Source organism: Anastrepha ludens, chromosome 5, assembly GCF_028408465.1.
Source record: "Anastrepha ludens isolate Willacy chromosome 5, idAnaLude1.1, whole genome shotgun sequence".
In the NCBI taxonomy this organism is placed as follows: Eukaryota; Metazoa; Arthropoda; class Insecta; order Diptera; family Tephritidae; genus Anastrepha; species Anastrepha ludens.
This window is the reverse complement of record NC_071501.1, coordinates 60,269,693-60,341,781: the sequence shown is the minus strand read 5'-3', so window position 1 is coordinate 60,341,781 and position 72,089 is coordinate 60,269,693. Positions and strand designations below refer to the sequence as shown.

The following is a 72,089-nucleotide window of genomic DNA, read 5'->3' as shown; positions in this document are numbered from 1 at the left end:
TACACCGTATGGCCATGTGGCCGTATTCACATCAACGGAAACAACACTTTGGCGGCGAGATTGCGCGCAGGCGACATGATACCCAACCTATTTTGATCCTCTGCACTTCGAGTACCTTTTTGGCATCCCCGGCTGGAAAGCTAATGAAGGCTGTTTGTGTAGCATTGTAGGCCGATTTCCTGTTATGATTCGCTATTTTGTTCGGCTGATTCCGGCTCTCAGCTACGATAAATCGTAGACTGGAAACCCGTCCTTTCTGGCTCCCACCATTCATTCACTTCCATCACATTCACATCCGAATCATATATGTATGTATACAGTGAAGAGTTACCATATGCGTTTTTGCTACTACAGTTGCCGTTTCTTTCAGCACTTCTGCCACTGCTGCCTAGGATTCACTAGAGCTGTTATTTGCTTCTTAAGCTCGTGCCCGTTCCTCGGATCTTTTTTTAACGGCTTCCCCTAAAGCCTTCAACGCGTCGCTAGACATAACGGTACGTAGGACTGCATAGGACTGCATACAATTTGCCCTTCTTTGTTGCGGTAATGACAATCGCATCTGACTTAGGACTAATGGTCGTCTTTCGCTTGTTTTGGTTGGTTCTTGTTTTCCTGGGGTTTGTGTCTTTTTTGCTGGTGTATGTCACATGTTTTTCGCCTGGTGGTGCACTAAGGGCTGCGAAATGCCTCCCCTTGTCAGCACTCGCCCTTGGTCTTTCCGCCGATTGAGGTGCATTGCTTTTTTGCCGCTAGCCGCGGTACTGACCTATCTTGTTTGGGGTGATGTGCCTTTGTCGACTCCGTATCCGTGCTGCTGATGGTCTGCGTAGCTTGTGTTCGCACTTACGCTTTTCGCTGCTCTTTTGCTCAAGCAGAATCTTCGCCTTCGTATGTATGTATGTGCTTCATGTTCGAGGCCAAATTTTTGGTGGCGTGGAGCACGTTCAGCTTATCCTTTCAAAACTCTAACATCGCTTTAATATTACCCCTCTTTCCTTTTTTCTTGCAGCGTCGGCTTGCATAGTTGGTACGTCGGAGTTTTGTCAATAATGGTCAAGGAGTTGGGCTGCTACTTTATTCACTCGGTGCTGAGATATTGCACTACTGGTGGCGTCAATAGCCCTTGGTATATTTTCGGATCATCGGGAAAGCGTGTTCCCTGCGAGTGGGCTGCTGATCACCCTCTCCGCTCCAGCTACTGTTGTTGCTGCTATTGGTGCTGATGTGGGGCTGGAGCCAGATATTTCGTGGGGAGTGGGAGTAGGAGGGCTTTAAGAGTCTTCACTACTGGAGAAAGGAGAGTTATCGACCGATAATATCCCCCTTTGTTGGCGGGTTTCCCAGGTTTCAGTAGTTGGAGCACTCTCTCTGATTTCCACTTGTCAGGAATGATGAGAGTGGCCATAGATGGTTGACCACCCTTGTGTGATACCCGACTCCTAATGGACCCAGGGTTTTCAGCATCAGCGTGTTAAGTTCGTCAGGGTCAATAGTTTTTGATGCTTTAGTTTTGTTGATGGCCCGCTGAACATCATCACAGGAAAAAGCAAATGGCGCTCTGTTATTCGGTAGTTTGTGCAACCGTCTGGTAGCACGATGGATCTGATAAGTATCTTATAAGTATTTCTCTTCTATGTTCTGTGTCATAATTTATTGCCCTTTGCCTTCAAAATTCACATTTGTACATACTATATACACTTTATATCCTATTACATACACCAATATCATACATATACCTAGATAAGTAGTACAATGTAAAGCCGAAGGCCACAGTTGCCATTGCTTTAGCTATAAAGTACAGGGTGCGCCATCTTTTATGTCGGATTCAAGATTCAACGGCTTTGTTGGTGGGGTCATATTGTCCGAATGGATATAAATGCCCCAACTCTGAAAGTATTCGATGCAGTACCACTAGGTTACGGTGGCCGCCTTGTAAACTTATATATAAGTATGCATGTATGTACGTGCATGTCCATACATACATACATATGTATATCGTTCCGTATTTTGGGAACTTTCTCAGGTTATAGGTTTTACAAACTGTTTTATATAGTTACGTACACATACATACGTGTACATATGTATGTATATGTACAATGTAAATACGCGTACCCCATTTTTTCACCACGAATCTGTGAGTACACACAGATGTGTGCATGTATTGTTGTGTACAGAACAGGTAAAAGCTGTTGAATTCTGAACTATGTGGGTCATTGCTTTTGTAAAATTTAATGCTAATGTTAGAAAAATTAAAATAATACAGTTAATAAATAAGGTTCATTATGCCCCTTTATTTACTCGTCAGAAAAGGATTATTTTCACAACAAAAGGTATCTTTACATAGGTCGTGCACTAACGTGAGTATGTGTGTTTTAAAATTGTAAATGCTAAATATTTGTTAAAGGAAAAGCTATTTGTTTAGAGCTGAAGTCCTGTACAAATAGAAAATGTACATATATTGCAGAAAAGCAAATATTGGACGCAATGCACAAATGTGCATATGTACGTATGTCAGTTGCACCTTAGAAAAAAGGAATGTGAATGGAAACGGTCTACACATACATATGTATATGCATATATAAATGTAGGAAACAAACATATCGTATTGTCTATAATAACATACTTGCACATAAATATATACTCGTACACGTGCAATAATCATATATATGTATGTACATATGTATATAAACGTTTGTAAATGTATCAGGAGGATATATAAACGCAAAATTCGCAAATTCAGTTTGGCATGTTTACTTTTCTATAATATATACACACATATGTAAGTACAAAGGTGAGGACATAGGTGAGGCAATTAAGCAAATAGAACATTTGCCATGTCCTTGTACACGTGGGCATACATACATATGTATGTATGTAGATATGTATTTCAGGACGTAAGCTAATTATAACATCTTACTGTCGTTTTCAGCATTCAATACTTTTATTATCTATTGATCGAATTCCACTAAAAACTCTAGTTGAGTCAGTAGTCAGTCAGCGTAAGGCGATGGTTCGTCATCAAAAAATACGTTGGCGCGTAACCCACTCCCCGTCACTAATTTTTTAGCTTGTTTTCATGCATTGAAACTACTACTACACACAATTGTTTGTAAAGTGGTCCAAAAACATGCAACATATCACAACAATCGGTTGAAACTCATTTGACCACACACGTGAATGTACTTATTATAGAGATGTCTCAATGACAGGAACGCATGGTATTTTGAGGGGCACTCCACACCACAGACATAATTTTTCATTAAATGTTAACAGCAATATACTCAACTGGTCGAATTAAACAGCAGTTTCGGAAAATTCGCTTGTAATCAGGCAAGCTAAAGATATTTTTTAATATGACCATAATATTATATTTGAATCTTTCTTTTTAAATTATTTCACACTTCGTTATTTATTCAATAAAATATAAAAATACCATTAAAAAACAATTATGCTAAATTCAATAGTGGCTTAGAAAGAGCAAATCATTCAAAATTATATAGACATACATACATGTATGTTGTTGCATTTAGAATACATATTTACATACATACATATATTGGTTCAGACATATACATATGTATACGGAGCCGCGGCCATTCGACAAAACCAAAATTCACTGTTGCGGAGACCCGCTTATTTAATTACGCAGTCTACTTATTTAAGTTATTTGTCGTTATGTTTTGCTCTTGTAAATTTGCTGGTTCTTATTTCTCCAGTTTATGCATAAAACTACCGTTTTGTAACCCGTGTGGAGTTGCCTGATCTCCCATCGGGCGCGTCCCAGGTGGTGGATAGGGAAGCCCTGGCATCACAAGAGTGGCCTTCCCTGATGGGGTGGGTTCAACACTCGTGTGATGACTCAAAGTTGGCATAGAATCAGGGTGCCATCCGCGAACCAAACTGGCTAGGGAGGAGTCCCGAAAAAAACTAAAAAGGTAATGGAAAACAATGGATCTATTACTCCAGGTGGAATCCACACAAGTGGCAATCCACCCGCTTCGGCGGTAGGGGCATGGATTCTGGAGGCCCCAACCATTACCCAAGTCTCTCAGCTCTACGAGCGAGAGCGCATCCTGGAGGAGACGGGGGTTGCTATCGCAATCTCCTCTCCTTCAGAGTCCGAGAAACGTTTCCCTGCTTCGAAGGGCCTGAGTTGTGAAGTCTCTTCGATGGCTGCATGACCTCCCAAAGAAGCCGGGAAATCGAAGAGCGTGGCAAGGAGGAAGAGAAGAAAGCGGCGGGCAATGCTCATGCGGGAGAAATCCTCATGTCGCTCTGCCGGTCCTTCTGCATCTGTTTCTTCCAAAAGACCTCGGTCAGCGGAAGTGACACCAACGGAAGCTACCGAATCCTCGGTGGGCACGGCCACTCCCAAGTTGTCTCGCTCTCGAGGTAAGCGAAGAAAGACGGTGACTGAAAGCAACACACCTCCCTGCCCTACGGTTGCCGCCAATGGCCGAGCCACGACCCCCCAAGGCGGTCCTGAAGCCAACGCGAAGGGCTATGAGAAGGACGGCACCATAAAGGTGACGTGCGCGTCTCTGGCCAACTTCGAGTGGATCAGGATCGTGGTCAATAACGTGCCCCCCATGGGGACCACTCGCTTCGCAGTCTACAGCGAGGGGAGTGTACCCCTCAGGAAGGCCATCTGCTGGATTCCGGATCCAGACCTGTCTACGGCGGACGTCGTATCCTGTCTACGTGCCCATCCGGGCATCAATACGAGGCTTTGGCGAGTCCTCTCGCACGCAATAACCGGGAAGGAAAGGAAGGGGCTGCTCTTGTGGTGCGAGTGGACGAGGCCAGTGTTGATGTCATGGGCTCACGGCACGGGAACCGTCTGAGTCTCTTCTTTGGGACGGTCAGCTTTCATGTCTTTCACAAATGATTGGCTCGGACGGTTCCTGTAGCTACCGTCGCTTGACGGTGACGCAAATTAACTTGCAGCATTCCAAAGCCGCTACTGCACTACTAAGTAGAAGGCTTACCCAGCTGCACACATTACCCCACATAATAGCAGTGCAAGAGCCCTGGGTCTTTAGGGGTCGTCTCTGTGGCTTAAGCGCGCTGAAAGGGGCCACGTTATTATATGACAGGAGCTCTAGTAGATCTAGGACCGGTTTTATAGTATCATCCCATCTCACTGTGACAGGTCTTGAGCAATTCTGTTGCCAAGACCTGGTAGCGGCTGAGGTGTGTTACAGAGGTAGACGCGGATGGTCGAAGTTTGGGATTGCATCTGCTTATTTTTCTTACGATGCTTTGGAAGGGCCACCACCCAGGAGGGCCACTAGTCTCGTGAGGTTCTGTGAGCGGCGCAGTCTGGGCCTCATCCTATGTTGCGATGCTAATGCCCAGCATACAATCTGGGGCAGCAGCAATTACAATGGACGGGGCTCTCGACTATTCGAATTTATCGCGTCCTCCTGCCTAGACATACATAACAAGGGCTCAAAGCCAACGTTTGTAACAGCTAGAAGGCAGGAGGTGATTGATCTAACCCTATCAAACTCAAAACTTGGGTGGTCAATCAAGAACTGGAGAGTCCTTGCCGAAGAGTCGTGCTCGGACCACAGGTACATTGAGTTTCAGTGTGGCGAGGAGGCACAAATGCCATTGCCCTCTAGAAACCCACGAAAAACAGACTGGCAGAAGTTTAGGGAGGCGTTGCGGGACCTTGACGTTACGCCACCAATACTTCGAAAAGAACAGGCCATTGAGGCTTCTGTTGAGAAACTCAACGCTGCCCTAACCGAATGTTTTGAGTCAGCCTGCCCAATTCGACCTCTCCCTAGCCGGACTCCCGTTACTTGGTGGAACCGAGAGCTCCAGATGTTGAGGCGTGAGTCGAGAAAACTTCTAAACCGGGCCCTCAAGACTAACCTTGCAGAGGACTGGGAGTGATACCGTGATGTTCAGAAGAACTACAAAAGGCTTATTCGGGAATCGAAAAGAGCCTCATTTAGGGAATTCTGCAGCGGTATTGAATCTCTGAGTGACACGGCGAAATTGGTTAGGATCCTGAAAAGGGACCCAACTGCAAAGCTGGGGTCAGTTAAGAAATTTGATGGCTCCTTCACGGAGCGGAAAAGTGAGACACTCAGCTGCTGATAGAATCTCACTTTCCTGGTAATCAGATAAGCATCAGCCGGCAACAGCCCTTATTGATAGAGGCAGTTGTCAGAGCTGTTACACCTTCTCTGCATTACTGGTTCCTTGCCAGATCTGTGGTGAATGAGGCCGCCATTCGATTTGCCATCAAATCTTTAGGCGGCTACAAGTCGCCCAAAACGGATGGCATATATCCTGCCATGCTGAAGGAGGGTGCAGAGTTCTTCACAGCAGCCCTGAAGAAAATCTTCTCGATATTCCTGGCACTGGCCTACATACCTCTTGGAGGATGGTGAGGGTCGCTTTCATCCCAAAGGTTGGAAGAGACGACTACACCAGCCCCAAAAGCTTTAGACCCATCAGCATGAACTCTTTCATGCTGAAAAGTCTCGAACGACTGGTGGAACTGCGCTTACGACACGACAGAAGTCGCTGAAGGCTCACCCTCTGTCTCTATTTCAGCATGCCTATCAGAGTGGAAAATCCTGCAAGTCGGCATTGCAAAACCATGTTGCTAGGGTAGAGCTGGCCATCGACTGGAGGGACTACGCTATGGGCATGTGTTTAGACATAGAGGAGGCGTTTGATAATGCCACTTTTGACAGCATGTGTAACTCTGCTAGTAGGCACGGCGTGGACCGGATGCTAGTAAATTGGATTCGTTCGATGCTGGGCTAAAGAATCGTTTCGGTGCGAGCAGAGGAGGATCTGCTGGTGTCATCTGGGGTTAATAGAGGCTGCCCCCAAGGCGGTGTGCTGTCTCCATTGCTCTGGTGCATTGTGATCCTCCACTCACCACCTTAAACGATTCGGGAGTCTACGCACAAGCATATGCGGACGATGTTGCTTGTTTGGTAACAGGCCCTTCGCTTATGAACATCTGCAGGAAAGTGCAGAAAACTCTTAATCGGATTGACACTTGGTGCTGTGCGAATGGGCTATCGGCAAATCCCGCCAATACTGGTATTGTCCTCTTTACCAGAAGGAGGAAGCTTGATGGACTCGTTCTGCCTAAGCTAAATGGAGTCACAATCCAGCTATCCAAGGAAATTAAATATCTAGGAGTAGTCCTCGATAGTAAGCTCCTATGGAAATCACACCTTTAAACAAAGGCATCCAAAGCACTGACAGCTTTCTGGCAGTGCGAAGGTGGCTTTGGGAAAACGTGGGGTCTCTCTCCTAGCAAGGTCCTATGGATCTACGCGGCTATGATAAGACCCATTATCACCTATGCATCAGTGGTCTGGATGAGTTGACTCTCTCTAGTGGGAGTCAGGAGGACCTTATCGAGATTACAACGCACTGTGGCCATCTGTTGCACCGCAGCTTTTCCGACTACTTCTGGCCTGGCACTAGATCCTCTGATTGGTTTACCACCACTCATTAATTCAAGGAGAGGCCTTGAAGGCCATCTGCAGACTGAAACACAGTGGGAACTGGTACGGCCCTTGTCCGGCATTGGAACACAGAGAAGGCATGGACATCGATCCAAAGATTCTCTCCATGCCCCTTGACCCCATGCCATCAAGAGTCGTACTTGAAAAGAGATACAGTGTAGTGCTACCAAAGGTTCAGTTGTGGGAAGACTCAGAAAATGAGCCCGGCAAACACTGTTTTCGCATTTTTACGGATGGCTCCAGGACCGAGCATGGCTCCGGCTCTGGTGTGTACGTGGAATCCAGCAGGACAAAACTGCACTTTGCTCTTGGAATGCATGCATCTGTGTTTCAAGCGGAGGTGTATGCAGTTCAAGAAGCGATGAGCTTAGTTGTGGAAAAGCGATGGAGAGGCAGATCTATATGTGTCTGTAGCGACAGCCATGCTGCTGCGCTCATGGCCTTAGACAGCCCCCAACTACATCAGGGGTAGTCGAGTCCTGTAAATTTAGGCTGCACTATGTCGGTAGACATATTAGCCTGATGCTAACATGGGTCCCGGGACACATGGGTATCGCGGGTAACGAGACCTCTGACTCCTTAGCTAAGATGGGCTCTGAGGCCAACTTCTTTGGCCCAGAGCCCGTTTTGCCACTCCTTTCTGCGGCCATCACAGCCACGGTTAGCAAATGGGTAACTACCACCCACAAGCGAGCTTGGCAGGCTGAGAGAGGCTGCAGATGGACAAAACTGATGTTACCTTTCATGTCCGATCGACTGTCGCAAACCCTTCTGACATTACGCACAGACCGCCCCCAGTGTCGCCGGAGCCACCACTAGAGCAACAGCAGCTGCCGTTTCACTCCAAGACAATACGGTTATGGCTCTACAGAAGAGCATAGCCATGCTGGAGAGCAGCACATGTAGTAATAAGGGAGCATAAATTGCGTAAATAGTCAGCGTGGGTGCGCCAAACAAGGCAAGTGCACCGAAAAATAATATCGCCGCCGGGACTTCAGTCTCACATGTAGGAAGACCAACAACTACACAGCTTGGAACTGTACAACTGTCAGAGTACCAGTCGTCATCGTTAACTAACTGCACAGTGCCGCTGCAGCAGATTACCGACACCCGTTATTCGCCGACGTTATTTGTAACAAGTACGTGCGTTGTCAATATGCTTGCCGGTGCTTGTACGAGAAATGTTGTTTCGATGGCAAGCAGCATGTACGGCGCGACCATACCAGCAAGCAATGCTGCTTCAGTCAGCTCAGCCCCAATGCTTGCGCTATGCTTCTCCAGCACAGATTCTGCAACCACATGCCAGTCGAGCTTGCCCAGGAAGATGCAAAATTTGCCGGATTTCTGTGGAAAGCCGGAAGATTGGCCAATATTTTATACGGCTTTCACAGAATCCATGGTAATGTATGGGTACACCAATTTCGAAAATAACCAACGGCTACAGAAGTGCTGGAAAAGAGATGCGCGTGAAGCAGTTAAGTCACTACTCATCCACCGTAACAACGTCGGTAATATCATCGAACAATTAAAATTTAGATTTGGTCGTGCTGAACAATTGATTCGTAGCCAGCTGTCGCTGGTGACGGAAATTGCACCCATTTCCGAAAATTCAATAGTGAATAAAGGTTATTAATATTTACGTGTTTTTGCAAACTGCCGATGGTGGTGAATTACACAGGCCAACTTATGGCATCAATGCACGTTCCCTGCACTGGCTTACAACAACGCAGCATTCACCTCATAAACAGCAGCCGTCAAAAGATTCGGAACCAGCAGTTCTAAGTTGCAATTCCGTCAACAGCAAGCTTCTCTTCCGTATCCTGCCAGTTACGCTATATGGGAGCCAAAGGCGCGTCTAAAATAAGGATCTATAACAATGGTTGACAACGCTTCGAAATTGAGAGTTTTGGGGTGAGAGCTGCACGCCCCATAGAGAGAAGGGAATGGAATTGCTCGTAAAAGCACGCTGATACAACTTTCGCCGTACGTGATCGAGGAGGCCATTCTCCGTGTGAAGGGACGCATCGACGCTGCCAGCTGGCTTCTAATTACCACGCGACGCCCCATTATTTTGCCGCCTAGACATGCCTTTACAAAACTCCTGGTACTGCACTATCATACCATGATTTGCCACCAGAACCTGGAAGCAACGATTTGTAGCATTCGCCGCGGTTTTTGGGTGCCTGTTGTGCAGCGTAATCGCCAGTGCCGAGTGAACAAGGCAATACCAGTAGCTCCATCAATTGGTCCGCTTCCTATGGATATGCTCACACTATACGTGCCGCCGTTTAGCTAACTTTAGGGACTCGATTATTTCGGCCCAGTAACCGTGATTGTCCGGCGCAGCACTGAGAAGAGATGGGTAATGAAAATCCGCGAAGACCTAATGATTTCCTAATGGGGCAACAAATCCTGCACAGACTTCTATTATAGACAACGACCAAGAGAAACCTTCTGTTCTGCGACAGCAGCGCCTGTCAATTGACAGGCCATTTCTGGAGAAGGTTAAGGGATTCGCTGTGTGAAGTGGTGCCAAGGAACGAAGTCGTTGCAAGAAAGGGACCTAGTATTGATATGTGAACGTCGAGCGAGTGTACCCTGGGGATGATGGTGAAGTGCGGCGTGTAAATATATCAGGTGGTGTGAAACGACGTGCGGTTTCAAAGCTAGCCGTGTTAGACGTTGATAGTGGTAGTGATAGACGCTGATTCCCGCTTATTCAGTTACGCAGTCTACTTATGTACATATTCAAATTATTCGTCGTTATGTTTTGTACTTGTAAATTTGCTGTTTCTTATTTCTCCAGTTTATGTATATAACCACCGTTTTTGTAAACCGGGATACGTTTGTCCGCTTTTCTAGCTGTTTATATTAATGTACGATAAATGTAATTTGTGAAACCTGCCACTAGAAATTGTATATAAACAGGACGAGAAAATATTTGAAGCAGTCGCCGATCACCCAGTAGGTTAGGTTAGGTTTAGCAGCCGCATCGCACATAGAGACAACGATGCCACTTAGACCACGAAATGGGTCCGTTGGGAGCCGCGGGGGCTGGGCTACATTTCCCTTTCCATATTTACCCATCCTGAGCTTTTAACAAAGAGTAAAAGGTTGTTGATACCTAAAGTGTATAGATTATCTATATTCGTTAGGAAGTAGGATCTTAAATATCGGTTCCTGCTTCTGGCTGGAGTTGGGTGTGTGAAAAACGGGGGTTGAATTGTTTCCAACTCCTCCTCATATCTGCAGCTACGACAGAAATCTAATCTCCTTGCATGATTTCCTATGAGACAGTGTTCTATGAGGGCCCCTACTGAGATCCTAATTTGAAGTTTACTCAATTTTATAATACTCTTGGACAGACGTAGATTTGCCATTACCGCTAATCCATCTTTGATTTGCAGAAGTGATTAGTGCGTCTTTAATAAGAAGCTCACAAGTTGCGAGAGGTACCTCCATAAAAGTTACAGTTCCTTGGTATATCTCTGTGGCCTGGAACCCAGCATAAGATTATACGATATTGCTTGGCCATCTTATTAAGAGATTGGCGACAACGTAAGACACTCCTTGATGTTCTGTTTATTTCTAACTATTTTAAGGCTTCATGAATATCGTTTATTTCCACAGTGAGCCGGTAGTTTATAGGGTTCACTGATAGAAAGCTCTTCGCCATATAACCCTGACCCTACACCGGTGTCCATTTTAGATCCGTCCGTGTAAATCTTGACGTGTGTGTTGGCTAATGGATCTTCTTCAAGCTATTCCATTCTAGAAGGGATTTTCATTAAGAAATTCCTTTCGAGGCAGAGAACGGGGGGTGATAATCACACTCGCTGGGTATATCCTGGGTATATTTCCATTGTGACCGTCTTCCATTGTGCGCTCGCTCTGAGTCTTAAAGCGGGACAGGCCGCTGAGTATTTGCAGAAGAGATCTAGGGGTGGCAAATGTAATGTAATATCCAAAGCCATGGATGGCGTGGTTTTCATGACGCCACATATTTCTAATTCCGCTGATCTCTGCACCTTATTCAACAAATTATAATAGGTTTTTTGTAAGACAAGACAAAGCTGCCAGACAACATTTCCATATATTTGAATGGGTTTGGCGACAGCAGTATAAAGCCAATGAGCAACCTCAGGTTTATTTCCCCAGGTCTTACCTAAAGCTCTCTTACAGGCATAAAAAGCTAGGTTCGCTTTCCTAACTCTTTCTAAGATGTTTGGCTTCCAAGTTAATTTCCTATCTATGTTTAGTCCCAAGTACATGGTTTCTTCCGAAAGCACAAGAGCTTCCTCTTGGAGCATAATTGGACTTAGCTGAGGGATTCTGTGTTTCCTAATGAACAATATGAATTGTGCCTGGGTTACCTGGGTTAACTCCTAGACCACACTTTTCTGCCCACCTAGAAAGTATATCTAAAGCATGTATTAGATCTCTTAATGTAGATACAAATTTAGCAGAGACAGCTATAACAACATCATCGGCGTACTGCGTTCCATAAAAACGGTTAGAGGAATCCACCTTGCGGTGTACTTCTACGCACCAATCTCCTGAGCACCGATTCTTCTAGATCCGCTTCAATGATTCTGCTATTTAGTATATTGACAATGAAGACTACCAAGCCCGGTTCTACCCTAAGATCAGTGAGTGCTGCAGTGATTGCCTCCCCTTTAACATTGTTAAAGGCTCCTTCAATATCAAGGAAAGCGGCTAAAGTAAATTCCAGTTTGTGCAGTCAACCAGTGTAAATAAGGTTATGTAGAGCTGTCTCTACCGATTTCCCTTTCGTGTAGGCATGTTATGACGTAGAGATAAGATTTCTATCTATAGTTAGGCTTAAGTGAAATTCTATCAACCTCTCCAAAGTTTTCAATAGGAAGGAGGAAAGAGATATCGCTCTTAAGTCTTTTGGGTGGGTATGTGAGTTTATACCAGCTTTTGGAATGAATACTAGTTTGACTTGTGTGTATGACCGTAAAGAAAGCAACCTCTGAAGATTGTTAGTAGCCAGTGTGTTCGATATCCAGCGACTTTCTGCAGTTCCACTGGATAAATACCATCTGGACCCGGTGATTTAAAGGGGTTGAAACTTTCAATTGCCCGTAAGAGTCGATCCTCAGATATAAGCGTCTATTCTGATTTCACGACAGTGTACTTTATCTTCCATGTCATGCCCAATAAGTGGTTGTACTGAATGTACCATCACTTTTCAATATCAGTTCTCAATTTTGAGGACTTCTCATATTTGTTATAGTCATTTTCCTCCTAGTCATCACTAAAACTTTAGGTGTACAACACCTGTATAAGCCATTGCCGAAGAAGCCAAAACTCAAGAGATCGCCCCCAAATCGCCACATCGGATGCAGGAAATCCCTCTGTATTTCAGGCGATGGCCCTCTAGCGTTTAAAGGAAAAGAGTTAACGCGCGTTTAAAAGGAGAAGAGTTAACGCTGCTAAGGTTAACACTGCCTAAATCCAAAGTTCCCACAATATCCAAGTCAACAGCCCACATAACACCAAGAAACCCAAAACCCTACCTGCCGGGGGAACACGCCCAAGCTAAACTAAGCTAACAGCGCACCTACACTTCCCGTGGTAACGCCTTCGGACGCATTCACAGCAGTTACAACGTGACAGAGGCCGCCGTGTAGATTACTTTTAAATTTATCAAATATTTGTAAGTTAGTTACTTTTTAGTCAATAAAGTGAACATTGTGTTCGTTAACACCAATTCTTTGTAAAGTACATTTCAATCTTAGTGAGTATAGGAGAAATATTTTCTTTTCATCTCCGTGGCCTCGAATCAAGTCCCAAGCTATCTCCGAGGTAGATAAAAAAAACAACGTTCAAAAGGAAATTTATTTCTTTATAAGTAAATATACAAATCTTGGATCATCTTTTGAAAGGAGAAAAATCCTGGAAAAAGCCTTAAATTGAATGAAGCAACAGTACGGACTATGAAGAAAAATGAAAAGGAAATGAAAAGTGCAGCTGCTGCAGGATCATTGGCATCCGCAAAACGTGCAGCTCGCACCTGGGCGTCAATAATTGAGAAAATAGAAAAGGCACTCACAATTTGCATTTTACATTGATGATTGCTGTCAAAATAAATTCCATTAGATGACAATATCATCAAACCAAAAGTAAACTAAAAATTTAGTTTAGTTAAGTTTAAAGAACAGGAAGAATCCTCTGTCAACCCAAGTAAAACCAACCTTTTGTTCCAAAAGTTAAAAAATCATATCATAAGAATCGAAGGAGAATATGCTTCGGCTGATCATGAAGCCACTAGGATGTACCCAGAAAAATTAAAAATATTATAGGAGAGCAAGGATCAACTCTTTAATGCCAACGAAGAATGACCAGTAGAACGTTTACATTGAAAAAAGAAACAACAGCAACCGGATTTAAGATATCTAAAGATCGTCTAACGCTCCTTTTCTACAGTAATACCGCGGGGGACAAAACCCTTACTAGTTCATAGATCTTAAAATCCTCGTGCACTTAAAGGCGTGAATAAAAACATCTTACCAGGATATTGGGAAGCAAATCCAAGAGTTTGAGTAACTGAAAATTTATTTAAAGTTTGGTTTTTAAATTATTTTGTGCCAGACGTTGAATGTTATTTTGTTCCTACCACCTAACACTCCTTCGTTGCTCCAACCATTGGATCGAGGTATTATTTATACCTTTAAAACGTATTACATAAGAATAGCTTTACAGAGGATTTTATACATAAATAATATTGTTAAATAAATTAATTGTAAAATATTTCTTTTGTAAATAAAAATTGTAGATTTTAACCGGCATAAGCGTAAAATATTGCAAAAAATCGCAGCAGCCGACGTTTCAACAGCGAAGAAAATAGTTTGTGGTTATTTTAGAAATGTATCAGTTTGGAAATATTCTATTATAATTAATTGCGACAATATCTTCGGAAATGTGCACAAAACGGCGATATCCTCACCGGAAATGGATATTAGGACAGATGACAGGCTGATGGCAAATGTTTTTACATCACCGGCGGCGGACACGAGTGTGCAGCTCACGACTAATTCGAGGTTAGAGACGATATCACCGGTTCTCCAACCAACCAATCCAACGGCGCATCGGGTACAAGCTGCTGAACATATTACGTCTGCTGAAGGGTACGCACAACTAGGGGTATGCATGAGGCATTATGTTGATGGCGTGGCGCATCAAGGCACGTGTCACGCATTATGTGCTACATCAGAGGCCGGGTACGCACTGCCGAGTATAAATTTGGGCGGCATAATCTCAACTTGGTTGTTTTCCTCGTGCTAGCGGAAATCATGGGCGATCGCAGTCTAATTTGACTTCTGTTTACGGAATGGAGGCACCATTTCGTAATAGTGTTGTATCGTTTTACCCTCCAGCACCATTTAGTGGCAACACACATTTTACACCAGGGCGTAACAATCTTACATCTACAGTACTTGGTCGGTTAGAAGCAGAACAATCCCAGCGGGCCCAGCTGCACTCAACCTCTTGGCAGCATACTCAGTACTCTCATAGAAATATGCATACAGCTTATGGTGAGGCTGCGCCGGGTACGGGTAGCACTCCACCAGTCAATTCCGTATTCCGAGAATCTTATTCGGCAACAGCAATGTCTGAAGGGTGTGGCACTAGAGGCAGACAGGAGTAAATTAAGGGCGCCCTCAACCGTATAGCAGACAATTGAAACTTTACGGATGCTACATGGGCGTTCAGACGTCATGTGTCACTCACTGCAACGCAAGCAATTGCGTCAGGAGTCAGGAGCCATTGGTAAGGTATGACAAGCTGGTAACCTTAATTCAGTTTGCACTTGCGGTACAAAATTACTGTGGTACTCTGAAAGCCATTGCCCCCTCTTCTTATTTGAATGATCCGATGCTACTTTCTGAGCTACTTTGCAAATTACCAAGTGATTTGAAATTAGAGTGGGGCAGATATAGGATTTCACTGCTCCATGCTGACATTAACGAGTTCGACTTTTGGCTTTTCAAATTGGCGACGTTCGCTAGCCAAGTCGTCTCCGTAAATAGTCCCGGCGATGACGTTAAAGTTAATAATAATCAATTTAAGGAAAGGGTGCTCGTGCACGGCGTACTTCACACCAACAGCACCACAAGCTCTCAACCTTATTGTGTTCAATGCAGTGGTGATCATCGACACGGGAAATGCAAACAGTTTTGCGATTTGCCTACCAACTACAGGTGGTGCTTTATTCGCGACAATAAACTATGCATCAGATGCTTCCGGAAACATTTCCTGAAGAACTGCCTATTGCATATCCGTTGTGGTATTGATGGTTGCACAAAGCCTTACCATGTTCTGCTCCATGCAAATTATTCGGCCACTCCAAACCATAAAGCAGCTGTGATGTTACATAAGGAAGGGCACGCGACGAAGACGTTGTTGCGTTACGTTCCAGCAATACTCTATGGAAAATCCAAGTGCATAAAAACGTATGCGGTAATAGACAAGGAGTCCACATGTACACTCTTTGAGAAACACATTGCTGAAGAGCTTGGTTTGGATGGTCCATCAGATGAGCTGTGTCTCAGGTGGACGGGTGATATAACACAGGTAGAGTCTAAATCAAAAAATGTTACCATCGGGCTCTCTTCTACACATGAAACGTCGCCTCGGTTTAATCTTCGGAACATACGCATAGTAGCAAATCTTGATCTTCCAAAGCGTCGCATCGTCATTTGCACAATTTGCCTATCAAACGATGCGCTGGGGTGCGCGCTACACTGCTTCTTGGCATCGACAATGCAAAGCTCGGTGTTCCCCTTAAAGTGATGGAAGTAGAAGGACATCAGCTCAACGCAACTAACCAACTGGTTGGTCAGTATATGGCCCCGGTGAGGAAGCGAATGCCCTTTCGAGTAGAATAATGCACATCTGCTCCTGTGTGTCAACTGAACGTATGGATGAAATGTTAAAGGCTAATTACGCGATGTAGGCAGTTAGTATTCCAAAGTAGATGAACGGGCTCTCGACATTATGCAATCGACTACAAAGTTCCTGGAAAATGAAAAGCGGGTTTATTGTGGATATTCGATCAAATCGATTAACCAAATTCGTATTCCATGGCGTTGTGACGCCTCAGTTGTTTGGAAAAACGCATAACACTGGACCCACTCTTACGGAATTTTCTCAACAAATAAATTCGTGAGTATGAAGATAAAGGATATATTCGGAATTTAACAAAAGATGAGATATCTCACGGAAAAAGGTCATGGTTCATTCCAATTTTTACCGTAACGAATAAAAATAAAAACAAGACCAGGCTGGTTTGGGATGCCGCTCCCACCGTCGACGGTGTCGCTCTCAACCCCTGTTTGATGAAAGAGCCTGAACTTCTGGCGTCTCTGGTTGGAATATTTACACGATTTCGCGACCGACCTTATGCCATCAAATTCGAGTGCGCAGAGAAGACCAAACCGCACAACAGTTTTTGTGGCAACATGGGAATCGCTCTAGAGATCCTGATACTTACGTCATGACGGTGATGATCTTTGGTGTTGCTTGTTGTCCATCATTGACAAATTTCATTAAAAACAAAAATGCCTCGCATTTCGTCAACGAAAACCCAAGTGCGGTTGGGCTAATTCATCGGACATGTACGTAGACGATTTGCTTCAAAGCGTAGACATGGAGAAAGAATTGATCGACTTGGCGTTGCAAGTCAAGCATATAGACGGCGAGGGTGGCTTTGAGATGCGCAACTGGCTGTCAAACTCTACCAATGCGCTGCATGCAATTTCCTGGACGGCAAAGCAATCGGGTAAGCTCCTCCAAGATCCTTTAATGATATACGAAAAGGTTCTGGGTATACGGTGGCTGCCCTGGTCGGACGAGCTAACTTTCTTCGCAAAGTTTGATAAATCCGTTTTCGATAACAACTCATCTGTCACAAAAAGGAGCGTTCTTCGGGAAATATGTCTGTTTACGATCCCCTTGGCTTAATTGGATTTTTTATGAGTCAAGCAAAAATTGTAATGCAAAATGTTTGGTTATCTGGCGTCAATTGGGATGCATCTGTGCAAAACAACGAACATGAAGCATGGCAGTCATGGGTTCGATTATTACCACGAATACATAACGCACGTATACTACGCTGCTACCCCTTGGCCAGCTTTAGTCACGACGTTCAGCTTCATATACTCTGTGCCGCGAGCAGTACGGCGTACGCGGAAGCTGCTTATCTAAGATCCAACGCCAGTGGTAAAGTGGAATGTTGTTTAATGGCCTCGAAGTCGCGAGTGGCGCCACTGGAACCAGTTTCTATACCGCGGCTAGAGCCATTTTGGATTGCAATTCGCAAAATTTATTAGAAATGAATTAACCTTGCCTATCAGCGAGGAGGTGTACTGGACCGATTCAAAGAATGTTCTTCACTGGATCCGATCAGACACTCGAAAGTTAAGTCAATTTGTTGGCGTACGAGTCGGAGAAATTTCTAGTCATCTCGTATCAATAACCTGAGATAGGTGCTTCAGCCGACAACGTTGTCGCCGACGCCACAAAATTGAAATAGTGGTCGAAGTTGTATGGAGAATTGGGTTGGTTCCAAGGTCCTCAATTCTTAACTTTGCCTTGCTTGCAGTGGCCAGAGACGATTTTAGTGAACTCTGCAGAACCTGAGTTAGTTCATCACATCAAACTTAATACAATACTTAGCTTCACATCCTTTACGGAAGTTGTACCTCATGTGTCGAGGTTCAGTAAGTTGGAGAAGCTGCGTGGTTCAATAAGATACGCTTTGCGGTTCCTTCGGTTAATAATCAAGAGACCAGCTAAATTAGAGTTCATTCGGACGATGTTGCAGGACACCACAGTTAACATCGATGAAGTTTTAATTGCCAGAGTGAGACCTTCGGAGATGAAATTAAATGTCTACATCAAAGCCAACTGGTAAGTCGAAAAAGTTATATTTTAAAATGCTCGGCTTTCATGGATGAGTTTGGATTGCTCAGAATCAAAGGTCGAATCGATTCAATAGAGGGAGTCCCTATTAGCGTGAAAATACTCATTTATCGATTTTCTCCATCGTAAATATCACCATCATCCCAACGAAGACGTAGTCAACGAAATCCGTCAAAAATACTGGGTGAGTGGATTAAGAGCGTTAGTACCATAGGTAGCGTCGAAAGGAAGTGTCGAGTTTGCCGAACCCGTGACGCAGTACCACAGCCGCCTCAAATGGGTTCTCTGCCACCTGAACGATTCGCGTTGAACATGCGCCCATTTATATGCACTAGGGTAGATTTCTTTGGACCAATAGACGTCGATGTTGGTAGACCCCATGAGAATCGCTGGGGTGTATTATTCACTTGCCTCGCTGTTCGAGCAGTGCATATTGAAATTACCCACTCTCTATCCACATATGCATTTTTACTTATTCTGAAGCAGTTTATCTGTCGCCGTGGTGCGTCTAGGCGAATTATTTCAGACAATGCCACAAGCTTTAGGGGCGCAGGTCGTGTTCTACAAGCCGAGATAGAGAGAGGTTCGTCTGATGAGCTATAGCAAAATTACCCAGAGGTGGAGTGGCGCTTTATACCCCTGGTCGCACCGCATATGGGCGCAGCATGGAGAGGATGATTCGCTCCGTCAAATCTATTTTGTCAGACATACTTCGCGCGAACATCATACACGAGCACATACTTCGAGCAGCACTAGCAGATGTCTAAAACGTCTTCAATTCCAGACCACTGACATACGTTCCTCTGGCTACAGCAAACGATGAAGCACTCCCTCCGAATCATTATTTGTTTGGTGGGTGTCAAGCGGACTACGAGAACGAAGCATTGAAGACAGCAGCGGTGCCTCACTCGTCGTGCAAAATGGTATACCCCTACACCTGAACCTGTCGACAATGGTAACGTGGTAATCATCGTCGATGAAACAAGTCAACGCAACACCTGGATCAAAGAAATTGTAATTGAAATTTTACGAGCAAAGGATGACCAAGCCCGCAGCGCTATCGTGAAAACCATACATGGCTTGATAACCCGACCAGGGGGAATGTTAGAACGCGTTGTGATCAGTAACTATTTCAGTAAGCACTAAAAAGTGCACTATTGCCCTGCACTTTACGGATTCGGTCCAAAATAAAGCGCATGAAGAAAACTTGTTCTTTTACTTTGGAGCCATCGCCGTATGCAGTATGAGCGCGTTAGATCACAAATGTAAGTATACGAGTATATGTACACGTTTATAGTATATATGTATATAAAGACATGTAGGTATAATATATATAAATAAGTATAAATAATATTGTGAAATAAAATGGATTGTAAAATATTTCTTTTGTAAATAAAAATTGTAGATTTTCGCAGGCATAAACGTAAAATATTGCGAAAAATCGCAACAGCTGACGTTTCAACAGTATTGGAAGCTTGGAAGAATTTTTCAATCAAGCACTATATCGAGGTCATGTCTTGCATTGCTGTATGAGTTTTGCGGGGATACCAAATTCAGACATCGCGGTATTCAGGTAACTCATTTTCGTACTGTCGAATGCAGCTTTAAAATCGACAAAAAGGTGTTGAGTGTCGATTCTCTTTTGATGGGTCTTTCCCAAGATTTGGCGTATCGTGAATATTTGGTCGATGGTAGACTTTCAAGTTCTAAAGCCACAGTGGTAAGATGCAATCAATTGGTTGATGATGGGCTCCAGCTTTTCGCACAATACGCTCGCTAGAATCTTATAGGCGATATTTAGAAAACTAATCCCGCGGTAATTGGCACAGATTGCAGGATCACCCTTCCGTTAAATTCCAATCGGTAGGCATGCTTTCATCCCATCATATTTTTCCTAGAAGCTGATGCACGCACCTGGTTTAAATAGCTCAGTCGGTAGTCCGTCGGGGCTCGCGGCCTTGTTGTTCTTCAGCCACGTTATCGCTATTCTCACCTTGACATGGTTGGGTAGCGGAACGACAATTCCGTCGTCAACGATAGGGGTATCGGGATCTTCACATTTTCTGTGACATGCGCAGCTATCACTATTTAACTGGTTCGAGAAGTGTTCCCTTCATAAGTTAAGTATGCTCTGGATGTCAGTCACCTGGTCACCGCCTTTGTTGTTACAGGAAAACGCCCCGGTCTGAAAACCTTCTGTAGGCCGCCGAACTTCTAGATTAAGAAGCAAAACGAATGGGTCTGGTGGTAAACGATGAACACACTCGCGTATCGGCAACCACGTCTCTGTTGACAGTTATGATTTCGAGGTTATTTGAGACTTAACACCAATAACAATACCAGTCTTGAAATTCAGAGGAGAATCTCTCTTGCCAACAAGTGCTTATTTGGAATACGTGGGCGATTGAGTAGTAAAATCCTCTCTCGACGAACAAACCTGGCACTGTATAAAGCTCTCTTCGTGCCCGTCCTAAGGTGTGGCGCAGAAGCTTGGACGATGACAACATCCTATGAGGCGTTACTTGGAGTATTCGAGAGAAAGATTCTGCTCAAGATTTTTGGACCTTTGCACGTTGGTGATGGCGAGTATCGCAGGCGATGGAACGATGAGCTGTATAAACTTTACGACGACATAGACATAGTGCAGCGAATAAAGGTCCAGAGGCTACGTTGGCTGGGTCTTGTCGTCCGAACGGATACAAACGCTCCGGCTCTGAAATTATTCGATGCGGTAGCAGAGGAAGGGGAAGTCCTCCTCCGCGTTGGAAATATCACGACTGGCGCGCTTTGTTAAACTCAGATGAAATCGCGTAAGTGAAGAAAAGTTACATTTAGTTAAATGCATATGGTTCTTTCAATGCTTTCAAGCGGAAATTGTTTGTGACAGTACACGTTTCAAGGTCGAAGTACTTTCTAATTTTAAATATCTGGCAGTTTTAGCCGATCAAAATTTAAGATGGTTATCGCATATTTTTTCCTTGAAGCAATATTTGCTATCCACGGTACGTTCATTTTATCGCCTTAGAAAATTGTGTTCAAGCAGTTTACTGAAAATGGTGTACTATGGACTTATATAATCTAATATAAATTACAATATGGTAGAGCACGTATAATATAATACTACTAAAATTCGCCCACTATTAATTTTGCAGAAGTGCCTTTATTCGAAGAATATGTAACGTTAGTCGTTTGGTGCACTCTATGGGTCTTTTTAAAATGCTAAATATTCTTCCCGTGAGACATTTGTACTACTATAAATATTGAAAATTGAAAAGGTGGCTCTTAAAACACTCAGGCTAAAAAGCCCATTGTATTTAAAGTTCTGGAAAGAGGGTAGGTAGTCAAAGGGGGGAAGGAGAAAAGTATCAGAGAAAGATATAGGAAAGAATAGAGACAGAGATTGAGATAGTTAGTCCTGTGAGAATTTTTCAGATTCTTTGGCAAATCTGTAAATATCCTCCAGTTTTAGAGAATGAATAAAACTAATTCTCATGACATCGGAACCCAATACTCGTAGCCGTGCTCTAGCAAAGGCAGGACACTCACAGAGAAAGTGCTCGCGTTTGCTTTTTGAACCACCTAGTTTTTTGAGAATGGTAACACAAATGACATGTCAAATGTGTTCATAATTTACTTAAAGGTTTGACATTTACCAAATGGGACGCTATACGCTTGAACAAAATTGGGAAATATTGAAAACCTATTTCCAAGGTGGTGAGTCTTCTTCTTCTTCCGCGGTTACAGTAAATGGCGAGCGTTACCGTGACACGCTCAAAGAGTTTTTGTTTCCAAAAATTTAAGAGGATGACATGGACGACATTTGGTTTCAACAGGACGGTGCAACTTGTCACACTGCCAAAGTTACACTCGAACTTTTGGCTACCGTTTTTGAATTCCGATATCAATTGGCCGCCTCGGAGCTGTGATTTAAGCCCGTTGGACTATTTTTTGTGGGGAGCCGTTGAGGACAAACGCTATGCGAACCATCCAGAGACGATTGATGCTTTAAAACACGAAATCGAAGTTGCCATTCAGTAAATTGGAGCCCAACCAATCGAAAATGTGCTTAAAAATTGGGTTGATCGAATGGTCTACTGTAAAGCCAGTCGTGGCAGTCATTTGAACGATATTATTTTCCATTCATAAATGACAATGTTCAATCTTCAAAATAAAAAAAAAAGTTTGAAAAAATATTGATTAGTTTTTTTTATAGCCGATTCAAAAAGCGAATTTTACATGGCCAACCCTATACTAAAGCCAACGCGAATAATCTTGCAACGGGGAAAATTTTTGCAGGAACATTGAACTGTATTCTTTCTAGAAGAACCGGGCAGTCAATTTGCCATTAACGATGGCAAAGTTAAATGATACTGCCTGAAAAGCACCTCTGTCTCTTAATGGGAAGATCCTAATCAAACGACAGCGGGATTCGTATGATGGTTTTGGATCTGAGAAATTGAGTGAATGTAGTGCGAGACGCACACAAAATTTTTGAACCCTCTCCACTCGATTTATATGGACTGCATGATAAGGTCTACAAATAAAAACAGCATAATTTAATTTGGACGAACAAACGCAGAGTATAATATCTTAAGAGTATATAGGTCAGTGAAGTGCGATGAGTGACGTCTAACAAAAGCGAGCATAGCAAGTGAATTGGAAATGACATAATTTAGATGCGCGATAAAATTAAGTTTAGAATCAAAGAAGACCCCTAAATCTATTATCACATCAGACGAAGCAAGATATGTATAATTGATATAATGAGAGGTATTAAGTTGGCCTTGAAGCTTAGAAAATGAGATTTTATGACATTATTCAATATTAAGAAATATACGATTCATAAGGCACCAGGAAAATAAATTATTCAACTCCGACTGTAGGACGGCTGAATCACTAGAATTTCTTATTTCAGCATACACGTTTAGATCATCAGCATAAGGAAGAAAATTAGCAAAGGAGAAACACGAACAAATATCAGTAATAAACAAACCAAATAACAAAGGTCCTATCCTGAGGTACACAAGAGTTGGCGATGAACTGTTTCGAAGAAACTCTATCGATAACTACAGTACTGCGTCTCTTTATTAAATAGGTTGGAGTCCAATCAAGGAAAGTTGAATGAAAACCGAGACATGTCAATTTAGTTACTAAAATCGTATGGGAGATTTTATAAAAGGCTTTAGAGAAATCCGTGTATATCGCGTCAGTTTGGAAACCATTATGGAAGCCTATGTGGCAATCTTCAGAAAAAACGGATAAGTTAGATACAAGAAACGTAGATCTTGCAACTACAAAACCATGTTGTCTAGGACTAATCAGATGTTTTACGCTAAAATATAACTTGTCTTTAATAACACATTCAAAAAGTTTAGATACAACAGATATTTTGGAAATTGACCTGTAATTTGCAACATCACTTTTATTGCCGCTTTTGAAAATAGGAGTGACTGAAATCAGCTTCCACTCATTGATAAATATTCCTTCAGCCAAGGGTTTGTTAAAAATTAGTATAAGAGGTTGCACCAAAGAGCGATAATTTTTAAACAAAGTTACAGAAAGACCGTCCACATCCGAAGGAAAAGAGTTAATCCTTAACAATCCCTCAATGGCATCATCACCTGATGGAACAAGTGAACCGAATTCAACTGTAGAAGACAATTTCCTCAAGGTATTATAGCGAATGGCTGCCAAATGTTCTTCCTGAATATCTTCATTAGATCATCAGACATGAAGCTAGATGAAAAGAAATCGGCAAATAATTCGCTTCATCACTGACAGAGCAGGCAGTTACGACCCTATAAAAACAGTATTAGGAAAATTCATCGGATTACTTTTTATATTTATCTCAAACTTGTGAATGTGTTCTTTATACAAAGACTTAATTAAAGTGCAAAACTTATTCCTGCGGAAGATAAAGAATCATAAAAGCGGATTTCTTTAGTTAACATGAACTTATTTAATAACTTATTTCTCAAAATTGTATGACGTTTGAGCTCTTTCGAGCACCAAGGAATCTTATAATTTACACGCTTAAAAATTGCAACATGTTTAGAACATAGACCTAGCACCAAAGTCTTAATTAAACAATAAATAAAACAACTCTAAGAACTTCTTGAAAAAGAACGAAACGTTCAACTCGAAAGCCATATCAGTAACCCCGATGACTCTTTATCCTCTGAATACTCCTTTGGAAAGCAGCGAAAAAAAAATCAAAAGACCAATTTTAACACAGTCTGCCATCAAAATGGAAAATAATAAGTGGGCTAAATCGGATCTTGAAATAGCTCATGCATTTGCTTGTCACTTATTCCGAGTCTTTACACCTCATTGAACCAAACCCAATCAAAGTATTAAAAAAAAAGTAAAAGTAGCGATAAAAAGGCTCCAATCAAAGAAAACTTCCGGATATGATCTCATCACAGGAGAACTACTCAAGTATCTGCCCGATAAAAGAATATCTTTTCTAAGAGACTAAGATGGTTTTGATTCTTCCCAATCCAACCACTTTGACCCATTTAGAGTGCTCCAATCGAGTCCAAATGTATGACCGACCCCCACTAACTTTGGTCGGTCGATCCCACCATGCCAGTGGCACACCCCCTGGAACTCCCCTGGGGGGTTCCCCATACAATCATTTCAAAATATCACCATTTTTGGCTTTTACATGAGAAAAGAAACTAAAAAGTTCGATCCAAATTGGGGGACATCAGAATTCGTTTTAGAGGTATGGTTCCTTCGGCAAGGTTTCTTATTTTGATCCCTAGAATATGATTTTCACAGAGCAATGGGCGATTTTTTTACCTCCCCACAAATCGACCCGGCCTAATATGTACATATCTCAAGCCTTCGACCGCATTTGGCATGACGGTTTAGTGCCCATTTACACAGGGAAACGTTTGGAAGGGAAACATTTTGTAGGAGAAGGACCGACGCCGAAGAGAGAGGGGATTTTGTCTCACGTACTGGTGACACGCTTTGCTCTTCTTATTCGTACTTCCAATCTTAAGGCAATTTTAGACAGTTGCTTCATTCGTTTTCTTCTTTTGTGGGAGAAAGTTCTGAGTTCTGTGTTGATTTTCAATCAAACGTAAGAAATCAACGATGACAAACATCAGAATGCTATTTGCGGAATTCAGGATTATTTTTGCTAGTAAAGGTAAAAGGCATAATTTAAAAAACTTTGGGCATGTTTATGTTGAATTCTAATTTTTTCCCCCATTTCTAGATACTCAAGCTAATTTTAAGTTAATTATTTATATATGAAGTATTTTTAAACAATTTTTTATTTTTATTCAAGTACAAAAATATAAATATATTTAAATACAATAAAAAAAAAACAGCAAATATATTTAACCAGTTTGCATTCATCTTTGAAATATTTAAGAAACTGACGTTCACCGCTTTACATGTTAGTGGGTTGTAGAATATATTCGAACCAGAAGATGCTAAAGTAGTAAACGTCAAAATGTTGCCGAAAACCATTTTGCCCGTTTGTCCTCGAATGGAACATGAAAAGAGAATTTCCATTGTTTCCCTTCCCTCCGTGTGTAAATTGGCACTTACTCTGCAAAATAAAACTTACTTTATTATATTATTAAAAGTTTTCAAATCTAAATCTAAGTATTTTTACTCAGAACTTACTTAATAGATGCTTTTGCCTTAGGCTTGTGTGTTTAGGATGGTTAGTCATTTCTACATAACGGGAGATACTTGATATGTTTACAACAGATTTTTCAAGCTGATTAGGATATGCAGACAGTTTGATTTTATATCTTGACACTTGCGACATTATTGCTACTTTCACTGTTGAAATTTGTGGACCTTTGTGAAAGCCCTGATTTCTAATACACCGTGGTGGTCCAGTGATTGTTCGCAGTATTACCTATATAAATAATTTCCAATAGTTTTGACCCATTCGACCAGATTGACTTTAGATAGTGGTATATATAAAGGAGAACTTTGTACGCCACACAGAGTTACGAATAAGAGTTAATCAAGCAGTGAAAACTGCTGGCTTTTATCATTAGTTGCGTTTTTTCAGCTTCGATGTGGTTTCGTCAAGTAATTCGCTTGCCTATATGGACTCCAAGGTAAGTTACACAATTACTTTGTGGGATTTGTTGTTTAATATCAATGGTGCGCAATTGTGTTTGCTTAGTGTAGAAATAACTTGCTTTAATTTTTGCTCGTTAATTGGTATGCGCCACTTCGCAGTTGTTCTGCAACTCACAAGTGGTTTGCTGAAGCCGCTTGTAGTGGACAACTGGAGCGACAAAGTATTGCGATGTCGTCGGCATAAGTAAATTTCGTTGTTCCTACATTTGTAGGAATATCTCTAGTATACAAAAGGTACAAGGCCAAAAACCCTGCCATAATAGTGTGGCTATTGGAGATGTAGTATTGGCGTTTATTTCAAACTTTCATTCGAATGCCTAGCTGTGCAGTACTCTCATTACACAATAATGATACGTCATACGATTTACTTCTTCGGGGTTTTTCTGGAAAACAAAATTCGTGGGTTGGAACAATAATATGCGGAAATGATTTCAATTGAATGTTATGCAGATGTGTGCCATATTGATTGCGGACTCTGAAGACGATTTGCAAAGATTACTACATAAGTTTGTAGTTACAGCCAAGTTTAATATGGAGGTCTCCAGAGAAAAAAACAAAAAGCTTAGTAGTTGCCAAGAATGCGATCAGATGCAAACTTGATATAGAAAGGACGATGATAGAGCAAGTTATGAAATTTAAATACCTGGGGATAGAAATATCCAGTGACCGCGACATTATTAAGGAAGTCAGAGAGAGCTGTATGCAAGGCGCACGTATTTGCATTAGGGACGTTGTATGGTGGAACAAATATATGACCATTGAAAGCAAGACGCGTATATACAAGACTGTAATAAGACCAATCTTGACCTATGGAGCCGAAGCACGAGCTGAAAACGCGAAAACAAAACAGCTACTGCGTACAGCTAAAATGCAAGTTCTACGATCCATCGTAGGAAAAACACGTCTTGACTGCATTAGAAACGAGGTCATTCGTGACGAAACTGGCGTTAATGACGTAGTGAAGCTTATAAGAACAAGAATACGAGCCTGGAATGATTACGTTGTTTCTAGAGCTAGCGACGACAGAATTATCCGAATAGCGAGGGACTATATACCACATGGCAAGCGCGGACCTGGAAGACCACCAAAGAGATGGCGCGAAGCTGGATTTCGACATCAGAGAAAGGACAATAACATTTCGTCATTTTGAATTTTAATAATACTTTGTATTTACAACTATGCAATTGTGTGAAGAAAAACAGGTGAAAACCTATAATAAAAGAATAAGAAGAAGAAGAAGATGAAGATTTCATGAAATGAATGCATTAGGCAAATAATTTAACTTTCAATTTATAACTCAAGCGGTACGAAATTAGGTAATCCTTATTTTCAACCAGAAAGGTATTCATTGTATTTCAAAACTTTCAACAAAAAAACCTTTTATTTACGAGGTTCATTTGTTGGAGAAAATATTGTTATTAAGCTATGAAAGGAAAATCGTTCCTTCATTGTGGTCGGACTAATTACATATAATGTAAATATATTCAAAATGCTAAATGCTGAAAAACAATACTAAACTAAAGCGAGTCTTCGGGGCCATGAGAGTGAGTATTTCTTGCTGTTCTAATATTCTATTAATCTGAGTCAAGATCGGTTTGCTTCTATTTTAAGAATCTATTTCGTAAATGCTTTTCGATTTTATCCTTAAGCTAGACAGGGTCATCATCAGCGAATTAGCTAACTCAAGCTCGAGTAAAGAAGTGGAAATGTGAGCCTTACATTGAAGAAACATCAACCAAAAATAACAAATCTTCACTGCCTTGATAGTTTTGAGAAGATATCCTAATATCAACAAGTTATACATTTTTGAAATCAAGAATTAAGGTGTAAACATTGGTACTAAAATTGGACCGAAGGCATTTTTGCTATTTAGCCCTGTGTTTTGCTTATGTCAGATTCTTATAGAAGATGACTGGTGACCTCAAAGACCTCGACCATTTTTGTCTACAACAATATTTGCACCTAAGCTGTTTTAATTTTCAAAAATATAGTAATTGTTAATTTGAGCCCCTGAAAGTCACACTATTCAACACTAAAGATATACATGAGACGATTTATATAGAGGTCGCAGATGAAGTATGCAAAGATGGCGAGGCAAAACTCAGAAAAAACTAATTTATAAAGGCAAAAACATTCTGTATTAATCGGACTACTATTGTAATAAAAGTATATTACGAAATAGCGATCTCTACAAAAATGTATAGAGAAATATTTATTTCTATAAGTATTTATTTATTTTTATTAAACCCCTAATTATAAGAATATATAAGATAAACTGGCACGGCTGCCGCCGAAAGGGTTGGAGGTACATAGGTTCGAATCTCCGTGCAAAAACAGCAAAGTTTTTTCTAATAGCGGTCGCCCCTCGGCAGGCAATGGCGAACCTACGAAGTGTATTTCTGACATGAAAACTTCTCATAAAAACATTTGTCGTTCGAAGGCGGCTTAAAACTGTAGGTCTCTCCATTTGTGGAACAACATCAAGACGCACACCACAAATAGGAGGAGGAGCTTCTGCCAAACACACAAAAAGGGTGTACGCGCCAATTATTTACATATCATATATAAGATAGACTGATACAAATCAAAATCAGTGATCAAAACTATAACTATAACAAAATATAATATACTTATTGTTTTGAAAGTCACACTAATTCAAAAATTCCACTGATAGAATTCTATCATATAGAAAGAATTATATTTTAATATTCGAGTATATGAATTTCGATCTCCATAAAGTCGTATGAAAAATTTTTAAAATCATTGCCATTGTTTTCATTCGTATGTTGAAAAACAAGAATGTAACGCTTTTTTTCTTTTGACATCACAAAAAGTTTCTTTGGCAATAAGAAATCCGCTTACCTTCACGAAAAAATAAAAGCGTCATTGGACTGCTATTATGAATTTATGAAATGTGAAGCAATATGGCTTGGCTTTTTACCTGGGAACTGAAATTTTATATTAAAAATCATTACCAAGAAATAATTAGGGTAAAGTGGAGTACCTGTGACTATGGGGCAGCACTTTAACATTTTCGTTGTCAAAATGATTCAAAAACTTCGCAAATACCGAGCTGTACGCAGCCTAATATAATACCACGTGATTATATGTAATTTGGAAGTTCTACGTAAATGCTCAGCGGAGCTACACGTGTTTAAGTGATTTTCGATTGGGTGATGTAATTTTTATGTACCGCTACGTAAGCATGTTTTGAAATAAAAGCAATTGTTTTCTAAAGGCTAAAGCTATTAAAAGGTGCTTCGAGAAAACATCGGTAAGTAGCAATAAGTTTTTAAGAATTAAATAATCAAAACAATGAATGTGGATAAAGTCATTTGGGGCACATTTGACTTTTGAGTGTGGGGTACTTTTGACGAATGTCAAATGTGCCCCATGTTATGATTTTGTTAATATATTTGGTAACTGTAAGTAATTTGGCTTATTTATGTATGACTTTTGTACAGTAATGGTACGAAACGATAAGAAAAAGTCATCTGGAAAAGAAATAAATGAAGAAAATATTAAAAAAGCCATGAATGATATAAAAAATGGAGATGAGACACAAACTTCGGCAGCAAAAAAATACGGCATCAAGAGAACGACGCTAATAAAGCGGATGAAACGTCAAGGTCCACTTAAACTTACAGTGGACTCTAGTAATAGCCATTCGGTCGATGAATTATTGTACAACACTAAATATTCATCGCGTCAACTCTTCACAAAAAAACTCGAAGAGCAGTTTGCTGACTATATTATATAAAGAAATGTGCGTTTTACGCATATGGCTTGTCATACCAGATATTCAGAAAGTTTGTTTATGATTATGCTAAAATAAATCAGATCACCGTTCCAGTTGGATGGAATGTTACTAAGGAAGCAAGTAAGGACTGGCTTTATACTTCTCTCAAAAGAAACCCAACTATTTCATTGCGAAAGCCAGAGAAAGTAAGCCTGGCCAAACTTTCGGGCTTTACAAAATCAGATGTAGAAGAATTTTACTCAAACCTCAGGGCAATTTATGAAAAATGCTCCTTCCAGCCAAAGGATATATACATATAAATTAGATGAAACTGGAGGAACTACGGTCTTAGAACCGCCTAAGGTAAGTATTTTAGTTCATCTGAGACAAGACACATAGTATCATACCTACCTAGAAAATTTATTATATATCGGTTTCCTGTTTTTTTAAATAGATTCTTGCTCAAAAAGGTCAGAGAACAGTGTTTCAAGCCACCAGCAGAGCGTGGAAGCCTAGTCGCCATGGTTGGGATTGTATGTGCCAGTGGAAACCATTTGCCCCGGTGCATTTGTTTCCTCGTATACGATTCAACGAAAGATTCACATATGGATCCTTCCCAGGTTCATTGCCCCTGAACTAAAATCTGGCTGGATGACTTCAGAACTATTTATCGAAGTAGTGAAGTACATAAAATGCAGCACTAATTGTTTAAAAGATAAGCCCATTCTCGTTTTACTAGATAGCCATTCATCTCATTGTAGCCTCGAAAGCATTAACTTTTGCAGAGATGATGGAATTGTGATGCTATCTTTTCCACCTCATACCGCGCACCGTTTGCAGCCCTTAGTTTTGTCCATATTCGGACCATTTAAACAACTTTGCCGAAAGAGCTTCAACGATTTTACTGATCAGACATCGGAAAACAAATAACTATTTATTATGTGGCAAAATTAACGATACGATTTTGTTCTGGTTAAAATTGCGCCTAAAAATCAAAAGCCACTATATTGGTCAAATAACGGAAAAGTTCAGTAATAACGCTTTTAACATAAGCTATTTATGAAGATTTGCAACATTTAACTGGGTGTTTGTAAACCCAGAGGTAGAAGACATCGCACTAGCTTCAAGAAGTGAAATTGAACTTAAATTACCACAGCCAACTAATCCAGCTGACACATCTCGATGCAGGGCGAAGTATTTGTTTGATGTTAACTTTGGAGACTTTTTAATTACCTTTGTTCTCTCTTACAAATTTTTACTATAATATTATTTTGATATAGCTTCGATGGAAAAAAAGAAGCCTGTGTTTATGTTTTGTTGAAATAAATATGTATATTTATTTTGTTTTTTGAAATAACGTCTTGTTTTTCACGTTATTGTAAGTATAAAATAAAGTAATTAATTATCAAATGTGCCCTTTTAAAAGTCAAAGGTACCCCTCCGGCGGGGCACTTTTGACAAATTGGCTATTTTTTAAAAAGAGACCGAATAAGGTATTTACACTGTTTTTTGTAACTCCTTGGCCAGTAAAATATTAAGATTAATTTCTAATATTGTAGTTACGAACAATTTTTAAAATCTACGTTTTTCTCGAAAAATATGCGAGAAATATGGCTTCGCAAAAAAGGTGTCACAGGTGCCCCACTTTCCCCTATCACTTTTGCGATCTCAGATAAAATCAAAGTTTTTTAATTTATTGAGTAGTGTAGGCCACAAAATATTCACTCTACTTGACCTGTGATCTTACTTTGCCCAATTTAATTTGTCAGATCATTTTAAATGCAAAAGCCAAGTGTTACAACATACATATAACAATCATTCAGTTTTATACATTTATATATTTATTTACAATTTGTTTCATTATAACCAATTGATCTGCACCTTATCACTTTTTTCCAATATGATCATATGTGCGTCCAAGTACATATTAAAATATATCATAGTAAATAAATGAATGCATACCCACTACCCTGGTGAACAGTAAAATTCAATTACCAATATATTCGTTAACTCTCCAAACTGCTCGATGTTTTTATTGGGTCCTTGTTTAGTTTATATACGTCAATGATTGGCTATTGAGCCATCAGCTATAAAAAACTCTGTAACCAAAAAACCTACTTGTACTACTCTTGCACATTTAAATATTATTAATGTATTTTGCCTCATTGCTTTCTGATCAGCACTAGTAATATATCTTCCTCACTTACTCATTCGGCTCTGAGTTAAACAGCACGTACGATCACTCAGCGCAACTGAAACAGTAATAACAACAACTTAATACAAGTAGTATGACTTAGTCACCCTAAGAAAATGAAACAATACTGCAAATCAGCAACACACAACGAAGACGCCGATGCACGAATGCGATGACGATGATATTACCAACCTTATTTTTGAGTTAAAGCAAGTAAGGTGAGACCAAAGAGTTTCACTGTCAGTTTGGCGATAGCATCGAACCGGGAAACAGTATTGCTGGTATTAAGAATTTATTTTGCATTTAACTGCAAATATCTATGTAGATCAGATACCACGTACACTCAAACTTAAAGGAGTTCACAACTATAAAATAGTAATAATTGTAATTTATTTTCCTCTATTTGCATGCCATAATTACAGTGGCCAACTAATTTGCATGCACACTTTGTAAAATAAGTGATTGTGAACTTGAAAACAGTTTTCGCGCCTTGTCTCAATTGCTATTTGGGTGAAACACAAAAATTTCTTTTTTTTCGAAACTACGAGCAGTGTGCAAAGAAGTGTTTATAATGTGCTTTCAATTTACATGCAATGATTGAATTTATATTTGCGTTTGTAAGAATATGCTTTAAGTTTTGTGCTTTGAAATTTAGCAGAATATTTTACCCACATTGAATGTGTTAATTGGGCGTGAAACTTATAATTTAAATATACATCTTTACTTAAAAATAAACAAGCAATTTGAAAAAATTCGTAGTTAAGAACATAAGAACTGCAAACATCTTTTAATCATAATAAAGGTTGACATTGAAAATGAAGAGTATGAGAGCTTGATTGATGTTAAAAGTTTGACTGGAAGCTTTCTCAATTTACACCCAATTTAATAAAAAAATAAAGTAACTATAAAACTAAAATAAAACAATGGATTTATCAGCAATGCTTTACGTATGCTTAATAGCATTAAGCACTTACACAACAACAGAAAGTAAGCAGAAACCAGGACGGGGAAGGGGCTCAATGTGGTGGTGAGTACTGAATATATACTTTCTTGGGATCAAGTCTGTAATTTTTTTTGAGTTCGTTGCTTAATTCTTTTGTTCTCGCATCGATTTTTAGTAAATATAACTAAAATTATTAGGTTAAACAAACAAAAATGTTTATTTTAATATTAATGTTCATTGCTTTATATAACATAATATATTATTATAATAATTATATATATATATATATGTAATATATACATATGTAATTTTTTTTTTAAGTTGGAGTAGGCTGAAATATGTAATTCAAACTTCCCATGGAACTAGGAAGGCGAACAACATAATTATAAATTGAATAAATAATATGCTACCTCATATCAGTTCGTTCGTAATTAAGAATGTAAAACTTAGATGAGCTTATATGCATAATTTTGACATGGAAGTATTTAATTTTAATACGTATTTGTAGGCTACTCATAGCATATTATACATCAACATTAAATTTAGGGACATAACCAAGATATATATACAATTGTACGTAAATTTAAATACTTTTAGTTTACCTTATAGTTATCTAGATATTCACTCTATTTATATATATATATATACAATATATTCAACCTACTTTGTTCAGGAGTAAATACATCTTAAAACATTCAAATACATTTGTAGTAGTGAACTCTACCAAATATTAGTTTTTTAGTCTTTAGTTTTTCTGCCTCGTTTCTCAATGGAACATATCTTCAGGATATGCGAGATGTGGCATATAAAGATTACAGGCATGCATGTATAGAGTTGGTTATTACAAGTTACATTTTTCAAATACAAATTTTCAGCAAAACACTCCCCATTCCCGTAATACCGCTTACCTAATGCTAATATGTATCACATGAAATTTAGTGGTAAGTTTTTTATTCTGGGTCAAAATATGAAACGTTGCTAAGCTTGACATTTTTCAGCATGAATTCAATTTGGATAGTATTCGTTTCGTTCTTGGTCAAAAATTCACGGATAATGATGGCTTTGTGTGACAGTACGTTATCATAGTACAAAATCCACGAGTGGTTTTCCGATAAATTCTTTCTTTTTTGCCGAATCGCTTCACGTAAATGTTTAATATCGCCCAAATAATAGTGCTTATTAACTGTCTGACCTTCTGAAAAAAATTCGTGATGTGCAATACCGTTATAATCCGTAAAAACCACTTTACTTTGTCTTTTACCACATAGTTGGTTTTTTGTTCCTTGTTCATTCGCAGCTCTCCACTCCCGTCTGATGTCTGGAGTGCGTGCAGTACTCATAAGTCCACGTCTCGTTTCCAGTAATATTGTGTTTGCTGAATGTTGGGTCAGATGAAGGCTTGGAAAACATGTATTTGGCGATAGCAACGCGGTCCCTTTGTTGCATGAAATTTAGGTCCTTTGGGTCCAACTTTGCAGCCCCAACCCCAATTGTTAACTACAATGTCCCGAACGGATTCATAAGCAATATTCAAGTCCTTTGCCAGCTCTCTGATGGTTAATTTGCGGTTATTGATCAACTTTTCTTTCTCTTCATTGAAGTTTTCGTTGGACCCACGACCTCTTCTGAAGCGTTCATGCCACTGGTAAAGGACTCTATAGAATAATATTACCGAAACAGTTTCTCAACATTTCTAAGATTTTCGCTCCATTGAATCCGTTTTTAACACAAAATTTAATACAAAATCGTTGTTGCAAGTTCAAATCCATTTTTAAAACTGTAAAAAACACGTGCAGACATCGATTTAGTCAAGACGGCGAATTTTTACAGATGTCAAGCAATGGCGATACAATTTTGATGGGAATGTTAATCACAGATATGGCAATCCTAAAAAGAAAGAACAGAACTCAAATCAGCTGGTATTTTAAAGACATATCTAAAGGGTGGCGCAAAATTAACCATTCAACTTTTTTCTAAAAGAAAAAAATAATTTTGAATGACGGAAATCTTTATTTTGACCCTTACGTGCTCCATTGCTTGTCTGTTTGTATGCTGCAGCTGTCTAGCTCACAAGTGTCAAATATGATTGCCGTAGGACGATATTTGCAAATATTAATTGATTAATTTTGCGCCACTTGTTATATCTACATACAATATAAAAATAGTGCACAGACAAAATAATTGTGGAAAAATTATTAATAGTACGATTTTTGAGCTTAAAAGAAGGAATATGGAGCTGAGTAAACAGTAATAAAACCATCAGTTTCATTCTTCCTTTTTTCGATCTCACTGATCAGTTTTTCTTACTAGTAAATGAACAACAAATACTTGCATACATAGCTAAAATATTCAGAACAAACTATTAATTTAACATAAAGATCCTAAAACCTACATATACTTACGTGTTTACCAAATGAATTTTAAATACATTCTCTTTATAGGGGTATAGCTAAGGTGGGGGAACCTAATAATATATCACCACTTAGCTCAGGTATTATGTACATGGATCCTGCCATACACTCCACATTACGACGGAAACAACGTCGATTGGTTCGTGATAACCCCGGCGTATTGGGAGCTCTTGTTAAAGGTGCAAACCTTGCCATAAGTGAATGCCAGCATCAGTTTCGTAATCGGCGTTGGAACTGCTCAACCAGAAACTTTATGCGAGGCAAGAATTTGTTTGGGAAAATTGTCGATCGAGGTAAGAATTACCGTCTAAAAAGTATCTTCTACGTCGGCAACGCCATTTTAATTACTGGCAAACAAAAACTCTGCTAACTTTCATTAGGTTACCGCCATCGAAAACGATACGATAAAAAAGGCAAAACAGCTGATGCTAGTTAATTTCCAAAGCAAATAAATGAAAGTTTTTCAGCCAAACAAACAAATTTAGCTTTATCTTAAATCGAATAGTATAACTCAATTATAAAATTTAAAACTCTTTATACATAAATTAGAGTATATTTGTATGTTTCACGCTGTTATATTACCAGCGCTGGTTTGATTATTATTAAAACGGAAACAATATTGGGCAATAAAATCTTAAGGTAGCGTGCACAAGTAACCACTAAAAGTAAAGCTACTGTAATATTCCTATTCAATTTGGAATAATGAAATTTTGTGTATTTGTCTGAACATTTATTTCATTTGTTCAATTGAAATTTTGACCACACTCGACGGTTGAGAGAATCATTTTGTATGAATGTATTTGTATATATACTTGGTTCAAAATCTATCTTTCACATAATTAACACATAAAACTGTGTGTTCACACCACACGTAATAGGAAGAATCATTATTCCCCTGTCAGCACTCACGCTGTTTGCGCTGTTGTGGGCCAGTGCTGTGTAACTAATGAAGATATCATTTACACTATAATGGCTGGCTTCTGTTGCCTTTGCTTCAAACAATTTTGTCAATCTTACAACTTGCTGACAGTTAGGTGATGATCTTCTATAATGGAAATTGGTTCTGCATTGCAATGCATGTATAGCACACATACACCTAGAATATTTTTGTGTATTTCTGCTATTTTTTCGAAGCCTAACTAAATTGTGGGTCTAATGGCGTGCTGCAAAATCTTTTGTATTTACTTTTTAAATGCCTGCGGGATATTTTGTCACTTATAAATTATTGCTATCCTTTAAACTTATTTTCCTTCTCCAAACCTTTTGTAAGCATGGCCACACACATTTGCGACAAAACATTTCCCTATTATCTCCGCCTTTTAATATACTCGTGAATGGTTCGTACATGATGCCACTTTATGGTAGGAAAGTACGAATACATCCTTCTGATGCCCTGACATTGCATTTGTTAGCTGGCATTAAAATTTAATAGGAGCTGAAACATTTACTAAAAAATTAGTAACGCCGCTGCTGCTATGAGAATTAACTGCTTTATACTTACATAGGTCCTGCGAAAGGGAATATTAATATGATCTGAGTCTTATGCATTGAATATATAAGTATATAAAAAGGTACATGGTTAACACCATATTATAGGTGTAGTAGATTTTAGTTATGTTTTCAGCTTGCACTTGACATATAATTGGTGGTTTGGCCGAAGGTTTATTTTCTAAAAGCCTTAATTTTTCCAGCTCTTTGTATTGCAAATGTTGGGAGATTGTGATATTTTTATTTTCTGAATAACCAGAGCTGGATAAATCCGAAGAACACATAATACTTTTGCACATTTCACAAAAATATTTCTGTTGCCTGCAGAATTATATTAATATTAGAGAAATTAATTGAGAAGCAAATTTTGCGAGGCGAAACTAACCAACAGAATTTCTGTTTGTGCATACATACTTCTGTGTGAGTTTATTCTTTTAAAAACTTTGTATTACCTTCTGGAAAGAAATTTTGTTTATAACCTATACGAAATAAATTCCTACACTGTAGGATAAAGCATCTTAACTGGATTAACCGTGATTATACTGTTTTTGTCTTGAGAGATAAATGTACGGGTAAGTTAGGAAACTACTGATGCATGACCTTAAAGCTAAAGCAGCCCAAATTACTGGAACAACAAACACTCATTGTATAAATAATCTCTAACAATACTAGAAACGAGATACATGTCAATGCTCATTTTTAAGTGACTAAATATGCGTATGCTCAAGTATGTAAAAATATACGACTACATACTCGTACATATGTTACGTGCGCGTGCTGTTCCGTATAAATTGGGTGCTGCTCTTAAGAGGATCAACAGCGGAAAATGCTGATCAAAGATGATACAAGTGCTTGCGCCACCAGGGAACAAATACTCTCAGCCTCCATTGTCCACAAGAGAAGTACCTAATATTATACGAAACAATTGAGTGAAATATAGACGTCCGGACTAAGGACTTTTGTTAACAATACCAAGCAACGAAAAAGGTAGGCAAGGACGTGGATGAATGGCAAGAACGTTATGTATTAGAATTGTACAGCTGAAACCAATTTTTCAATTATAACACATGCATACTTATCCGCATGCATGTGTATATAAATATGCACATTTATAGCAGCATATGTATATATATATATATATACAAACAGTAGTCGTATTTAAAAGTAATTTGAAGTGCTTATAAGCACGCACAATACCTTTTGTATTTCTGATAGTCGGTAATTTCATCTAAGTAAAGCAACACCCACTTATATATTATAAATAAAAACGATTATTATACACCGGACTAAATTGTATGTAGAAGTGTATAAAAAAAACAAATAAATACACATGTAATTATATGTCTGTGCATAACACAGACTTGCGTTTGTATGAGTACTAGACACTACTAGCTCCACAATTTTCCTTATTATTTCTTGTTGATTTCTAAAAATGTACAGTACAAATTCATATAGCATATACTTTCCATATACGCATCTTGGAGTATAACCATTCCAACAAAACTTTTAAAGCTACGTAATAAAATATTTGAAGTAGAGTGTACCTCCGATCGGTTGATTAACTAAAGAGAACTATTTCGGCTTGGTTATAAAGTTAACCTATTATATTATATATATATATATAATTGGCGCGTACACCCTTTTTGGGGGTTTGGCCGAGCTCCTCCTCCTATTTGTGGTGTGCGTTTTGATGTTGTTCCACAAATCGAGGGACCTATAGTCTCAAGCCGACTCCGAATGGCAGATATTTTTATGAAGAGCTTTTTCATGGCAGAAATACACTCGGAGGTTTGCCATTGCCTGCCGAGGGGCGACCCTATTATATTACACGGCGTAAATTTGTTACCAGAGATCTAGTACTAGGGAGACTTAATAGGTTAGTAGCGTTTTACCGAAGACTTTTATTTAAGGGGGAAGTCTACTGTGACAAGGGAAAAAACAGGCTTATTTTCCGGATTTTATTTCTAACAAAATATTGCTCGTACATAAAATCTATTTAAACTCTTATCTTTATTATATATTTAAGTTTTTGAAAAAAAAATTTTAAGTCAAAATTTCAAAATGGCCGCTGTGGCACTTCTGCAAGCGCAGGTCCGCTTTTCTTAGGTGCCTAAACGGTGTACATGAAATCTTACGTTTCGGTGATCTAAAACAAAAAAACAAAATATTGTTATCATATACATAGTATTGACTCTCGTCTGACGTAGGATTATGTCGATAAAAAATTTTGGCGTTGAAAAAAAATTCTTGAAATTTTTTTCTTTTTTTTTGCCTAAAATTGATGTTACTATTGTTTATAACAATTTAACAAATAACGATATCAAAAAAATCCTATGTCAGACGAGATACACTATTACAGAGAATATATAATTAAATTTTTAAGCTGATTCATTTATCAGAACTCGAGATATCGTGTACACCGTATACAAAAACTTAGTTTCGAGAAAAATGCGTTTAAAGTTTCAGTTTTCAGCGTTTAAAGCTTTGGAGCGCTTCGGGAAAAGGTCGAAATTTCAACGAAGAAAAATTTAGCCAGCTGTAACACATATTGTACCTTATTTAAGAGGGTTCAAAGTATTTTTTAAGCTAATAAAAAAAAAATCGATTTTTTGAAAAATTCACAGTAGACTTCCCCCTTAAACAAAAAGCAATAGTTATATCAATAAGTTAATCATATGTATGTATATATATATGTACATATATCGCCGTGCTGTTTACGATCTCTTCCCACCTCTCGACCAATTTGTTGATGTCGTTCCGCCAAGAATCGCCTGGTCTGGTGTCAAAGAAGCTGTTGAGGCAGTTTTCAAGGACCCCTTTGTTATCGAAGGTAACGCCCTCCATATGCAGGGCAAGATCCGAAGAATACGGCGGCTGCTGAAGGACCTCCCATTGGAGGTATTGGAGTACGGCTTTGACGACTTGTGCAACATGAGGACTGGCGTTGTCGATCAGGTATTTTCAGCGGAATAGCCTCATTCACGCGGTGTGGCGGTGTAGCCGTGTAGCTGGGCAATAAAAAGCTCCGTGTTGACCGTGACATTCTTTCCCAGTACCCCATAGGAAATATACAATTAACAGGAAAATACAATCAACAGTGAGTTTGTAGAACAGAAAGAGTTCTATCGAATGAATGTTTACACTTTGCAAATAGCAAACGAATCGCTGTAAAGTAAAAGAAAATATAAAAACGCTATAAACTTATTCCCCGACCCAATATTTGGTGTTTATTCTCATGATATTAATAATAATTAAATTATATAATAATAATCGCAATCATAATGTATAAACTAGATATATATTTATACTATATATACAATATATATGTATATGTCATATAAAACACTTATAAATAAATAGATATATTAATGAAGAAAATGTTATGTTGACTGTTTATTCCAAAACGATGACTAAAGTATGTGAGTTCATACATTTTACTGCGCTGCAACTTGAAAGCGTTTAAAATTTCTGCAAATATTATCACACAATGTTATTGCGCGGGCGTGTTCCGTGACGTTTATATTAGCACCGTGCTAGTCATCAAGTAGATGAGTGTACATATGTAGATATGAGCAAGTTAATTTGTTTATGTCTACGTTATTTGTAATATGTATGTATGTGCATGGTGCATTCCATTAAAAAACTAACAAAACACATCGATTTCGACTGAATTTAGAAATAGTTCTGGTAACCCCAAGGCCATGAAAAGTTTTTTATTTAAAAATTTGGAAAAATATTGGATTATAATATATTATTTTTATTTAAATTAATCAGAAAACGCAAACCATATTATTTTTACCGTAAATGCAAATTTGCTTAATTGTCTCGTAGTCGTAATATTTTTGTCCCAAAGTATCTATCATTAATGATCTGGGGAATGTTTTTTGTCACTGATATCAGAATAAAAAAATAAGTAAATAATACTTTTAATTTTTAGTTCAATTCAATGCTTTAGAACGGCAGTTGAAACTCTACTAGAAAAATAATTATGCACATTTTGTCTTATTCGTTCAAGCTTCCTTTTTGCCCCTATCCTTTAGTGTCAGTCATATTTTATACTTAATTTAATTCTATAATAAAGCCATATTAGTATTAATTAGTTGGGTCGAACTTTTTAGTTTCTTTTCTCATGTAAAGGCCAAACATGGTGATATTTTGAAATGATTGTATGGGGACCCCCCAGGGGATTTCCACTGGCATGGGTGGATCGGCCGTCCAAAGTTAGTGGGGGTCGGTCATACATTTGGACTCGATTGGAGTACTCTAAATGGGTCAAAGTGGGATTTTTCGTTCGACCCAAATTGGCGGACATCGGAATTCGTTTTAGAGGTATGGTTCCTTGGGCAAAGTTTCTTATTTTGATCCCTAGAATACGATTTTCACAGAGCAATGATCGATTTTTAAATCGACCCGCCCTATTATATATACATATATATATATATATTTACTCTTACATGACATCGTGTTTTACTTTACTTATAAAGCAAATAAATAAATTAAATTCAATTTGTTGCTAATATCTCAGTGAAGTGCAAATATACCTATATACATATGTAGTTATAAAGATAATTATTTTTAAATTAATATTTTAATCTACAGTGGCAAACTATTAAAATGTCAAATGCGTTATTTTTGGCCGGTTAAATCCAAATTTTTGTAGCAGAGGTACTGTAGTACTCGCTTAAGCTAAAATTTGGTATTCAATATATTTTACAACAATTTGCTTAATTTTTTTCAATTCCAACTGAATAATATATTACATAGTTGCAGTTTTTGAGATTGCCAGTGTTGTTTAATATATTTACATACAAATTTATATCGCTTTCATATATTCAATGGCATGTTGAACTAAAGAAACTATCGTCTTAGCTGTGCTTATCCTGTATTATTGTAAACTTGTCTATTAACTATATATGTATTTAAAGATACTAGATAAAATATATATAAGTACAATTTTGCGTTAACTTTTTGTGCGTGGAATGTCCCGTAGTTGATGGCTACTTACGTACGTAGATGTATACAATACATATGTATACGCACTCCTAAATACATGTATTTATGTCTATACGTACGAAAATTTAAATTTTTTAGCGTACAAGAACAAGGTGACAAACCAATGTGAAAGCTCTCAGTGTACGCTTGCGCATATCAGCCAGGTGTGCATGCCCTTTTCTTATCTTTGGCAAACCATCGCAATAATGTTTATTGTGTGTTCCTCCCTTCTCTTGCTTTGGAGTGAGTAAATGATTTTTGTTATATTTCCTGAACTGTATACCCTCCTATCTGTCTTTGTTTCAATATTTGCGCCTTCATAATATGAATGTATGTATTTTAGTAAAAGATATGTAAAAGCAATAGGTAGACAATCTATGTCTGATATATGCCAGTTTTTTGAAAAGTGACAAATATACAATTGCCGTATTCTTTTGTACAAGATTTGTAAAAGAACACCCCAACTCGGTTAACTCAGATATGGCAGTACTGACATAAATTGTCATTAGCCATGTTTTTTACACGCATGCGCATCTGCGCTTACATGAAACAACGCAGGTTGCTATTGTCTATATTCCCTAAAAATATTCGGCATCACATTTCCACAAATATCAAGTCAATAGTTATTGAAGTAAATTACGAATTGAAAAATGCTATTGGTAAGCAAAGTTTTTAATTAATACAAAAATGTGTTGATACATAAATTTCAAATGTTTTCAAATTTCTGAAAGTGTGGAGGTGCCTGAGGAGTTTTTTCATGGCAGAAATACACTTGGAGGTTTGGCATTTGCCTGCCGAGGGGCGACCGCTTTAGAAAAAACGTTTCTTTTCATTTTGGTCTTTAACCAAGATCCGAACCTACGTTCTCTCTGAATTCCGAATGCTAGTCACGCACCAACTCATTCGGTTATTAGTTTGTGGCAAATACGTTTTAGTTACAATCTACACAATCATCGCCCAACTTAATGTATGGAGCGTTGCATGGGGATAAACCTGTGCGATTAGTTGTAGCCCTCTTTGCTTTATTCGACTACAGTAATCTTTTAAAATACTAAAAAGAGAATAATTATTTATTTTGAAGTAATAATCAGTAAAATTATTACTTACTGTTCCTCCCAAGGACACCATATCCTCCAACACCCTCCCATATGTCTGTGGCATTTGTTGCATCTTCAAATTGAACTTTTAGAGCTGAACAACCCCGCAAAAATAACTTTTCTCAGTTTTGAAGAAAAATTTTCGTTCATAATTTTCAAAATCAATTTTATACCATAAATTTACCTACACTTGCTCAACTTGAATTCTTATTTATACCAGCGCCTACTTGGGCACAAGGGTATTGGATTTTTCCCCCATAACGGTTGTATATATAACATCATGAAGGAACAGATGGGGACATGTACCAAAATTCTCAGAATAATGAAAGGAATCATATTAGTCGTCTCTGTTAGTAAGTTCGTGCGCATGATAACTAGCAAAATTAATATATTTCAATGAAACTCGGTTCACTTATGATCCCTAGTTCAAGTTAGGTTGGTATTAAGAATAGTAGAATAAGAGAAATTGGTAAATAACCGCGCCCACTTCACATATAATAGTGACATTTACGTACATATATTTAAAGCAATTGGTCAGCACAAAAAAAGAATACAAATGGGCGGTGACATGCACTGCTGTTTCCACATCCTTTCGCTTATGTTTGATTATTTTCTGCACTAATGTCACGACCATAGAGTTCGTAAATAGAGTGTATAAAGCAACAAATTTACATTGTTGAAACATTTTGTTTTATAGTCCTTATCTTCTCAATGATGAACAATTGATAATTCGGCTGCGTGCGAGATCGTCTACCTAAATCGTGCAGCTAAATATAAAAAATTCTAAATCGTAGGGAAGTGTCGGTAATGCAGTGAATATAAACAATTTCAATTATTTTTTAACATACCAAAATTGAACTGTCAAATTTGCCAGAGTGATCGTTAAATACACAACGATTTTTGAGCAGTGGCACAAAATTTATTATATTGCTAAATAGTCCCAGAGCCACTACAAAATTTTTCATTTTGTATATGCAAACGCATGTGTACAGGGCCCGCCATCTATCGTTACGGATTTGAACTAGGTATTATTTGAAGAATGGCAACACTTAGCTATCATCTGATTTGACAGAAAATTAGTTTTATTCTTCCGCTGAACGAAAATGGTTGTGTATACGCTCAAAGAATGCTGGGAAATATTGCGACATTACTTTGAAAATCATGGTAATGTTGCAGAATGTGTCATCATCTTTTCGGATGAAGCTCATTTCCATCTCGGCGGGTATGTTAACAAGCAAAATTGCCGCATTTGGGGCTCAGAAAACCCGCACGTACTCGAAGAAAAGCCGATGCATTCACAACGACTCACTATTTGGTGCGGATTTTGGTCGAGAGGCATCATTGGTCCATTTTTCTTCGAAAATGAGCGATGAGTGGCCGTAACCGTCAATGGAGAGCGTTACCGGGCTATGTTGAACGAATTTTTGTTCCGAGAAATTGAAGAGGAGGATATTGGTGGCATTTGGTTCCAACAAGATGGCGCTACTTGCCACACAGCGAATGCTACGATCAATCTTTTGCGCACTGTCTTCGAAAATCGCATTATCAGCCGAAATTCTGATATCGTTTGGCCGCCTCGGAGCTGCGATTTGACGTCGTTGGATTACTATCTTTGGGGTGCCGTCAAAGACCAGTGTTATGCCAACAAACCAGCAACAATTGATGCACTGAATACCAACATACGCGATGTCATAGCTGAAATACAGCCGCATACAATCGAAAATGTGTTGAAAAATTGGACCGATCGTATGGGATGGTGCATGGCTAGCCGAGGCAGCCATATGAATGAAGTTGTGATCCATCATTAACCGGAAGGATTGTACTTCAAAATAAAAAAAACAGTTTGGAAAAATATTGAGTAGTTTCTTTTTTATAGCATTTTTAATTCCGTAAAGTTATATGGCGGACCCTGTATATGATAAAAGCACACGAATTTCAATTTGAAAACAAACAGTTTTGGTTGTCCAACGAACTCGCACAGTTTAGCAGCTGTTTTCCTAAATTGTAGCTGTGCTTTAAACCTCTAGTGGAATATTAGTCTAGGTACTAGACTTCAGACCTACTTGCACACAGCTTTAGTTTCGGAAACATGCGCGTATACTCATATACGTACGTACATCTAAATAATTAAATTAGTATATTTCGTATGACAACACTGTCAAATTCAATCATACTTTTTCAAAAACATTTCGGTTCGGCTTAGCTAACTTATAACCAAATCCAAGGCAACGTATTCAAATTTGAATTATACATACATAAATACGTATTATATGTATATTTGCCCTCCAATTTGATGCGTTTTAGAAGAGGCGATTAGTTTTTCTTTTATTACGTATTAAAACCAAAACATAATTGAATGTGCATTACTTTCCACTACCTCTACCACGCCTTTATGTTATTTTTTCGATTACAATAAAAGTTCCGGGTTCTTGGTCAATATACACTATGCCCATGAACACTTGTTTACAATCAGTGTTAATATTTACAATACACGCAATGTACTATATGTAGGCAGGTAATAACGATTATGCCACCATGAGAATACTTGCGCCTTTGTTACTTCCTTCCGTCTGCCGCTTATCAAATTTGGAATGATTTCATACCAAGAATTCAAAAACAAAACTAAAAACAAACATTTCGGTGTGGCAAGTGTAAATAATTTTATTATGTTTTAGTTGGAACTGAATTTGATAAAGGTTAAATTGTTGCATGAATTTAGTTCACATACCTTTTAAATTTATTTTTCTGAGAAATTTGAAGTGTTGAAGATAACTGCTCTATGGAAGTACATACTGCATAAAATACTAATTTCTGTGAAATACAAGTAATCACTTTCGTACGAAAACACGCTTAATTGTGAACATATTGAATATTTTGGTAAGTCCATAAGGCCATTTCTAAATACATACATTTACATCAGTAGTTATATTTGCATGCATTTCTCAGATACATGTATGCATATTCAATTCTCTCGAACAATAGATCGAAATGTACATATATGTAAGTATATTATCCCACACAAGTAGAGCTTGTGCGACTTAACTTTAACTTTAAATAGATTTATCATACCTTTCAAAATCTATTACATATATAAGTAAAAAAATAAGTTAATCGCTGCGTGCGCTTTGAGGATTACCGTGCAATAGGGAAAGCTTTAATCGTGGAAAAGGTTTTTTCTAGTAGCGGTCGCCCTCAAAAGCTTCTCATAAAAAATCATCTGCCATTCGGAGGTGGCATGTGTAAAACAACATGAAGACATACAACAAATCGGAAAAGAAGCTCGGCCAAACATCCAATAAAGTATTTTATTATTATATTTATTTACATATACATATGCATGCACATATACACATTCATATAAAATTTATTAATATATTACTGTGTAGCTACTTTGAGCAAGAGTGCCTGATTCCTAAAAATTTTTCAAAACACCCAATAGGTTGATACCTTTAAGGTTAATTTCGCATATATTCCATAAATGTATACATAAGTATATGCTGCATATTACGCATTCAAGTACGTATTACAAGAAATTATTTAAAGCTTTTCTGTGCACCTATGTATGAACGTACATATGTACTTGTATATCCAGCTCTTCTACTTTAAATCACTGTCTGTAAAACTGTCAAATTACAAAACGGGGATACGCATTGTACAGGTAGAAGCATGTTAATACAAAGTACCCGTGTGGTCTTTTTATATGCTGTAATATTCTTTTCCATAGTAAGTGGCACCGGTGGTAGCTTCAGATATAATGCGTAATAATAAATATTCTGAATTTACATTTACTATACGCGGTATTCTATCTACGTCATTTGCCCCATACACTTTGGCAATGATAACTTGAAGTGTCATATTGAACAGTCTTTCGAAGACAAGTATCATTATTCTCCAGAGACATGCACAAGTATCTAGGTATTTACGGCTTTTTCTCATGAATATTGCATTGGTAATGTAGCAAAGCTGGACTAAAAACTTTGATTATCAGATGAATAGATAGCGTGAAATTCTTCGTTTGTATTGTAATTGTGCATTCAAACATGCATACATACATATATGAATTGTAATGTTAGGAATTGAGTCAGACTTAGTAATGATCCAACGTTTAAGAACATCAAAGGAATTAAGGAAAATTGTTGAGCTTTAAAAATGAGCTATGGTGGATATGTATCAGCCCTTAAAATTTGTATAAAGCAAGAACGCACAGTTTTCTATGCGCTTATGAAATAGGTACTACGAATAAAATTAACTTTATTGCCGATTATAGGAAATTGCCAATGACGATCTTTTTCGCTTGCGCGTAAATAGTTACATCTGGGCGTAAAGAAAACACAGCCTCACATTTAAAGGATTTATTTCTGTTATGCCCCAATCGGAACGATTGCTGCAAATTATATATGTATATAATTGGCGCGTACACCCGTTTTGGGTGTTTGGCCAAGCTCCTCCTCCTCCTATTTGTGGCGTGCGTCTTGATGTTGTTCCACAAATTGAGGGACCTACAGTTTCAAGCCGACTCCGAACGGCAGATATTTTTATGAGGAGCTTTTTCATGCCAGAAATACATTCGGAGGTTTGCCATTGCCTGCCGAGGGGCGACCGCTATTGTTGCAGCAATTTGCTTTGCTCAATAATATCATGGCTGGGTAAGTAATTTTAGATTTCGTGCTCGATTGAAAGCAAATGTATTGAGTTTCTCTTCGCCCGGTGTGTTTCTTAAATATTTCTTAATATATATATATATATATGTATGTAAGCTATAAATATATCCTGAGACAATTTTCAATATTTGGTATTGTACGTATTAGGCTGTGTTGTTGTTTACAATTAGTATCCAAACACAAGTTTGTATACTAGTGACAAAAGTCAGTGCACAAGTGAAACGTACTATTATTAATATATAACTGGTGCATAATCCTACCGATATATGTATGTATATATCACACAGGAGCACACTCTACGTATATATCTATTAAGTGTGTTACTGAAATTTCCAACTGATGCTGCAAATGAAATGCATCTTTACCAAATGTTATAAATTGTTTAGGTTAGGTTAGGCTTTTGTGGCAGTCGGCTTAGAGCTCACTTAGACCTTGTAGGACCGTTGTGATACTACTGTGCAACACTGTTCGTTTTTCTTGGAATTGAGTAAGGACCCAATAACTGTTTTTAGTTCGAAATTCTGACATATAATTGGCGCTTACACCCTTTTTGGGTGTTTGGCCCAGCTCCTGGTCCTATTTTGTGGCGTACGTCTTGATGTTGTTTCACAAATGGAGGGACCTACAGTTTTAAGCCGAGTCGGAATCGCAGATATTTTTTTTATGAGGACCTTTTTCATAGCAGAAATACTTATACATTCAGAGGTCTGCTTCGGGGGGACTGTTATTAGAAAAAAGTTTTAGTATCATTTGGTATTTCATGCCCGGAGATTCGAGCCTGGGAACTTCCTGGTTGTCAGGCATCAGCTATGCGACCGTCACTTTTACAGAATTATTATTTTATTTATTATATATCAGTAAAAATCTCTTCTATAAAACATACATATTTACTTCATAAAGTTTTGCAGCTTAAGAGATTAAAAACTGCGTCATTTACAAAATACAGATTTTTACATAACTACAAACAAACAAAAATAATAAAGAAAAATTCACTGTGCATACTAAAACATAAATTCGATAATAATATCCACTAGATTTTAACCAAACTAATTTTTTTTTAATTCCGGATTCATTTTCTCATAATTTGCAAAAAGTTGTACTATTCTGTTTATCTGTAATGCAAACATGTTAACAATATCAACGATGATAAAACAAAAACTGTTTCTGTGTTATTTTGGAAAATATTCCCGGGAATGTATTGTATGATAATTCGCCTTTGCACTCTTCTTTAATTACGACATTATATAAAAAAAGTAATTCCAAACATTTTAATACTAAATTCGGTTTAATGGTTCATACTGTAATTGTAGCTTCAAATTCGTTCGATGGTCGATTAATGCAATTCTAATTCAAAAGGTTTGAAACTGCGGTTAAAGAAATCGTAATCCTAGAGGTAATCAATTCATATGCAATACTTATCGTCCATCGCTGGTTTTTACTATATACCGAACGCCTGAATAACAACTACATATATTCTGTGGAGAGACAGGGGTACGGCAAATTTTTTTAAAGTTCAAATTTTGAGTGAAATATTTGATCTTCTATCTAAGTCAAGCAGGAATAATTTTTGTTGCATTTTTTGGGTAAGAATATTAGACAAGCAAGGCACGTTGAACAGGTAGTGTCAGGAAAATAGTTGATTTGATAATTTTTATCTTAAATGGATACCAAAACGTCAAACATTGTTTACATTACATTGTTTATGCTTAAAAATGTAATATTTTATAATTTTGACGCTTAAAATAAAATAATATGGGGAAATGTGATTTGTGCTACAAACGAAGGACAAAACGCCACGGTACCTTCTCTCAATATTTGTGTACTTCGATCATGTCCAAAAGCAAATTATTGATTCGATTAGCATTAATGTCAAATAGATATCATTCATTTGCTACAACAGTGTCGGAATCCCGAAAACCCATTTGTCGACCGAAACGGCTAGAAAGTTTTCAGATTATTATGCCTCTCTGATTAAAGTATGTGAAGATACATTTTCATACTTATGTAGGTATATTGCATTTTTTGTGGGTGGATTATGACAGTCTTGTAACTAATAAGCGATTTGTATGAATCTGTGAACTTTTCATGATAGACTGTCAGCTGACCAAGGACAACAACAAAATGTATGCAATTGCTGCTTTTGTTTTTGTGCTATGCGATGCATTCTATCATTCGTGTACAGCTACTACCTGTTTCATGTGCACTAGAGACACATATTTTTCAATTGCTCCTGACATACGTAATTTCCGAGTTTTATTTTATTAACTTTAAATATGCAAACAAGGAAAAAATACTCGGATAAACGCAAAAGTATTTTATGCACAAAAACATGAATCATAATAATATATATGATTTGCTCCTAAATTTCTAATGAAGTGTAAGAGAAGTCAATATAATTATTTGTTTAAAGGTAAAAACTAGAATATGGAAATTACGCGTATAATATGGAAATAATAAAATACTCATACTGTATCTCATATTTTTACACAAATAAAGCTAACGAAATGATGCGAAACGAAAAAATATGTGAAGCAAAGAGAGTCACATGGAATGGCCCACATATAATTTACGAATCGAAGGGCATCCCTAATACATGTATAAATGTACACATAAACACGTATGCTTATATTTTATTCGCTGTCACTTTAATGTACATACATTCATAATGGATATGCATCTATTCTACATTTTGTTCATTTATTCTTTTATAAACATTTATTTTCTTCCAGGTTGTCGTGAGACGGGCTTTATTTATGCCATCACCAGTGCCGCTGTCACACATTCGATTGCGCGCGCTTGCAGTGAAGGCTCCATTGAATCGTGCACCTGTGATTATAGCCATCAGTCGCGATCGCCCCAAGCGAGCCACCAAGCTGGCAGCGTAGCGGGTGTTCGCGACTGGGAATGGGGAGGGTGCTCGGATAATATTGGATTTGGCTTTAAATTCTCACGTGATTTCGTAGACACTGGAGAACGTGGACGCAATTTAAGAGAAAAAATGAATTTGCATAATAATGAAGCTGGTCGAGCTGTAAGTATTCTTTTGCACGATTGCATATTTATTTATTATTGCGCATAAAAAACTTAAATCTGCAAATTGGGGAATTTTAAAAAAATTGTGAAAATATTAGCTTGCTATTACGCATTTTAAGATGATCTCATTGCATGTTGCAACTCTCTAAGAAGTGTTGAGAAGTTATAGCATTTTCAGTTTAACTGGAAATCGTTTCAAATTAAACAAAATGTTTTTTTTTAACTTAAGCTAAACTATATTCATATTATTTACAAATACAGTGAAATTTTATTTAACTGAAATAATAAAAACCCATAGTCAAAAGTTATACATAGTAAAAAAACTCATATCAAAGTATGCTTACCTTTATACTCCGCTGCAAAATTATAAGAGCACCACATAAATACAAGTTTTGACTATTTTCTTATTTGTCTTTCAGTTTCAGTTATCCTATATTTATTAAAATATAGTTCATCATTTAGCAAAGGCCATACAATTCAAAGTGTCCCACATTTAACAGGATGTATAGAAATTCGACCAATTTTCATTAAAAATTTTAAATTATTGAAATTTGCTAGGAAAATGTTTGGTAATTGAACGAAACTTTTTTTATATAAAATTAAGAACTTAATAGAAGCAAAAAGGAAACATCCATGTGGTCATTAAAATAGGTACGAAATAGAAATATATATGCTACAAAAAGAACTTAATTCTTATACAATATTAAAAATTTTGTTTAAATTATCGAATTTTTGATCAAATTAGTATTCAATTTGACATAGAATTTATAGTTTTCTGTAGGAGTGCAATACCATAGTTCTTTGATTTCTTGCCAAAATTTTCTTATTTGTGAATGTTTCCTTCCCGATTCGATTCTTTAAATATACACAAAGGTTTTCAATGCGGTTCTGGTCGGACTGGCTTGACCAAACCATTATTTTGTAAAACCGTTCACGTACTAACATTGAGGAGTATTTCGGATCACTATATATATATATATATATATAATTGTCGCGTACACCCTTTTTGGGTGTTTGGCCGAGCTCCTCCTCCTATTTGTGGCGTGCGTCTTGATGTTGTTTCACAAATGGAGGGACCAAAAGTTTCAAGCCGACTCCGAACGGCAGATATTTTTGTGAGGAGCTTTTTCATGGCAGAAATACACTTGGAGGTTTGCCATTGCCTGCCAAGGGGCGACCGCTATTTGAAAAATGTTTTTCTTAATTTTGGTGTTTTCACCGAGATTCGAACCGACGTTCTCTCTGTGAATTCCGAATAGTAGTCGCGCACCAACCCATTCGGCTACGGCGGCCGGATCACTATCTTGCATAAAAACCACCGAAGTGGCATATTCTTCTCAAAAAACGGTAGACTTCTTGAAGTATGTCCTTGTGAATAAATTTATGTAAACAAATCTGTGCAACCAATAACGCAACAGAATATAACGGGTCTTTTAAACTCACAATGAAGCAGTGATTTCATTTATAAAAAAACGAAATTTCAGTAATATCTTTAACTTTTCCGAGCGGCACAAGGAAATCGATAGATAATGGCAGCGTACCTATTTTAATGACCATATGTGTATATATACATTGAATGTAATGAGATGAAACGATTCACCTTCATTTGATCAATTAAGCTTTTGTACAACTATTTTGATGAACCAGTGTACACGGATAAACAAAAATCAGCTGAACACCGTTCACTCAAATTTTTTGTAGAGGGTAGAGAATGCTACGCTTTCGCCTGGTCAGACTACAATGGGTTGGGAAAAGAACACACAACGCTATGAATATGCTGGAAAAAGGGTAAAAGAAGACGGAATAAATGTGACATTGTCGCGGGAAACAAACATCATTAGAAAATGTGACGCCTTCGGTTTCAGCATACGAAAGAAAGTTGGTAAAAATTGTAAGGTAGATCCACTATTGTCCACCATATTTTGCGTTTCTTTGGAGTTATCAATAATTGAAAATATATTTTTTAGCTCGGGGCTATCTGAAATTGTGTCTAATTAATTATGAAAGTAGTTTAATTTAATTTGAATAATGTTTCACTGAATTTAGAAGTAGTTTAATTGAATTAGAATCATTTTTCGTTTAATTTGAAAACTGTTTAATTTAAACTGAAAATGTTATGCCTTTATAAAGCTTTCGGTTTTTATAGAGCAAGATAACTTGACAAGTTTCATGAGAAACTAGCAGTAATATGAGTTGAGACATTCAAAACTTCAATAATTTTTATATACAAATGTATATATGCATATATAAGTGTATACATACAATCAAGCATCTTATTATGTTTCTTTGAGGTAGGTAACACCGATTCGCAATAAAAAGATTGTGGAAAGCAATGACAATTTTTAGGTAACCCAAAGCCCCTTCCCGCCACCATTCCTCACGGTAATTAGTACCTTTAATAGCAACAATACCGACCGTAAATGCTAACATTTTATTGCCACGCTTGCAGGCTTTGTTAATTGCAGCAGTGCTGGATAGTGGATTTACTAGTACATCTTTTTGAGACTACATGCTACGCAATTTTTAATGGATAGTTTCCAATAGCATTAACCCGCTTATAATTTGCACACATATTTGTACACACATACACGGTTACGTTTTTCAATTTCATACATACATACTCGTATTTAGCCTAGTCCATGAATGTATGGAAGATTTGTGCTCAAATCGTAAAATGTGTAATAGTTCATTTACTTTTGATTTATATTTTTCGCTGTTTTTATTTGAAGTAGTTGTGTTGCTGCTCCAATTCCATGGGGCGGTAAGTACACACCGCACAACACTGCCTTTATCGAACACGCAACGCAAGTTGGTGGTCAACCGTCTCTTTTTAAGTCTGCCACACACGGACTCGTTTCCTACCGTGCGGTTCGCTGTTAAACAATATTAATATGTTGACAGCATTGCTGATAGGAAAATTTAAGCGGTCGTAAAAAGGAATAAAATTTTCGAGTATAAGTAGAATGAAGTTTTAATACCCTGCACGCCGTACAAGCTTATGTTAATATAACATATGTAAGTATATATATGTACATATATTACCTTTGTTGCAGTTTTCTCATCGTATATGATATTGATAAATGGAAAAAATGTGGCGCCTATAACCTTGATAGCTTAGGCCGAACTGATCTTTCGGTTTAAAGTTTGATATTTGATTTATTCACACAAATGCGATTGGCTTGGTTTTACTAGAAGCTTTTTGACAGAAATACATTCTCAGGTATAGAACATTTATATGTACACAAACGTTTGTCATTTAATGTGTCATACACGAAGGGCCTTCAGATAATAACTTAACGAGTTATACGCAGTTACTTCCGAGTGTCAATGTTTATGCTAATAATTAAGTAGTATTATGAGGAATTACTTTCTAAGAAACGTATATGAATACCTATGCATATACATGTTTACGCACATGAATTCCTCAAAGAAGATAATCCGTAACTGGTTTAATTTAATTTTTACTGTGTGCTGAGGGTTTTCAACTTTGAAGAAGCAGTTAATTGCTTGCAAAATTAATATCCGATTGGGTCATTTATTTACCCAAGTGAGTTATATATATTTTTAGAAGTAAGCTACATTTAATTCTCTTCAGACAATTAATGTACTTGTAGTATACCAGCGCTCGTACAAGGAAAAATAAAAGCACAAGCGTAAACGTACTTATACTCGTACGTACATAAATACACATCGTCTCAAAATTAAGTTACATTCCCTTGTCAACTGATCATTCATACTGTTGCTCCCCATTCTACGTTTAATTCTTTTTTGCATTGTTATTAATATGTAAGTTGCCACGGTATTAAGCTTTATTGATCGTGTTATAGAGATGGCCTTCTCTTATGTTACCATGCTCTCGTTGATGTTGCTGTTACCTTAGTTGTTGTGCAAATATCAATAACCGCATAAAAATTGGGCTCATGCTGTGCTGATTTTTTTTAATATGGCATCAGTTGCGTGAACGACTACAGGCATTCGACAATTAAAAAAAAAAAAACAATGAAAATGTAGTAATAAGTGTATTATGCACATCGGAGTTAGGCCCCAGAATCACGAAAATAACAAATGTAACAGTGTTTTCGCACTCCACAAATATTTTCTTAAAATTACTTCAAAAAGAGTTTCAACAGATAAATAGCGCACAATTTCAAGATATTAGAGTTGAGTTTTCTACTTCACAATCAACATCTGTTATTATTCACAGCCTTTATTTTTATTTGTATAATTTTTTATTTACGGACCCCTTAGAATTTTAAAGAGTTAGCTCTTTTAAAAATTTTAAAATAAAACTACAGCTGTAAGCGATTTTGGATACAAGCCTTAAATTTTTGAAGGGAATAAGCTAAAAGTATGTTAGAGAAATTTAAAGTAAAAGGAATCGAATTTCATAGATTGTAATGCGATATTATTCGCACACTGTGATAATTTTCTCACTCATTTTTTTAAAGAATCAGCTGTGCTCAAATATGAATCAATAAAAGGTGGTCTATACTTCATTTACTCATCAACCCAGAGCTGTCTTGTAAACGCAGTCTAATCCCTAGAACTTGCGCCCATAGCAGCACGCAACTGTTGTTTATTATTATATAACAACTTTGCCATTTACATATAATTTCATAAAGTAACACTAGGCACTTTTCTCCTCATTTTATCTCGCTTTCTTCTTCCTTCAACTGTAGTATCTGCCCAAAGCCGATTTAAAAGTTCCAATCGATTTTTTCTTAGAACTGTGAGTGTCTGGACTTATGTTTAAGTGAAGAAGAAATAAAACAAAGAAAAAATGGAACCAAGAAGAAATAGTACTTAGCGAAGCAATTGCACTGCTATTTAGGAGACCGTACGAAAATGTTACAAAGATACCGCGTAATTGTTTCTCAGTCCTAAACACTGACTTGGTTGACTTGTAGAAACATTTCTCCTCAAAACGATCCGGGTGTTCATGTCGATCGCCTCCGAGGCACTTATCGGCGACAGTAGATTACAGGCAGCAAAGTCAAATATTAAAATAAACACGTTTATATGACGCAATTATTAAGACGGAGGACGGCATTTTGGCTGCAGAACTCCAATCGTCGATATCATCAAATTAAATATTCACTTGTATATTTTTAATTTGTACGGCGACAATGAGCAGATGTAGTACTGCCACTTAAAAATTAAACGTGATTTAAACAGAAACAGTAAACAAGATATCTGCGATCTTAAACGTAATAAAACTCGTTGAAATCAAAGTACCCGTTCGAAAATATCAGTTTAGAGAAAAAGAAATCCATTATTTTCTCGGTATATGGCTATACTGATTGATATCTCGTAAAGTATCGATCAGACAGTTTAAAGTTTATGTTCGTTGTGAAGTTAATGCTATTTCATATTAAAAAAATACAGGGTGTCAACAATGGAAGTCAAAAAAGAAGAAATCTGGTACGTTTTACAGTTTTTTTATAAAGGCAAAAATGGAAGCCAAGCCGCTGAAATTGTGAATGGTGTTTATGGTGCCGATTCTGGTTTCGCTGATTCCGTTCAGGCATTTTTGATGTTAAAGAAAATGTTGATAACGTCGAAAATGTCGATAAAATCACGGGAATAATCGAAGTTGATCGTTATGTTAGTAGCCATCGCCCAAGAGCTTAAGGATCGTCCATACAACACTTTAAACCATTTGCGCAAAACTTGTACTTGTAAATAACGGTACAAGCGAATTTTTCCATTTCCTCGTGCCGGTCACATTACCACGTCAGTTACAGAGGTTTAGGAGATCAGGGTGAGGTGAGAAATATTACATACCGTTCTGATTGGTCCCACTTTAATCGTAATAATCGAAGTGAATGAATCGAGTGCCTCTAATTTTACAAGAATTTTTGTAGAACTTTCTTGAAGTTTATATATATTTATTTATAACTGTAAATATGCGGAAGAGCAATATTCTAAAAGATTCGCGAGCTCTTAGAAAAAAACATAGCAAAGCAGAAAAATGTTTTTAACCCGAAAACCGCTGAAAGTAAAGATATAACATTAAAAATGTCTGGAAAAAAAACTTAAAAACAAGGAATTTTTTTACTTGAAGGCAACATTATTGAATACAGGATTTCATATTGCATTGCTGTATTTTCCGCGTTTTCAAATTTAGTTAAGTGCAAAGCATTCGGAGCCTATGGTAAATTTGAAACTGCAAGTACGCGAAACGATTGCAGGAGTGTCATTTGATTCATACTTTTGTCAATATAGGTATTTTATTTTCTCCTAACGTTTTAAATTATGAAATCTGTCTATCATAGCAAAAATACATACAATTTAATTTTGAAACAAACATGAATATATAAGTATATCAAAATGTGAAAATAGCGCCTGTTTAAAATCGCTATGCAGGAGGAAATTAAAAATGAATTTTCGATTTTTTTCAGGGGAAGTTTTTCTCGAAGTTTGGGTTGTATATCGAAAATTAATTTGTCAGCCAGGTAAAAGTAAAAAAATAGTTTGCTTTATCAGCTCATCTGGAAGTAGTTTACGTCAATAATATCTTGCAGTTATATGTGCACTATAATTAATACACGTTTGCACTGGCCTCCACGTAGTTTTCTCACATATGAAATCGATAACAGAAAAAGAAAGAAAAAATTAAAGGACTTTTGATAACGAAAGTCATAAAGAAAACTGTGCTCATAACTTAGTCAAAAATGAACCGATTTTAATGATTCTGGGTTCAAAATGATCGTCATTACTTACATGAACGACTTCATGTAGAAATAAATCCGATAAAGTAGTTGAACATTTTTTATTTTCCAAAAAACAAAAAGTGCGACACAGGTTTTTTACTCAAAAATTCATTACTCAAAAACAACTCATTTTAGCTACTGGGCATTCAGCTCAATTGAAGTTTGAGGTGTCATCTTGATTTGGAAAAAGTTACAAAAAAAAAATACACTTTTTGAAATATTGAATTTCGAAAAAATTTCAAATATTTTTCTTTTTTGCTAAATAAAAAATTTTCAACTACTTTTTTGCAATTGTTTCTACATTAAGTCGCTCGTGTAAATAATGACGATCATTTTAAACCCAGAATTATTAAAATCGGTTCATTTTTGGCTAAGTTATGAGCATTAAAACAAAATTTTCTTATATAATTAAAAAAATCGATTTTGAGCCGAAACCCAAAATTGCCGATAACTCTTGAAAAAATTTTTTTTCGGGCGAACAAAAAAATACGTGTCTCATTATTTTGACTAGAGAGCAACATATTTGAGTTACAACGAAATCGAAGAACGTGACCCGAATGATTCGGTTGAATTGAAATGGAAAGCATCATATATAATATATAATAGGCGCTTACACCCTTTTTGGGTGGTTGGCTGAGCTCCTCCTACTATTTGTGGCGTTAATAGTTTTCCCCATCGTTACGACGAAATTGCAATTGATTTCCCGAAGACATATTGATAACAGATATATTGAGTTTCTGCAAAGAAAAAAACGTATGCTGTCTTTTAACTATACAAACAACATATAAATAATTTCTATTCCATTAGTGTTTTTTCTGCTGTCTATTTTTTCTATTGCGCACTTATTTGAACATTGAGATCGTGCAGGGGAAAGCTGCTTAAAATCATTCAAAGAGTTCTTCAGCGAATTCATAGTTTGTATTGTAGTTAGTTTTGTATTCAAATCTGAACAAAATTTTACATTATTACTGCTATAGAATCAATATCGGAAACGGAGGCAATCGGCTCGGCGGAAATCTAGCTCAGCAAAGCCGTGCCACTTATAAAAAAATGAAACGGAAAATAAAACGAATTTACTTGTGATTTTAGTACTTAAAAATGCAAAACACTTCACCATGAATTCATACCTATATACACATAAGAATCATGAATAAGCGTCAAGTCATCTTTCGCATAGCAGATGATGTGTGTAAATATGTATACTGTTGCTAGCAATTGCCAAATCTTTAAAAGTAGGCACAGACTTTAGTAAAATTTCTTTGGCCCACACGCAAAACATATTTGTAACGGTCCTGCCAGTAAAACTTGATTTCATCAATTTCCCACTACTTTAAGCTTATAAAGGCATGTTCGCAGCTCAGTCGCCAAACAAACAAATGCTTGCGCAAACATGCAGCCAAAAAGAATCTTGAAGCCTCAGAGTGTGACACCAACAACCAATGATAAACCGACCTCTCCGAAAGGCATCACAAAAAAAAAACATAAAACAAATGAAGATGCTACGTCTGCAAAGCGCGAGAATTCTAGTCCAGGTAAATATACACATAATAGAACAAAATATCAAAGCTTGACAACTACTGGCTAGAACCGCCTTCTGCAAGCAACTCAAATCGATTCACAGTACTTGACTAAGAGGAAATCAATTGTAGTACTCTCCCACCCCAAATGCGCAAGGAACCTAGGCCTCCGCCAATATTTGTATCTGGAGTGAGCCACTTCAAGAACTACTCTTAAATGTAGCCGTAGATGGCTTAGTATTAAAAGTTTATGGAGGAAGCGAAGTTACCATCCAACCACAGTCAGCAAAACAATTCACTGCAATAACTGCGGCCCTAGTGGAAAAAAACTGAGTTCCATACATACAAATTAAAACAAGAGCGTAACTTCAATATAGTCCTCAAAGGTATGTATTCTTCGGCACCCACAGATGAGTGTCAAGCAATTGAAAACCTCGGCCACCAAGTGGTAAATATTTGCAATATGCGTCAATGTCAAAAAAAAAAACCGCTTCCTTTGTTCTACAATAGCCTCAAAGGAGGCAGCAAAAATAAAGAGTTATATGCTTGTGATAATCTGCTTTACACAAAAATTAAATTTGAAGCACCAAGAAAACGGTGCGAAATTCCACAATGCACAAGAAGCTAACGCTACGGACATACAAAACACTTTTGCAATCGTAGCCCAGGATGCGTTAAATGCGTAGATAATTACTTAACCGTTGACTGTCCAAAAAAGGGTATTTCAAAGGAAGTTAACAAGAAAAACCACAATCAACAACTGTACATAAAGAGAACAATAATAAAAGAGAAGAACTGAAAAGAATGGTCAGAACTCTAGTTGAACAGATGGGTACTGTACCTACTTAATCTGCTTACAATCATGCTCCCGAATGTTCCAAAATTAATAGGCCGCTACTGCTTGCAATTTGCATTGCCAATGGGCTCACCCAGCACAGCTATGAAGTGGAAGTATTTCTAGCAGATAAAAATATTCTAAATATCTGAAACACACTTGCCAGATAAATATTACGTAAAAATTCCAAAATATGATTTGTTCCACACAAAACATCCTGTTGGTACAGAAAGAGGAGGCACGGCTATCTTAATCAAAAATAATATTGCGCATATGGTTCATGGAAACACTAAAAATTACAATATACAATCCACTTCTATAACAGCCAAAGATGGAAAGAGCTCTCTTGTGATTGCTTCTGTGTACTGTACTCCAAATCAATCAATAAAAAGCGGCGAATACGAAATGTATTTTAAATCGTAGGGTTCTAGATTTATAGCAGGTGGCGACTACAAGGCGAAACATCCGCAATGGCACTAAAATGCCCATTTAAAGAAGAAAATATCAAATTTTTATTGAATTACTTAAAGGGCATTGTATGCGTGACAAATTGCTTTTACCGTGTGCGGGTTTTTTAATAAATCTGCTATGGTTATGTACGAGTATCATACAATAGACTGTATTGAAGAAAGAGAGTTTTAAAAATCCATCTTTGTATTTAAAAGTTATGTTAAGAGAATTTATTAAAAACAAAAAAACGCCGAAAACTCTTTTTTGGTTTATTTGGGGTTATGTTATATTATATATGGAACTTCTTTTTCAAAAAGGTTGTTATTGTTTCTATTAGTATTACGAGTATTCGCTATTTTTCTTTTTACCGTAAATACACCGTATTCAGTAATTCGTATTCAGTAAATTCAACGGTTTTTTTAATTTATAAAAAGGTTTGAAATTTTAAGAAGAGTTGAGAAAAGAAGATTCAATAATCTTGCTTAACTTCAAAAGGAGCAAAAAATTGAAATTTGCATATTCAAACATCAAATTTCGTAAGAATCAACAAATTTTGGATAGCACTAAAACTTTCTTAAAGTGACCGTTTTTAGCCTTTTTCGTAATTATATACAATTTTTAACTTACAATTTTGGTAGCTTGAAATTAAAAAAAGAAACAAACACCAAATCCAAAAATTTTCGCATTTTGTGTATAAAGCGCAGTAAATTTATTGCGAAGAGCAAAGGGTTGGCAACACTGCATAACTAGGCTTATGTGATGTCACGTACCCTCTTTTGGGAACAATCAATTTTTTTATTAATACAAGTACACGATGCTCGATACCGCCGTAAGGACACGATTATGAATTTTCATTTACATGGCGCTCTCATAAGTTTGATCATGTCAGCTGACATAGAACGAGTAAACGTACGTCGGTGAGTGGGGGCACCATTGTAGGACGCAAATAAAACAGGCCACAGACGGGATACAAATCGAAGCAACCGGTTGAAACATATTTCGCCACACAGGTGTGGATTTGTGGCCGACTTTAGTTTCACATTGTTCGTTGCTAAGTGAACATAAAAAAAAATGATTGCTATATATGGTATTAATGCCATTTTTTAAGTCTTAAGTTTTACTCAAACACTATTGAATCCGCTGTGTTCAAATTGAATATGCTTTTCAATATATTTTATAATAATCTATAGTGATAATAATTTAGTGATTAATCGAAGGGGGTTTTTAATGCAAACGTTGTTTAAACAGTATTTCTTGAAATGAAAACCAAACTTTCAATTTTTGTTAGTTGTCATTTTATTGTACAAATATATGTAAGTATTTAAGTCCTTTTTGAAACACTAGGTAATCTTTCAATAAAAGTAAATCCATTTAATTTTTACATTTCGCATATTGTTCAGATGGCGCCATTTTGATTGCCCAGAACTTTTAGTTTTTTCACATTTTAAACTCAAACTATGTACTTTTAAATAATAAAACGTTTTTATAAAAATGTTAAATGTTTTGCTAAAAAAAATTCTTTAAGAATGCGTTTTGCGATACAAATGGGGTAGGCCCATTAACTTTCAGAGCGTGATGCTCTGCTCAGATACCAAAGTTGTGTCAGCCGACTTGTTTTTACGTTCGTGAGAAATTGTACCATTAAAAAAGTTTTTCCAAATTTTTCGCATATTAAATTAAGTCCGGACCGAACATTTTCATTGACCCAACTAATAAACAACAATTATTAATAAACAAAGGTTCCTAACTTCAATCACATTATACATCCAATTCTCTTTTTACACGGTTTTCTTTTACACGGTTCACTAATACATTTTTTTATACGAAATTTTCGTACTTCCACGAATCTCAAAACAGAAAATGCTTTTCTAAACAAGTAAAAGTTTTCGTGCGAAATTAAGTAAGAATAAATACATATGCATTAGGCCGGGTCGATTTGTGGGTAGGCAAAAAAATCGCCCATTGCGCTGTGAAAATCATATTCTAGGGATCAAAATAAGAAACTTTGCCGAGGGAACCATACCTCTAAAAAGAATTCTGATGTCCCCCAATTTGGGTCGAACTTTTTAGTTTCTTTTCTCATGTAAAGGCTAAAAATGGAGATATTTTGAAATGATTGTATGGGGAACCCCCCAGGGGAGTTCCAGGGGGTGTGCCACTGGCATGGGGGGATCGGCCGTCCAAAGTTAGTGGGGGTCGGTTATACATTTGGACTCGATTGGAGCACTCTAAATGGGTCAAAGTGAGATTTTTCGTTCGACCCAAATTGGGGAACATCAGAATTCGTTTTAGAGGTATGGGTCCTTCGGCAAAATTTCTTAGTTTGATCCCTAGAATACGATTTTTACAGAGCAATGAGCGATTCTTAAATCGACCCGCCCTAATATGCATGTATGTACTTCTAAGTCGATAATAGGTTTGTCTGAGTGAAAATCTCTAGCCCTAGTACGCGGACCAGTATTTTGTGAGAAGTCTCTGCTATTACATTTGGCATGACATTGTCGACAAGATATGTTTCTTTTAAGCCAGATTAAAAAACATGGTCGGTGGAAACGATGTTAACAAACTGTAATTAAAATATCATCTGTTCCTTCAAAACCCATGCAATAAGTTCATACATTTCGAAATTAATTTCATTTCATTAAAGCTCAACGTAATCTTTAGGTGGTGTGTAGTTGGATAACAAGGTGGTGCAAAATCAATCACATAATTTTGTTTTTGAATCATTTTTTTACTGAATAAAAAAACAGTGTATGTGTGTGTCGTTACAATTTCTTTTGTTTGGCAGTTTACATTGCTTTTTCGATTGTGTTAGTTTGTTTATTTGTAACACTAATCTCACGAGGAATCTCGGTTCGAATCTCAGTGAAAACACCAAAAATTAAGAAAAACATTTTTCTAATTAATAGCGGTCGCCCCTCGGCAGGCAATGGCAAACCTCCGAATGTATTTCTGCCATGAAAAAGCTCCTCATAAAAAATATTTGCCGTTCGGAGTCGGCTTGAAACTGTAGGTCCCTCCATTTGTGGAACAACATCAAGGCGCACACCACAAATAGGAGGAGGAGCTCGGCCAAACACCCAAAAAGGGTGTACGCGCCAATTACAAAATCTTGTATTTTATCATTCTCGAAGCTGATTTGCATCACTGAACAATTGCTCACTAGCCATAGTTAATGAAGGAGCGGATAGATATTTTCAAGCATTTTCTTTCTTTGGGCTTAATATCAGTATTTACAAAATGTTACAAAAACCTAAAGTTTAAAAAAATTTCAACCACAAAAATTTCAAGCCATGTTAAGTCAAAGGCAGTTTTTTTCGACGATGAACCGAAACCGAACTGAAATTTTTGTGGCCGAGCTCCAGCTCACTATTTATTTTTTTCAGTTCATGGCGTAATTATATTGCTTTCATAAATTTATAAAAGAAAAAATTTAGTTTTACTAATATTCCACAAACCTGCCCAATATTTAAACATATATTTCTCGAACATTTTGCAATCTTAGTAATACATTTAAAAAATTCAAAAAATCCTATACATACATATTTTTATTTTTCTTAGCACGTACAAACGGAGATGCGGCAAGAATGCAAATGTCATGGTATGTCTGGCTCCTGTACGGTGAAGACATGCTGGATGCGTCTTGCAAATTTTCGAGTAATTGGCGATAACCTTAAAGATCGTTTTGATGGAGCTTCGCGCGTTATGATCAGTAATAGTTTACGACAAAATGGAAATTCTATAGCAGGCAGTTCACCGAATTCAAACTCCATTGGAGTATCTGGTATTGCTGTAAGTCCCAATGCAGCAAGCCTGAATGCTTTTACCGCAGATCGTATGTTAAGCGACCACATACCTGAGCATATATTAAAAACACATCCAAATATCCCTCCCCTAAGCACACTAAGCAGCCCAAACAGTTTGTCCCGAAATTCAGTGCGAAATCGTGGGCGTCAAGGGAAAAAGAATAATAGGTTAGTACTATGCACATACTTTTGCAGTGTTATACTATATTTATATATTTAAATAATAATTTTAAATTGCATAATGTTTTCTGTTTGTGAAAACAGAATGTTGTTCCAGAATGTTAAAGTTTTATGTATACGAAAATATTCAAATAAGCTCAAGAGGACGATTTAAAATTCTATTTAAAAATATAAAAAATGGATATTGATAAGCACAAGCTATTTTTATCTATGATTATTATATTTATTTCAATTACTAGGAATCTTATAAACAAAACGAGTGCTATAAGGCGAATTGAATATGTTTAGCCTGCAGCCTAGTTTTCGCACTTTCAAATATTCATCCAAAACGATTTTGTTACATGCACACGATATATTTTTAATGTTTTTATTCAACAGATACAATTTTCAGTTGAAACCGCACAATCCTGAACACAAGCCGCCTGGTCCCAAAGATATTGTTTACCTGGAACAATCACCGAGTTTTTGCGAGAAAAATTTGCGCCTGGGCATCCAAGGCACACATGGACGTCAATGCAATGATACATCAATCGGTGTTGATGGCTGTGATTTGATGTGCTGCGGCCGCGGCTATCGCACGCAAGAGGTTATGGTCGTTGAACGTTGCGCATGCACATTTCATTGGTGCTGTGAAGTCAAGTGTAAATTGTGTCGAACGCAAAAGACGATACACACATGTCTATAAGTAGTAATATGTATTTTTCAAATCGACCCCTATACCTTCACCAGACTGTCTTTGCCTACAAGTTTTAAAAAGAAAATACAAATTTATTAAGAAATAAATGAAGCGCTTACCGAGTCTGCCACAAATCATCACCAACAAATACATGAAAATATGACAGCATGTGCAGTAAACTTTTGTACGTCAAAGCTGTCCAGCGTATCTAAAAGCAGAGACTTGAGCAGAGCAGAAACAAGGGTGGGGATAAAAGATGTGGTGGCGCCTTCTCTTCTTGTTATTCCCTGTTTATTTATTTATTTATTTATTTTATACACTTTCAATTCCGCTCAACAGTTATCCGCCATATGAAATGGCACTGCATCATGTTAGCTGTCAAGTGATGCGAGTGCACATAAGTAATTATATCAGTATTTTAGTGGCAAAGTAGATATCTGTAGACATATTTATTTATATACATATATGTATATGTATATAGCAAAACGCCAATATAATAATCTTAAATTTCTTTACATATAATAAATAATATGAACATAATGCACACTGTAGTAAATGTTTGTACGTGAGTTTACAAATTCCGGCCGGCACAGCTTAGATTTTATTGTAATTTTAAAACATTTTACAATTAAGTTCGTGCTCAACGTAATTATTAAACAAAACCCACCCACTTAAGCGAATGTAAACGCTTTTAATTAACAGTATTAAATCAATTGAAATCTTACGTAGTTTGTAGTAATCTTATAAGAAATATGCACAAAGTTTCCCAGTTTATTATATCATAAGTTTCATTATACTATTGTATATTTACATCAATGTAATAAATATTGTTTTTTGCTGCTCAATGCACAAAAATAGGCCTAAACAAAGACTGAACTGTTGTAAAGTACATAATTAGGATTTTTTTGTTTAAAATGTAGTATTTTACACTGTCTGGATGTACATTAACTTTCAAGCATTGTTTGCGCCAATTTGACACAACGTTCAAATTGAACTGCTATACATACATATTTACTATTTGTATTCAAATTAACTTAGGATTTTGGCTCTATGTAGAAATCATATACCAGCATTGCATATTAACGTTCGTTTTAGCCGGTAGATGTCACTGTAAGACTGTACACAGAAAAAAATAGTAATTGGCAAAATAACGACTGATTCATGGCGTCTGAGGGTTAAAGGACTTCACCAAAATAGGTTGAAGTTTTTCTACCGGAGTTATACAATTCATTATATTTTAAGACCAAAATATTCTTGCCAAAACATTTCGGAAATATGTTAAGATTTACATGAGCTGGATCAATTTGAAAATACTTCCTTTTGGTGGAAGTTTTAAAATATTATTATTATTATTATTAAATTTGTATAATAACAAGTTACACAAATATAAGGAGGCAGCAGCACTAGCAGCATGGACCATCGGCTGTAGTCTTAAAATAAAATAAATATTATTATTCCGACGGAGAAACTGTACCAATTTTCTTTGTATCGAGAGTTAAGAACTCTAATGTATACGTACATAGGTACATAAAGATGTTGTCTGCACACAAATATTGTATTTAAAAAAGTTACGTTTCTAATAACAGCTCAGTGCAGATTTATGCTTAGTTTGCCTCATACGAATGTTATCTGAACCAGCTATTCTGTATATGTCTACGATAATTTTGCCAGTTTCTACGTTAATTCCCATTCATGTGTTATTTAATGAGTAGAAAAATTCATCACACATATCTAACATAGATACTATACATGTGTATATATATATACGCATATAAATACATATCTCAAGGAAGATGTTGTACTTACTCTTATAGTTGGAAGGATAGTTATATAATATTTTAGTCATACGTATTTATATTTTGTAACTTACACATATATTAGGGTGGAGTGAATGTTGTTTAGATCACTATTGGCTGGCCAGCAGTAAGTTGGCTTTCGTATATTAAGAAGTGCCCCGATGCTATTATTTTTGGAAAAACGTTTAATTCAACTAAGGCGCATTCATTAAAGGTGGTGGCGCTAGATCAACAACAACGTTTTGTACATAGAAATATCAGGACGAAAGAAAGTAGAAAAGAAAAAGGAAGGAACGAACGACTCATACATACATATTATACATTGCACAGTCGACTTGAATTTGGAGCTAGAAGTATACACTGTACTATGATAGTGCGAATGGAGCGGCTTTTCGTCATTGCATTTTATTCGGATGTACACGGCGAATCAAAAAATCAGCTGGTTTACCGATACCACGTTTAATGGATTGCCCTTGAATTTAACATATTCGTTTTCACGTTGGTAATTTATGTACGTATGTTTAACACTGCCTGTACGTTCGTACTCTTTGATTGTTGTTAGTGTTTAGATCGATTTCAAAGCGTTTTCATGGCCTTGCAAAGCAAATTAAAAACGCTATTTAGTTTTATTGACGTATTTAATGACATCAAATGACTTTCAGTGAAGAGCATGTATTATGAGAGATACATATGTAAGTTGTCTCAGTTTTTATTATTTATTATTTAAATTGTTATTATTATTTTATCTTCGTACTAAAGTGTCAAACTAGCTTTCAAAAAAAAAAAACTTAAAATCCTTGATTTATTAAGTTTATTAATGTTCCGTTCCGTTTTGGCAAATTCATTTATGCTTTGGGCACCTCTAACCGTTATCCTATTAAGACAAAATTTTGTGATTTTAATTAACTATTATAAAGGCAACATTTCATTGCTATACCGTAAAAAATATAGTAAAAAATGTCCTATACTCCACCTTAATATACACATATTTTTATAAGTAAACATAGTATGTACTTGGTCGGCTTGAGGAGGTTGTATAATGCTGTTTGCCACCTGTGTTAAATTAAATCGAAATCTGTTTATATTCTAACATCTGTAAATTATTAGATTTAAGCTAAACCAAATACAATCGGCAACATGATTTACTGTATTGGAAAATATGTATGTTTTTGAGGAGCGGTTGGAAGAAAAAATATCTGAAATGGAGTTGATCTCTTTTTTGTCAGTACACATTATACACATATTTGTGTGTGTTAATGAATATTGTTTATTATAAAAAACTGTACGTAAATCAAAGTTTATTAGGTAAAAGTTGTTTGTGAGTGTAAGAATATAAATCGAAAGAGCTGAATGAAAAACAAATACTTGTATTTTTTCCAAGGCCGCATAAAACTTAATTGGTTTCGAATCCTTCTCAGGAGTTTACTACTATCGGTAAGTATCAGCTGAAATTGAAAACACTGCCAATCCCTCTTTTTGGTACAGTATACACATCCCAGGATAGCTGGTTGTGCGTTGGGCTTGGCTCGGGTGAGAACTTCCTGTACTGATGACGATCCCTGCAAACGAACTAAGGACTACGATTTCAGAGCATGCAAGGTAAGGCAAGAAAAACATAGCACCTTGCGGCGTCTACTATAGCTGCCATGTTAAGGGGCGCAAATTCGGTGTGGATTTGTTGAGAGTAGAGAGACTTCGTCGCCAAGTTCTGTCGTTCACCCCTACAAGGCTCTCATCATGCCCGTTCTAACGTATGATGCAGAAGCGTAGGCGATGGCAATATTCGATGAAGCGACACTTGGAGTGTTTGAGAAAGAGATTCTTGCAAGATTTTTGGACCTTTGCACGTTTACGACAGCGAATATCGCAGGCGATGGAACGATGAGCTGTATGAGTTTTACGAGGACATAGACATAGCGCAGCGAATAAAGATCCAGCGGCTACGTTGGCTGGGTCATGTCGTCAGAGTGGATACAAACGCTCCGCCTCTGAAAGTTATCGATGCGGTAGCAGCTGGTGGTAGCAGAGGAAGAGGAAGCTCTCCTCTGCGTTGGAAAGATCAGGTGGAGAAGGGCTTGGCTTCACTTGGAGTGCCCAACTGGCGCCGGTTTGCACGAGAAAGAAACGACTGGCGCGCTTTGTAAACTAGGCCAAAATCGCGTAGGCGGTTAAGGCGTCAATTAAGAAGAAGAAGAAGAAGATATGCATGTTTGCTCGGATAGACAATAATTTGTTAAAAATTTATTTGAATGACTGATAAACCCGGCCACTATTTGCTGCGACTTAATACATTTTGGTATAGAATTTTTTTTTTGGGTAGCTAATATAATAGTAAAGTGTAATAATAATCCTGGGTGTGATTACACGCTATTATAATATACAATCGTATGAAAATGCAACCCTTCTGACTATGTTAGTATGAGTGACAAGAACGCAGGCAGTAGTGTTCAAAAAAGGTATTCCGTTAGGTTAAAATCTTATTCTTATTAAATAATAAAAGTTTCTTTTTTTCAATTTGTAGAGAACTTTTTTTTTTAAATGAACCCTAGTAAGTCGAATCTACGAAATAAAATTTCGGACATACATTATATTTCAAGAAAGCGAGTCGCACATTAAGCAATATAAATGCAAAAATAGATGGTATAATTACTCACAATGAGAAACAAAATAAAAAAATTGGCAAACAACAAAAAGGAAAAATTGCAAAAAACAAGACGATCTTATTTTTTAATTAAGGTAATTTGCATTCGTGTATATGATGTATATGTTTATTATTGTGTGATTATAAGGTGTAGAAGTAGTAAAATTTGTATCTTTATTACCCACTGTTCAACTACACATACGCATGCCCTCATTCTCTTTTCATTATGTATTTGTAAAACAAACCGGAAAATAAAAATGTCACACTCTTCGTCCCTTTCGCCCAGAGAATAGGAACAATTTAGATTGTTTTCGAGTATTATTCTCACCATTCATTGAATTGTTAAGGAAACATCGATTTTTTAGCACTTTTTATACATATTATTCGTAAAGCAATGGCACACAATTTACTAAATTGCTAAGCAGTCCCAAAGCAACTACAAACAAATTCAAATTAGAAAGCAAAGTTTTAGGTTTTCGAACGAACCCGCACATTTACGATGCTGCCTAAGTACTTCTAAATTGAAGCAGTGCTGGAAACCTCCAGTAGAATATTACTGTAGGTACTAAAATTTAGACGAACTCTCCACGATTAGAGATTTACAAAGCATGGAATTCATTATATACAATTGATGATATGGTATACCATTTTATGAGAGCAACTCATTATTTCTGCAATTTTTGTTTGTTTTGTGACTTTTGCATAAAGGTCCCAAATAAGGCTTTTCTTTTCAAGTGAGCAGTGAGATCCTCTTCGCATTTTCATCCCCATAATGATTTTAAAGCAAACAAATCTTTATGGAGCCGTCATTTACGGAGGAGTCATTTGCCGGGTTATAAGCAATTCTGAACCGAATAAGTAGATTGCTAAACGGCTAGCTTAGCTTGATCCGCGAGTGGAATTTTACTTTCCACCTACCCTGCATATCCGTGTTCCCCTATCCACCACCTGGGGGTTGTGATCGATTGGTGGCAGGCAACTCCATACGGACTGCGCTACTTCGTTTTCTAACAAAATAACATGCATACCTACATACATATGTAGGTAGGTGAATTGGTTGAAGTGCCAGTCTGGCACGCCTCAGGTAGCACTGAAGCGCCGTTTTGATACCATTATGAGACCTCCAGCAGGCAGATATCTACAGCCAGCCAGACCTGTTGATATAAGATTGTCAAAAACGTCTTGCGGTTTTTTATTGAATTTTCAATTGTTCATAAAATTGGTTATAATAATGCGATTTAAGTCAAATATGCGCCGTTTTGTTCGATGACGAGTTCCCAACGAGATGCCAACTTCATAATGCCCCTCTTATAGAAGCTCGCTTCTCTATTGTCAAAAAACTCGGAGAGCCAATTTTCACAGGACTCTCTTGTGGACAACTTCCGACTACCAAGCTCGTTCGCCATGGACAGAAATAGGTGGTAATCACTTGGTGCGAGATCCGGACTATACGGTGGATGCAAAAGAACCTCCCATCCGAGCTCCCGGAGCTTCTGGCGAATATTCTGGAGAATATTGATGGGGTTTAGGTTGGCTGCCCCAGGCTGTCGAAGAAAGGAGCGCCCAGAGACCTTAATCGTCTAGCTGCCAAGACCAAACATTTACAGAGAAAGTGCCCAACAGTATCCTTCTCTGAAAGGTCCCCACAGCTTCTGCAATGGGGGTTAAATGGTAAACCTAGCTTTTCCGCGTGTGTGCCGATCGTCCAGTGACCGGTAGACACAGTTACGAGTTTGGAAATTGAATGGCGAGGATTCCAAAAAGATTGCCCTAGCACGACCCTCAAACTATAGTTTGCGGACAGAGAGATTTGTTCGAAGTTCGGAGAAATACGGTGTTAACTGCCCGAAAATGCTACAATGTCCCTTGAGAGATTATCTCCAGAAGCCAACCTCCTTTAACCTGATTGCACTTTGAGCTGCGATGGAAATAACGTGAAAGTCGATGGGAAGTAAGTGCAAACGGATATTGAGGGCAGCACTGGGCAAGTTTTTCATGCTCCGGTGATGCCAATGCATGCGGTCTTTTGCACCCTCCCCAGGTTAGTAATATTATAGTCCTTCCGAAGAGCTTCCCACCAAACCAGGCGTCCGTTAAAATTGACAAAACCACTGCGTTGTACATCGACAGCACGACCTGTGGCTTGAGTCCCCATTTTTTACCGAACATAGATTTGCAGGAGTAGAAGGCTATACTGGGATTTTTTCAATGTGTAGCTTCCAATGGAGTTTGGAGTCAAGTATCACCCCAAGAAAGCGGGAGAACGTGGTTGTTTAATTTGGGAAGTCGAAAGGGTGCAGGTATATATTTTCTGGTAAATAGCACTAGCTCAGTTTTTGCA

General features: G+C 37.4%; 1 protein-coding gene across 1 annotated transcript; it reads left to right on the top strand.

The window, feature by feature from the left end:
• Positions 1-32,766: 32,766 nt before the first annotated feature.
• Positions 32,767-68,448, top strand: LOC128865347 (protein wingless). Its single transcript, XM_054105582.1, has 5 exons — positions 32,767-33,536; positions 35,894-36,156; positions 50,831-51,132; positions 64,211-64,623; positions 65,014-68,448. Exons 1-5 carry the CDS (start codon positions 33,433-33,435, stop codon positions 65,318-65,320), a joined length of 1,389 nt encoding a protein of 462 aa, XP_053961557.1. The 5' UTR covers positions 32,767-33,432; the 3' UTR covers positions 65,321-68,448.
• Positions 68,449-72,089: the final 3,641 nt, after the last annotated feature.

Coding starts and splice junctions, on each gene's coding strand:
- LOC128865347 (XM_054105582.1), top strand. CDS start 33,433: ATGGATTTATCAGCAATGCTTTACGTATGCTTAATAGCATTAAGCACT. Junction 33,537..35,893: donor GGAAGGGGCTCAATGTGGTG/GTGAGTACTGAA, acceptor TTCTCTTTATAG/GGGTATAGCTAAGGTGGGGG. Junction 51,133..64,210: donor ATAATGAAGCTGGTCGAGCT/GTAAGTATTCTT, acceptor TATTTTTCTTAG/CACGTACAAACGGAGATGCG.